The 72089-nt window shown below is 35.6% G+C and overlaps 1 pseudogene; it reads left to right on the top strand.

The window, feature by feature from the left end:
- Positions 1–36246: 36246 nt before the first annotated feature.
- LOC106839422 (mitochondrial inner membrane m-AAA protease component paraplegin pseudogene) lies at positions 36247–63709 on the top strand (annotated as a pseudogene).
- Positions 63710–72089: the final 8380 nt, after the last annotated feature.

Genomic DNA, 72089 nt, shown 5'->3' with positions numbered 1-72089 from the left:
CTTTTAATTTCTTTCAGCAATTTTTAAATTGCATTTGGTTTTTCGTTGAAACTAGAAATAATTTGATCATTTAAGAATTTTACATTTTTGATATTGTAAATTTATTTTTAAAATTCTTTTTCCCATTTGGGTTTTTTAAAAGACTACAATTAAATTTTATATACTGACCTTTTACCTGCAAACTTGTTAAATTTATTTATCTCTGGGAATTTTTTAGATTTCTTAGGATTCTCTGTCATCTACAAAAAAAATGTATTATTTCTTCCATTCCAATCTGTGTGCCTTCTTTTTCTATTTCTGTCCTTGCATTGGTTAAGGCTTCTAGTATAATGCAGATTATAAGTGATGATGGAGAAGGGTATTGCCTTGCTTCTCCTCTTGCAGTAAAGTGGTGCTCAGTCCAATGTTCAGTTCCAGTTATTAGGATATAGTTGTAGTAGCATCAAGCAGTAATAGTATGAGTTGTATGTAGTTCTTACATATTGTTTATTATATCAAGGAAATCCTTTTCTTTTATTCTTTTGCGGATATTTGTTCTCATGAATTGATACTAGATTTTGTCAAATGCTTTCAGAATCTTTTAAGATAATTATATTTTTTTTGTTTTAATCTGTAAATCTAAATTGCTTTGATCTTCAAATGTAAAACCAAGTTGTTTTCCTAGGATAAAATAAATATCATAGCATATAATGCATTTTATATTTTGCACTATTTGCTCTGCTGGAATATTTTAAGGATATATATTAATCCTTAATTAATAATTTTTAAGTTAATTATTAAGTACTAATTAATTAAATTAATATAGTAATCCTTAATATGCATTAATATGTAAGGATATATATGTATATATATTTTTTCCTCAATTTTCAGTCTAATTAGGGGTTTTGAATTTTATTGATATTTCTGAAGATCTAATTATTTACTTGATATTCTCCATTGTTTGTATATTTTAATAATATCTGCTCTTATCTTTTCCATTTCATCTATTATGATTTTCCTTTTTTATAATACATTAATCTTTTGGTATATATTTTTTTCTCTGTAGCTGCATCCCAAAATTTCGGTAAGTTAGGCATTTCAATTATCATTCTGGCTTAAATAATTTTTACTGCCCTTGTCATTTTATAGTTGACACATGCATACATTAGAAAGGTTTATTAGAATTTTTCAAAGATATCTTTCTGGTTTTTTATTGATAATATAATTTATCTGAGGCCAGAGAAGCGTGTGTACATGTCTCTCTCATTTTAAGTTAATTGAGGTGAATATTAAGGGCCAGTATGTGGTTTATCATGATGAATGTTTCTCCTGCACTTGAAAAGAGTATTTATTCTGCAGGTTTTAGATATAGTGTTATACCAAGAAAATAAGGTTAATTTTCTTGATAATATATGTACAAATCTTCAGGACTCTTGTTGATTTTTTTAAAAACTTTTAATTTTAGAGCAGTATTAAAATTTACAGAAAAATTGTAAAGACAGTGCAAAAAGTTTCTGTATATCAGCACCCAATTCTCCTAGTATTAACATCTTATGTTAGTATGGTCCACTTACTACAATCAATGAACCAATATTGATATACTGTTATTAATTAAAATAGTTTATTCCAAATTCCTTAGTTTTTACCTAATGCCTTTTTTTTCCGTCCAGGATCCATCCAAGATACCACATTGCATTTGATTGTGATGTCTCTTTAGACTCCTTTTAGTTGTGACAATTTCTTAAAAGTTGTTGTTTTTGCTGACCTGGACAGTTTTCAGGATGACTGCTCAGGTACTGAGATTTCTCCGATACTTTTCTTATGATTAGACTAGGGCTGTGTGCTTTGGAGAGGAAGACCACAAAGGCAAAGTGCCATTTTGATCACATCATAACAAGAGTACATACTGTCAACATGAATGATCACTATTCATGTTGACCTCGATCTCGTGGCTGAGATGGTGTGTGCCAAGTTTCTTCACTCTGAAGTTACTCTTTTTCCCCCTTCATGCGTTGTACTCTTTGGAAGGACGTTGCTACGGCAGTCCACACTCAAGAAGTCGAGATTTATGCACAGCCTCTTTGAGGGCGGAGTATATACAGAAATTATTTGAAATTTTGGCACATAAGATTTGTTTATTCTCCCTCATTTATTTATATATTTAAATAATTTATTTTATATCGGTATGAACTCGTGGATATTATTTTTATTTTTGGTTACTATGCAATATTACTTTATTTTATACTCAAAATGTTGGGAGTTCTTCTGGTTGCACCAACTGTATATCTTTGCCATATTCCCATAAATGTGTGTGGGTGGATAAGCAGATGTTTTTTATAACATATTCCAGGCTCATCTTGTATATTTTGTATGTTATGGGCACCAACACTAGATCTGCCATTTCTCCAAGGAGGCTTGGCGCCTTTTATTGGAGAATGGCATTAGAAATAAAGATTTTGGGTGCTGGGGATGTTTGTTGCTACTGGAGTGTCTTTACTTCTAGGCTGTTTTAGCTGAAAGAGCAAGAAAATATATTTCTGTATACTACTATATATTTTCACTTATTTACATATACTTCTATATGTAACCATCTGTATCTATATTAAGCTAAGCATAAATTCGTTCTGATGTCTCCAACTAGAATTCATTACTCTATGGGTCATTTTTAGCCTCTTGCTCATGCTTATCTGTAAATTTCCACACCAATAGTGAAAAACTTACTCCCACCATATGTTATCAATTTACACAATTTTTCAGTTCTGTATACTTGAGTAGAGTATCAATATTGTTAACCTGCACCCTTAAGGGAAGCAACTTCATCAATTAGTGTACAGTGCTTGTGTACAGTTTATTTTGCCTTTGGACTTACAGACTCCACTCCTCTCCAGAGTTACTGAGGTCAGCACTATTTTCCTAACCCCATTCAGTGAGATTGTTTCATGTTTGTAATAACAGTTAGGTTGGTTTGTCACTTTTTACATTTCTTCCTGGTATCCCCCAACTTCCTAAGTGATATTTTAAAAATGTGATTACATTAAGGTTTATTCTTTGTGCTATAAAGTTCCATAGTTTTGACAAATGCATAATATCATGTATCCACCATTACAGTAGCATAGAGAGCGCTTTCACTGCTCTGAAAATCTCAGGGGTTTCACCTCTTCATCCCTCTCCCCCTCTCCCCCAACCCCAGGCCACCATGATCTTTTTACCTTCACTATAGTTTTTTCTTTCCCAGAATCTTCTGTAATTGCAATCTATTATATGTAATCTTTTCAGACTGGATTCTTTCACTTAGCAAAATGAAGTTAAACTTATCCATGTCTTTTCATGGCTTGATAGCTCATTTCTTTTTATTACTGAATAATATTCTATTGTATGTTTTCTCTGTTCATTTTCCTATTGAAGTACATCTTGGTTGCCTGCAATTAGGGAAATTATGAATAAAGGTGCTCTAATGTTCAAAAGGAGTTTTTCTTGTGGATATAAGTCTGAATCAGTTGGATAAATATCTGTGAGCATGATTGCTGGATCACATGTTAAGACTACATTTAGCTTTGTAACAAACTGTGAAACTGTCTTCCACATTGACACCACCTTGCATTCCCATCAGCAATGAATAAGGATCCCCTTGCTCTGCATTCTCACTGGAAATTGGTAGTGTCAGTTTTTTGGACTTTAGCCGTTTGAATAGGTGTGTATCTTATTAAGTTTTCAATCTACTATTTCTATCTATTAGTGAAAGAGGACTGATTAAATTTTAAATGTCATTATAGGTTGAGGTATTTCTGATTGTCAATTTTTTGCTTCCAATAAATTTTGAACTCTATTCCTAGGTATGTACATATTTAGAATTGTCACTTTCTTTGAAAAATTGACTCTTTTATTATAATAATATATCCCTCTTTATATTTACAAATATTTGTCCTAAAGTCTATTTCTGGATATTAATTTAGTTATAATTAGTATTATGTTATTTTTTCTTCATTTTAAACTGTCTTTCTTATTAAAACATGTATCTCATTTTAGCAGACATTTGACTCTTGCTTTTTTTCATTACTACAACCTCTATTTTGTAAAGTGATTAATCTATCTGAAGTAATTGGAATTAATGATAAAATTTTATTCTACTTCCTTGCTATTTCTTTCATTTTTCTCTTTTCCTCTTTTCTTGTTTTCATTGGATTAAGTAATTTTACCGTTCAATTTTATCTTCTCTGTTGATTTTTTAGCATTATCTTTATAAATTGCCATAAGGATTACAATATTGTTTCTTATTCTTTTCACAATCTACCATCAGTAAATATGATTACACTTCAGGCATAATGTAAATCTTACAACATCATGTCTCATTTTAACCACCCCTAGACGTTTTTCTCTTATCCTACATGTTGTTTCTACTGTTATAAACTACAAATTAATTGTTATTATTTTCTTTTAAGCAGTCACACTTTTCAATAAAAATACAAAGGGAAAAATATCCTTTTGTATATACTTACATATTCACCATTTCTACTCTCTTTTTAATTTATATGGAACTGCATTTCAGTTTGCTATAAATTTCTTTCAGCCAGCATAAGTTCTTTTACATATATCTTGTGATACATGTCTCCTGGTGGTGAATCTCTCAGCACTGGTTTAGCTCAAATATTTCCTTATTTCCCCCCATATTTGAAGGATACGTTCAATGAATATAAAATTTTAGGTTGAACTTTTTAACATTTCTTCTAGCACTTTAATATTTCATTTCATTGTCTACAACATGAATTGTTTCAGAAAGAAAATCAATAGTATTTCTTATCATCTCCCATACTCAGCTCTCCCATACTTTTTTCTTAGATGCTTCTAACATTTTATTTTTGGTATTCAGCAATTTGACTATGATGTGCCTAGGTATGGTTTCTTTTGATTTGTATCCCAGAAGGCATTTGGTAAGATTCTTTAATCCATGGGTTGATATTTTCATGAAATTTGGAGCATTTTCAGTTATTACTTCCTCAAATATTTTTTCTGCTCTAACTTTCCATGACTCCAAATACATAAATGCAAGATTGTTTGATATCACAAAGGCTTATTTTTCTTGTTTCTTTTTAGTCTATTTCCTCTGTTTTCTTTAATTTGGATAGTTTCTCTTAGTCTACCTTCAAGTTTACTGATATTCCGTATCTAATCTCCTATTAAGCCCATCCAATGAATTCTTCATTTCAGATGTTGAATTTTCCAATCAAATTTTTATTTGATTTGTCTTTGTAGTTTTAATTTCTTTATAAAATTCCCTATCCTCTCATTGTGTTCATTTTTTTCTTATTCTCTTTAACATATGTATAATAGCCATTTTGAATCCTTTGATGTTAATTTCAACAACTTTGCATCTCTATTTGTGTTTCTATTGTCTACTTTTTCCCTGGTTATGGGTCACATTATTCTGCTTCTTTGCATATCTAGTAATTTGTTACTGTTTGCTGGATATTGTAAATGCTATAATGTTGAGAATAAATTTTATTGTCTTCCTTTAGAAATTCTTAAGGGTTTTTTTTGGGGGGGGTAGGTAGTCAATTTAATTGGGTCAGCTTTATCTTTTGGATATTTGTTTTTAGTTTAGTTAGGGTAGGCCTATAAGACCTCTCATCAAAGTTACCTTAATTCGTAGGCATGGCTTTTCAAGGGTTAACTGAATGTCTATGTTTTTCAAATAGGTCTCTTGACTGCTTGTTTGGAATTCTTACATGTCTCAGTATACTAAGCCGTTTCCACTGCCCCAAAGTAATTTCTCTCTGTCAGACTCATGGAGATTCACACAGCATAGTCACCATATATTATGTGCTTAAAAACCTAAGGAGACTCTTATACAAATTTATAGACCTTCTCTGTTCAACAGCTTCCTCCCTGATGTCCTGTCACACAAAGTCCAGCCAACCTTGCAGCCTTCAAATCCAATCTCTACTTTCCCAACTCTTCAAGGCTTCTGTACTCATCCTCAGCCCCACTTTCCTGCACTACAGTCTGGAAAGTGCCTCCAGGCAAAGTGCAAGGATCACCTTAGTGACTTTCCATTTCTCAGATATCACAGAATAAAGGCTGCTTACGTCCAACATCTGAAAACAGTTCTTTGGTATATACTTTTCTTTTTTCTTCCTTTTCTCTTTTTTTTTTTTTTTTTTTTTTTGGCAGGCGAACTAGTCTGGTAGTCTAGTGGCAGTTACTTCCTTATAGCCAGAAGTCAAAATCCCATAGTGACAATTTGAGCTTAATTTTGTGATTTTTTTACTTGAGAGAACTGAGTTTTAGAAAATTTAAGTATCTTGCCCAAGGTCATAAGTCATCATTGGAGCAGAGTTACACACTCCAGTAGGTCTGTTGCTGAAGTTAGGCATTACAAGACTGTGCTCCTGCTTCAACTAAATCTGTTTACATCTGCTTCTTAGAATCTTATTATAAAGCACTGGCGACAAAAATGATGCCCTTTAAAACACTGTATTATCACCCAGGGAACAGGATATGAAGGACAAGTTAGATATGGTACCTCAGTAACATAGCGTATTGTTTGAGATTAATATGCCTACACATTTTTACATATGTGTTTACAATGAAAACACACACCTTACCATAAGTATATACTTAATTCAATCACTCTTCATTTCAGTATCATATCTACACACATATGTTACAAGCACAGTTCAATAATCAGAGGAAAAAGGGGAAAAAATACACACTACTATAGTCTCAAGTATATCAGACTAAGCCTGTTAGATTATGACTTGCATCCATTGCCATTACTATAGAAATCATTAAATCTTTTAGATGGGAAAGGAATTGAAAAATAGAATAGAACAAAGCAAGCCTTCTGAGGTTGAAGAATGATATATGTAGACACATTAGATGCATACTAAAGTAGATTGCTAGACAGAGAACCTGACAAATAACAATCAGACAGACAAATGGAATATGTCTAACAGGCATGTCAACTCCAGTTCTAGATGGAGAAACAAATGAAGTAGAGAAAGCATGTGCATACAGATATTCACTTAAGATATAATCCTAAAGACTCAGACCTTGATCCTGCCATGTGCATCACTGCCATGTACATTACATATATATATACTGAAAAATTCTGAGAGAAGCTGAAATCTTTACAGAAAGTCAATTCATTTAGTTTATCAATCATTGTACAACTGTTCCACTAGGAAGGGGTATAAAGGAAACAGGATAGGCTGCAAGCATGGGGGAAGCTGTACATCAGCGGGTAAGAGCAAAATTTCTTCCTCACTTTGAATCCTGGGTCTACATCTTTTAACTGTGGAACCTTCAACCATTCTTTCAATACCTCTAAGTCTCTCATTTAAAAATAAGTGTTTAATAGGTGCTATAAAATAAAACATTTTTACATAACACTTCATGTTATATAATATACCATGTATAAAACACTTAAGAGTATAGGACACATGGTAACCATTTATTAAATGCATATCTTAGCATATCTTATGAACATATCATCTACAAGCAAATTTTTTTTTCAAAGTTGATTCCAATATATATCAGAATTATCATGTTAAAACTCTATATTCGAGGGGATGACCACTCCAAGAATTACATACATTTCTAGACCTTATCTATATGAGGCAATATTTATTTTTATAGCTGTCTTGGTTTTGATAAAGATATACACAATTAGTTTCATCTTCAGGATACTCATATAGTGGTTTTTTTAGTATTATCATTTACAATGTGCTATCTGAAAATACTTAAAAGAAACTTACTTTTAAGTTTACTTACAATTTTGATACCAGTTATCCATATTTTCAAGAAGAAAGATATTCCATCTTTTCTAAGATTGAATTTGAAGGACAAGGACAGTAACGGAAGCCTCTTATCAGCTTCCATAATGCTACTACTACAGAAAACACCTTCTACTAACTCCACAATTTCTAAACGTAGTGAGATTCTGGAGAAGAATGAAGGAGGATAGTCTCCATGCTTCCAAATTCAAGAGGAGGGCTGATATCTATCTCCTGGACTTGAATACAAGAATGGAAAAAATAAGAAACATCTTTCTCACGGATAAATGCATAAAGGTCCTCCGTGTTTAAAATTGTAATGAGCTGAATTGATAGCATAAGTGGAGTAGGCAGCTCTGGGAGGTGAGAAACAACATTTGAAAGCAAATATTGGTGTGACAAAAAAGAAGCAAGATGCCCGATGAGATCAAAATATCAGTGTCATGGTTTCAAAAAGAGAATTTCATTCCCATCAAAATAAGAAGCATAACTTCAGAGTAAGTGCAAAAATTAAATTTTAAAAAGGGCCAGCCTAGTCCAGTCCCGACATGTTATAAACACTCAATAAACTCACGTTTAAACTTGACTGGGGCAAAAAGAGTGAATATACAATACTATATAAAATGTAAAGATTTAGGTGGTAAAATTGGAATGATCCTCCTACACAAAGAAAAGTGAACAAATTCCGTTTGGACTATTTTTTTAATTTCTCTTAACATTTAGATATTTACATTTTTCAAAATGTTTTAATTCACATGCATGCACTTTTTAAACATTTGATTACTTAAAAAAATTCCTATGAAAACAGGGACTATTTTAATTTCTATTTTACAGAAAACAAAACTGAAATCTAAAGAGATTAAAGGTTTGACCAGGTTTCATAAAAGAGTAATCGACAAAGCAGGAGCAAAAACCAGCCCCCAAAATCTGGTTTTGTTTTTCGATTACCATAGAAAAGGGAGATGTTTATAAATAATTTACTGCCTAGTATATGAAGACAGACTCTTTTCTATTCCATTATTTCATGGTTACAATACTATGTGACTGTCAGAGAAGATAAATTTCTCTAATGAGACATCGTGTGTAAGTTGTTGGCATTTCCACAGTTAACCACCGAGTCAGGTCAATACTATGAATTTGGTATGAGGGATCGGTCTTCTCAATGGTCTTAGGAGTTTTTATGAAAAAAGATCCTGAGGGAGGCATTACCTTGCATGACATTGAGCCCTTAACTTCACACTTGGCTTTATCTTACCTCGTAATTCATGCATGGTGAACTCACGTGGAAATTCTTGCATCATGATCTTGACTTTGCAGTTCTCACATGTGAGCCTACTCTTAGTTTTATATTTTGAATAATTTTAAAGAATCTTATGGAAATTTTATAAAATGAAGAAAATAGTGTAATAATTGTTTTTCTTTAAAAATATACATATTTTTCCTTTGGTGTAAATTATCTGTCACCATCTACTGTATATCTTCTCAGGTTATGCAGTGTACATGTGGAGGGTGTCGTTAGTGAAGAGAAACTTTCCAAATGAAAGAGCTAGTTATTTTCAGGATTTCCATACTTTGACTGCTCTTAAAAATATAATTTTACTGAAGTCACTCAATATAAATGAGCATAGAAGTCCATTTAGATCAATTCCTTAAGATATTTATTGTTTTTTAGCCGCATGTTGGCTTTTTAACATTCTTCACATTCATCTTAGAGCAGAAAGCAGAAGGTACCAAAGGAAGGACCTGGAACATTTTTCAGCATGCCTGAACATATAGTTCTGAGAATCCTTGATGTTTTCTAGACATCTAAAATGACTTCACTTAAAAAGTAATGAATATAGGGGCTGGCCCCGTGGCGGAGTGGTTAAGTTCGCGCGCTCCGCTGCAGGCGGCCCAGTGTTTCGTTAGTTTGAAACCTGGGCGCGGACATGGCACTGCTCGTCAGACCACGCTGAGGCAGCGTCCCACATGCCACAACTAGAGGAACCCACAACGAAGAATACACAACTATGTACCGGGGGGCTTTGGGGAGAAAAAGGAAAAAATAAAATCTTTAAAAAAAAAAAAAGTAATGAATATACATTCAAATGCTAATACTGATTTGGCATGTTTTTTCCACCCCATAGTTAAATTATTTTTGGAGATTGAATAAAGCATGTAATTCCTAATGCAAATGCAGCAGAAGGTAGGGGAGTGGTCAATAAGTGCACAGCTATAGTTGCAAAATCTCAAAACTATACAAGTAGTCATGATAGTACGTTCCCTTTCTCTGTGGATTTTGGCAGGCTAGTAAAATAAATGACCACTGAATAATGATATGCATAAAGGAGATAGGTGTTTCAGAGAAGAAAAGCATATTCAGAAAGAAGAAAAATTTCAGAAACAGAAGTAGTGGAGGACAGAGAGGACTGGAGTCAGTTGTACTTCTGTGGAAACTACTTCTTTAATTTGGATAAATTCCAAAAACCAGAAGCATTTTTTTACAGTCCTTCTATGGCAGAGAGCAAATAGTTAGATACCGTTTACTTAAGCACACTGAGCAGATGAGAAAGAATCCACAGGCTTTTAAGACCAAAGTGGTCTCTTCAAATATAAAGCCTCTGGTGACGGCCAGTGTTGTTTGCTCTCTGAGAATTGCAGGTTAAATGAATCAGACAGTTAATGGAATCTAATTTCTCCAGAGGCACATACTTCCAGAGAGAACTGCAACCAAAGATGATGAAAAAATTCGACCTCCAGAATCCATTAAAATAGCTTAATTTAAATTATTATCCTTCAAACTTTGTAAAATAAGTTTTGTACAAAATCAGAAAATATTAAGCCATTCACTTATTCAGGCTATATCCTTGAGGAAAAGTTTCTTTACCTGACTAATGTCAGGATTTGACACTGGATCCACAATGAGCTGGGGAATCAATACCACATTAACTACACCTATAAATAAGTGATTGTTTATTTACAAAGTATACTTATAGCCTGTGTAATTAATCCTTACTCTCCTAATGGTACAGCTATACTAATTACAATATAACAGTGAATAAAGCTAGTGAGGTCTCACGTAATGCCACAGCTTCAGCATCGGCATTAGCAGCCTAGAATTCTCCAATCAATATATTGAAATCTTATTTCACCTTTCTGGCTAGTATAGGTTAAGAATTTAATGACTTCTTTTGGAGCTTTCCAATATTGTAATCTCTTTAAATAAATATTCTTAAAGAAGCTTATTCATATAGATTATCAAGATTATTCAGGTTACTTAATATTTGCCAATGTCTTAGAAAGAGCAAAGGCCTACTTTCTTCTTATTTAAATGAAACTATTGCAGAATTAGAGAATAGTTTTAGAAGCTATGTCTTAAGAGGTAATAGTATAAAAATAATATAAAACAATTATCTAATTGAAATGTCTAACATTCAGTTTCACAACCAATAATAGGCAATTTTCATGCAAATTTGCCAGACTAAAAGTACTTTTAGTATGTTATGACTATATTTAGTCTGAATGAGCACATACAATAATAAAATTCCAAGTGGAGCTGAAGAGGTGAATATACAGACGAATCTAGAAACATCCTACTATCTAAAGTCATTCTAGGATAGTGATATCTTTTCATGTATGAGATTTGTTAAAAAACATAACTCAACAATTTCAGTACCCCAAACCCCATTTTAAACCTGGAAATTGTGGGGGACTGGTCTTGGCCATGCCAAGATATGTCTCTTTGGCATGAGGATTATTGGGCTGGTTGTTTTTGATAAACTGGGACGGGGAAGGAGGCTCTGAGGAATGGAACTTGCTTGCCCTTTGTTAGGAGACATTTACATTGTAAAGGAAATCTCTATCTGTAAAGGTGCCTCCCACTCTGTACCAGGAAGAAGAAAGGGGATGACCTTCTCTCTAGAAACTCTTAATCAATGGGAAAGGCAAGGACTTAAATCTGCATAATAATCTTATTCCTGTTCCTGGTAACCTCCTGTAACTGACTCCCCCCACCCCCAAGATCTGCCTTTGTCATTAGCTGAAGATGATATTTAAGTGGGGGCTTCAGCCATTTTGGTGAGTTGCTCAGCTTGCCTGAGCCTCTCCCATGTATACATGTTATAAAGCTTTGTTTAATTTTCTCCTGCTATTCTGGCTCATGTGAATTTAATTCGTTCTCCGGCCAGACAAACCCAGAGAAGGTAGAGGAAATGTCTTCCTCCCCTACAAAATAAAGGTCTATTTTTCTATTACAAGGCTTTGGGGAGACAATTAAGTGTTAATTAGTTGACTTCTCACATTTGACTTAGATAAGATTTGATCGAATAATGAAAAAAATAAGTCAAGGATCTAGAAATGATCTGTGTCTAAAAAGAAAGATACATGTCTCCAGGGATAACTCTTATAGTCTACAGTCAATGTCTGCATCCCCTGAACACTATGCTGAGGTCAAAAGTAATAAGTCTGGAAGCTAAACTGAAATGCCTCAAGACAACATTTAAATACAACCCAAGGTATATTGCATTGCCCCGATAATTTCAGTACGAAAAATACTTTTCTTCACAGTGATATGAAAAGGAACAGGGAAAAATCATATTTAGAAACTGTATTAGTCTGCTCAGACAACAAAATGCCATAGACTAGATGGCTTAAACAACGGAAATTTATTTTATCATAGTTCTGGTGGCTGGAAGTCCAAGATCAAGGTGCCAGCATGGGGAGTTTCTCACAAGAGCTTTCTTCCTGCCTTGGGAGCAGCTGACATCTCACCATAACTATACAAATATTAGGAAATTTCCAAATAACCTCCCATTTTAATCTGGTCTGACTCCTCTAGTCAGTTCACATCAACATATACTTTTACATGACTTTTGGATCACTGATTTTTTCCTAACATTGTGAAATGGATAATTGAGTCACTGAGTTAAGCCAAAACAATTTACACCAAGAACGTAAATTTTCTAATAAGACAAATGACTGAAAGTGTAAATTATTGGAATTGCACAATGGTCTTTGTTTCTTACTTTGCATAAAGAAATTAAGGCAGTCATGATATTTTATATTAGACAGAAGGCTTTTACCTATAATCCTTAAAGATAGTTTATGAGAATCATCTAAAGAATGATCAAAGAGAGGTCACTTTAAGATAGTACATACAGATACTCTCTACCTGTGACATAAAAATGGAAATATATCTCAAACTGAAATTCAAGATCTTATTTTTTGAGATTTTCAATTTAATGGTAAAATCTTTTAAATAAATGTATGATATATATAAAATGTATGTAATATATATTAATGAGAGTACTAATAAATATGTGTAAACACTCTATAAATAGATTGAGCTAGGATGTTACAGTATGATGCACAGGGTTTAAATGTAGGTACTTCCATCTCTCTATAAATGAGTTTTCCTATCTGCAAAAAGAGGATGAGTACATTAGCTACTTCATAGGATTTTTGTGATAAGTAAATGAGATAATACATTTAAAGTGATAAGAACAATGCTTAGCATATAGGAGGTCCTAGATCAATGTTAGATGTCATCATCATGTCCATAATCATGTTACTAATGATCATCATTCCCACCACTACCTCCATCATCATCATCATCATCTTCGCCATCAAGTAAAACAGATGATTTCAACCTCTGTATTTGTCTTTGGATACCAAGTAGTTCCACCAGATATATCAAAGCCTGATAACAGAAGAACAGAGGCAAACTTAACGGGCAAACAATCTTTTCCTGTTATGTGGAGGCCAAATGGTATCACGCTCCATTGCACCAGTAAAGATTTAATAGTAATTCAAAGAGAAGACTGCTATGAGAGTGTTGAGTCATTGCTTGGCACATGGTAGTACTGAAGAGTCATTCCCCCTCTCCTGTTATTTGATTAAAAATATTAAGCATAGCATTTTATGCCCAGTCTTTCGTCTATGCGGATATGTGTATTATTCACGTTAAAAAAGTAGCATTTAACCCTGAAAATTCAATGAGAAGTGTTTCGCTTTAAAAGGGGACCCATTAACCACATAAGTATAGGAAATATTTTAATAATAGGAGGAAGATCACTTGACAAAAAAGAAGCTTTCTTCTTCTTGCCCTGAATCCTAAGGAACAGAAAAACATGCTTTTTCTAGAAATATGTGGAATCTTCCCTTTATCATCAAAGACTCCATTTTGAGGGAGGTTTTGCTCAGTCTAAGGAAAATGCCTTAGAACCACCACTTCCAGCAAACACATTAAGGAAGACGAAGTCAATCATTCACCTGGCAGTACCATGATTTGCACAGTTCTACAACCAGGGTCCATATTTATCTGCAGCTACTGAAGACAAAGGCTTTTATTTCAGGTTCACAATATCTTTTTTCTCCTGGCTAGATGCACAACTCTCTAATTCAACTGTTTTGAATGTCTGTCTATCCCCATGACTGACAGGTTGATAAAAGCATTGGATTGTCAATGGGCCGTAAGTTCTCTGGGCTGTAAGTTTTTTTACTACAAAGTGAATGAGTGTATCTTAGAAGACTCATGAGACTGTAACAACTGATGATTCAAAATATTACAAAAAATTACAGCATTTTAATATAAGCCATGAATACATGTCTTGTTTTCTGGTCATTCTAGATACCAACATTGTTTAGTAGAATAAATATCAAAACAAAAAGCAAAACTGTGCAAGCAGTAAAGGTAATCTCAAAGATACATCTGTCTTCACTTTAAGGAGCCTACTATCATGGACTTAGGAAAATGTTAAGTGTTTTTTTCCTAATTCCATAAAAATGAACAAAAGAGAAAAGATCTCAGCTATTGTGAGTCTGAATTCTATCTACATGCAGAAAAGCCATCCATAAGCATGTGTTCCATACTTCTATCTCCCTTAAGAGTCTTCAGGTACTAGGTTAATTAAAGTAAACATTATTCTATTCTTACTTTATAAATGCTTAGTGTACTGTTGAATCTCAATAAATATTTAATAATATTAGGAACCAATGGAGTGACAAAGTCATTTTCCTTTTATAGATACAGCTTTTTAATGGCAGTAAAGTAACTTTATCTATAAAGGCCAAATATTCTATAACTAGGATATTTAGAACCCATAGTCTTTAAGAGACCTTCATAGCAGTATCTACATTAGCATTTAAATGGAGCAGTATTTTTTCAAATCAGTACCTCTGTTGAAATAATATGGTAGATTAACACAAAACAATCTGTTGAGCTATGATGTGACATTTTTCAATAAAATACATAAATTGCTTCTAAATTTTGCCCAGAGTAGATTTAATCCATTTCTTTTATTTAATTTAATTCCAACTAAACTTTCTATTTCTCACTCCAGGAAAATTCCTTCAAAGCTCTTCTCAATTAGAACCAGTAAAACTGGCATGTATATGTACTCCTACGTAAGACTGCATGTATATGTAGCTATAAATAAATCTGTCAGTCTTTTAAACTAAAGTTTATAATATGAGGAAAGAGGATTTAAGACTAAAATTAGATATACTTTTGACAACGAGCTTCAAGCTCTCTACGGAAAACTGAAGTGACGTTTTTCTTTGTTTTTATTTTGTATTTTTTTGTACAAATGTTATTCAAAATTCCCATTATTAAATCTCTTCCCTAGCTGTTCTAGTTAGCTGGAATTGCATAAATTTAATTTGAGACATAAGCCAGGGTTTGGGTTGCCTTTTGCATACCATGTGCATTGTGAAGTAGAAAAAGTTTCTTGATGGACTGAGCAAGGAAAGGAGAAACAGTGTGTGTGTGTGCGTGTGCAAAAGAAAGTGTGCACCTTCCTTGGCCTCCACCCCCTTGTATTTTCCTCCTTTGCCTAATGTATGATTCTATTTATCAAAACAAAGATTTCTGAATAACAAATCTTATAATACTAAATTCCTAGAGACTAAACAGATTAAATACATAGGAAAATGGATAAGACTAATTATTGAATTTATTTCTTTCAAATAAAAATATAAACTCTCCTAAGCAGAAAGTATAAATATCTTAGGTGATCTATTTTTGAAGAAATATAGTAATTTCAAAGCCATACTATCCAAATGGTGGGTTAAGACTATTGATTTCTTTCATTTTGTTACCAGAATTTATATTTGTTCAGAGTGAAATTTATTCAGAATTAGTTGAGGTTGTCTGCTGGACGTTAGATAAGAATTTTAAACTATGCTCAGATGGATTGAATACAAATAAAGAAGTAGGTTTAATTTTCATGCTATCTTTGATATCATTTAGCTATCTAAATAATGTAGCATTTAGCTGTTTATTTTTAGTGCAGTGTTTTTGAAAATGCACCACTCTTTCAATTCAAAGCACTGTGGAGAATTTTAGCAAAGCATTAAGATCTATTGTGGCTCTTTGTTCAGAATATCAGAACAAAACTTAATTTCAACATTGCACCCTCTAAGATTATAACCTCAAATTAGGCATAAAAATGACTTTTTGTTGCTATTTTGTTGTGTTTTATTTTTTAAAGTACTTAATAATCCTGACATTTACTTTCCACTTCAAAGATGGGACACCTGCTCAATTCAGAAGAGCCTGTGCTAGACAATGCATCTCACTGAAGGCCATCAAGTATGACCCCTGGTCTGTTGTTTAGAGATAAAGTATTGTTGGTTCAGTAGAAAACACTTATTCATTTCTACAGTTTAACACTGAAGAGTATGTATTTTACAGAGTATGATAGTTATTTACATGTCTTAGGAACTATACATAGACACGTGATCAATATGCACAAACTTAATACTATTAAGAGCTCACCTCATTTTTTTTTAATATTGTGCCTAGATCCTTGCATGTGTTATGGTAATGAAACAAAGAGTCCGTTAGACTGAGGTGGTTCTAATGCCATGCTAGCCTACATAAGCAATCAAAAACCTAAGCCAGAGTCAACTCTGCAAAGGTACTCATACCCGAGAAAAAATTTCAGAATGATCTATCACAAACAGCAGACTAGGGTTTCCCAAATGAGGCAACTGCTTAATCTATAGCCAATCAAACAACTTCCTTGCTTTGCTTCTGGGTCTGCCTTATAAAAGCATTTCCCCTAGCGCCTGTCAGCAGAGTGCTCTGGACCACTTTCAGTTTATGATGCTGGATTGGAATTGATTTAATCAAGTAAACTCTTGAAAAATATAAGATCCTTCAGTTTACCTTTTATCACAAATAAATATCAAAAGAGAGGAATTGGTTCAGAGCAAATTGTGGATCTGGCTTTTCAGAACCAGTGTGCATCCAACACTGGGGGAAAACTACATATATGAAGTAGAAAGAGCACTTTTATCTGATCCAGAAGATCAAACTAATGTTGTATTCAGATATAATTCTAAATAATTTGAACTTTGACCAATAGCACTCAGGTAAGAAACTTATGTCTACCCAGTTCTGCTGTTCTCTAGATAATGGTAGATAAATTCCAAACTATAAACTCCCTTTTGCCACTGCAGTCATAGACGATATTTATGATGTTACACAAAAAGTATCAGTTTCCATGTTACTGTCCAAGGCAGGATTAATTGCGGCTTAAATTCAATCATAAAGTTATTACTTAAGCAATAAAGAGTTATATTAAAGATATCACTCTCATTTTAATGAAGAAGGCAGAATATAGATGGACCAACATCTCAATCTCAGATAAGAAAAAGAGCAGAATTGCAGAATTCTAGGAGAAGAAAGAAGCCATTCTGGTATGGCAGATATAATTTTATTTTCCTCCAGCCATTTCATTTTCCACTAGTTATACAAGAAGATTATATTACCAGTTATCTCTTGCTCCTAGATGAGCTTTGTTTTGGCCAAAGGAATAGGGCCTTTTAAACCTGTTCTTGGAAATGCTCTTCATCTTCTTGAGTAATATATTGAGCTCAGTCCTCACAGATGAATTCAAAGAATTATGGTATGACAAGGCCATACAATGGAAGAAGCCTGGATACCTGTATCATTATCTGGATTCTGAGGATTTCAAGAATCAGATGGACCAGATACTTTGCATGCCTTTCATTCTTCCCTTCTCCAAGTAGGAGATTTTATTACAGTAATTTTTTTCCCTATTCCATCATTGTATATTTAGGGCGTGTGTGTGTGTGTGTAATAACCTATCTATAATTATTCATAGTTCACCTTTCTGAAAAGAGAATTATTGGGATTTGATGGATAAAACTGTAGATAAACTGGAGATTTCGGATTTGATCTATAGAGACTGGATGATGCAACTCTGTATTGTCACTCGTAGGCCAAAAGTGAGGGCATTTTATGTATAGGAAGAGAGACAAAATGCAATATTCAGAAACCAGAATGGAGGAGATGCCCAGGAGAGTCATCTGACCCTCATTGAACTATGATACTAACAAAAAATGGTTTCAAGCCACTGAGCTTTTGGGGGTTTTATTAGAACAATTATCATGGATAGTCTCTATTATCGCACAAAAAAGTACTGATGGCAGTATTTTAAAAATGGTTTTTAGAGCAAAATAACCCGTTTTGAAAAGTATGACCAGAAAATATGTAATTATTGTAAACTTTGAATATTTACAGACTTAGAATTCTCTGTACATAGTAATATGGATAGTAATTAAAGGTTATGGTCAGCCAAGAGCATGATGATGTGGACATGAATAACATGAATTAGGCATAAGAGGATCAGTAACAGAAGAGAAATTCCAAACAAAAGAGAACAAAGAGAGTTAGAGTAGGGTTTTAAAATGTCTTACTTAAGAGAAAATTAAAAATCAGTATTTGAACTCCGATGGCCTATCATTTAGATTTTTGTGCATATGTAATTGATTTGTTGATAAAGTATTTATGGAGGTCCTGCTGCTAGTCTTAGGTTGAAATATTTTGTCTTAATTTATAGAGAATTATACACATTGTATTCTGTAGTATGACTTCCACTGTTCTTTATTTTAGCATTTTCATTAACCTTACCATTAACAAGTATTCCAAATATTAATAATCATTTTCTGGTAGACCACATCTGACATTTGCAGAAGAGAGAATATTGCCAAATTGGGCAAACCGGTTGAAAATAATACTGTGTATGGTCTAGCCTAAGAAAGATCATTGTTCACTGTGCTTTATACTCTCGGAGGTTAAAGATTATTAAGGGAAATACAATATCATTGATGTAGAATTATGCTTATGATTACCACACTTCCATCTGTTATCATTATTTTTTTTTAAAACAGTGTTATGGGAATAACACTCAATCGGGCACTTCTTAGAATTAAGTATATCACAGATATAAATCATTTTCTTAGAGGTGCATTTCTTAATTTCCTGCTTTGTATTGTTCCTTTCAGGGAAACGCTAAGAATGCCTAAACAATGTTAAAATGAATAGCTTGTTCCTGTATAATATGCTCATCAACAGGAAGTAAAACATGGACACAAACAAATTTTTATACTCCTGCTCTCTCTTCTAGCAGCCTCGGTGGTTCTGATAATGAGCAGCTCCATTTTTCTCTGTGATAATAACATCATTCTTTGTCATTGTCTCATCCACAAACTCACATTATTATCCAGGCTGCATGCTGTAAACATGTTACCAAGTCTTCCTTGGAGCATTTGGAACACCTTGGTTTTATTGTCTAAGAAAATACACAAAAGCAGAATATACAAAGCCACACACAGTATCAGAACTGAAGTCAGCATCATTAGGGTAATATGGCAATGGAAAGTGGAGAGCTAATTCAAGCTTCTATTCCTTCTATCTCTATAAACAAATCTTACTCCTTAGAGTTGTGAAACTTTGTTTCCATTTGTTTGGGATGGGAATAGAGTGGGGTTAGGCAAAAGACCAGTTCATTGTAATTATTTTTAGAGGACAAGGAAAGCAGAAAAGTAAGTTAAACATTAAAGTAATTAACAACAGAATTATTGCTTTCAATTCTGAGATCATTCTTTCTACGCAGTGTGAACAGTTTATAGACAAAATTGCCCAGCTTAAAAGGCAGCTTTGGATATTCCGAGTCTTCATTTGATTCACAGTAACCAAATTTTCATGTTTGGAGTCAGGGCATTTGTGCCCACCACCATAATTTGTGAAGTATAAAATTGAGACATGCTTTTAATTTGTATTCTTATTTTGTTCTCAAGTAAGGCAACATCCTCCAAAGATGTTACTCCTCATTCTTTATCATTTTGTCTTCAATCAAGGGAGTCAAATGCTCAATGGGGGAAAAACTTCCGTGAAGTCAAGGCCTTTACCAGCTACCCAGCTATCCTATTGGTTTTGATAGGTATTTGCCTAGAAGACAATCCTGGACTTCTTTGAGAAACAGAAGTTTTTAGAATTTAAAACTTAAAATATAGTAGCATATTTTATTGCAAGATTTCTTTTTTCTACTAGCCTAAGGGTTATAAAAAATGGATAAATGAGTTTCTGACTGTTGGTGATTTAATGCACCATCTGGTTGAAGGGAAAAAATTATAGTATTTTAAACCCTATGAAACACAACTGTTTATTTTTTGAAAATTCTATTTAATAGCTGCTATACAAGTATCTATCAATGTAATTCACATAATGTAAGGTCCTTGAGGGTAGTTATGGGGTCTTGTGGCTCACTGTCATATTTCCAACAAGCAAATTAATGGCACAAAGTAGAAGTCTGATAAATAAGTGTCATTTAAATTTTAACAGGTTTGATAGATAACATGAAAGAGCAGTGGCCTCAGATTTCTATAAGTTCAGACTTGTACACTACCTTTTCACAAACTTGTCATATAAAACATACCTTCTCTGGGCACCAGTTTGTTTATTTATAAAATGAGGGATTCTACTGTTTAATTTCTATGATAACTTTAGCACTAAAGAGGGAAAGTTCTGGCTTCATCCCAAAGATTTCCGCTTTTAACAATATGTGGTTGACAATAACCTGAGTCCTCCTGCCTAATTCCCAGCAGCCAGCTCCCGCATTGTTAGAGATGGGCTTCTCCTTCTCCCACCCGAATACCTGTCAGTAACTATGTGTGTTTGGTATTATGGTAAGAATCTTCAACAGGCTCGTCTCTCCTCCACAGAAGCCATTGAGGAAGTTGGACTGAACATATTCTCTCTTCCTGAGTCTTGAGGAGTGTTATTAAAATAGCACTTGTGCTGAAAAGGGAAACTTTTTCAATTTACGCAAATTAAGCAAATGGAACAGAAGAGAATCAGGGTACCTCAGGGATATGAGCCAAAAACAAATATTACGTAGGCCTCTTGAAGATAAAATAGAGTGCATTTTCTGCCTGGGGAAAGGAAGCACATTCTTCCAAATAATGTGGAGTTTACTGCATAGTTCAGGTCCATGGTAATTTTTTTTCGATGAAGAGAGTTTACATAAAGTACCCTTATGAGAACCTCATTTCATATTCCTTATACTATTACCCTTAAATGAAACTTGGTATTTAGTTAGCAAGATGTATCTCAGGCTAAAGAGATTAATTTTACTGCATTGTGCATGATGCAAGTGCGGAAGTTATGTTAAAAAAGAATACTCTTTTAAAGTTCATTCTTTTCATTTGGCTGGTTTTTATACACAGAATGGTGCCAAAAACAGTAAAAGAGTGCATGGGCTTTAAAATTAAATCCTTACAATGTTTAAACACTTATTTTTTTCTTTATATGTATTACAATAAGCTGATTTCTAAAATTTGACAAATAAAATGAAAATTTACCATGAATAAACTCCTGTCCTAGTCTCCTTTTGTTGAGGCTTCTTTTACTTAATTTCTTTCTATTTTGTTTGTTTTTTGAGGAAGATTTGCCCTGAGCTAACATCTGCCAATCCTCCTCTTTTTTTTGCTGAGGAAAACTAATCCTGAGCTAACATCCATGCCCTCTTCCTATACTTTATATGTGGGACGCCTACCACAGCATGGCTTTTTGCCAAGTGGTGCCATGTCTGCACCCGGGATCCAAAGTGGCGAATCCTGGGCCGCCGAGAAGCCAAAAAGTGTGAACTTAACTGCTGCGCCACCGGGCCGGCCCCTACTTAATTTCTTGATAACTTGATATTTTCATCACAAAGCATACCAGATTCATTTAGAGAAACTAGAATTGTGAGCTCAAGAGCATGTGAATTTCATTCAAGCGGAAAACACATCTTACTCTGATTCTCATGTGATAATCTTTCAATTGATAAAAAAATTCTGATTTCTTGGGTCTGTTTTATTAAAAAAAATTAACATTAAATTTAGCTCTTAAAGAGCTTTTAAAATTTCTTGGACTCTCCCAAATTTATTTGGCCTATTAGGAATATTTTGGCTTTATCCCTTTATACTTATAGCAATAATGTCAGGTAAGATTGCAACTCTCTATTAGGAGACTAGAATCATAAGTTATAATCCCAGCCCAACCGAATAATATTTGTCTTGCTGCTTGCTTTCATCTTCTTTTGATTGTAAAATTATGGGTTGCAACTACATCTCTAAGGCCCTCTTTGTTCTCCAATCAACAAAAAGAAAAAAATATATATTTTGTAGATTTCCTCTACTTCAGATCCTTTGCTAGGACAGAGGAGATGTAGGACAAAGATGAAACATCCAATCCTTTTTCCTGAATGGCCTTTGGAATCGGTTGGGAAGGATGTATGCTGAGTGTGGATTGAACATAGTGGTAGTCAACTACCTCCAGAAAACAACTGGTTTTGGAGAGCAGCCTTGAGGCAGAAATTAACTACATAGGAGTCATTTTAGAATCTCCTATTCTTTCATTGCTCCTCTTTGCTAGTAAGTACTCTTCCTCATGTATTATGCTCTAGCAATCTCCCCACCCCACCCACCACAATTACCTGTACACACCAAGCTGATTACTGCATCTGGGCCTTTTTATTTGCTCTTGCCTCTGACTGGCTTGCTCTTCCACAAGCTCTTTTTAAAATGACATATTTACTTTTTTTTTTTTTAAGATTTTATTTTTTTCCTTTTTCTCCCCAAAGCCACCCGGTACATAGTTGCATATTCTTCGCTGTGGGTCCCTCTAGCCGTGGCATGCAGGACGCCGCCTCAGCGTGGCTCGATGAGCAGTGCCACGTCCATGCCCAGGATTCCAACCAATGAAACACTGGGCCGCCTGCAGCAGAGCGCTGGAACCCAAGCACTCAGCCCCGGGGCCAGCCCTGACATATTTACTTTTTTAAATCAAAGTAATATGTGTACCTAGTTTATAAATCAAAATGTATAAAAATGATTATAATAAAGAAAACAAAGACGTGCTTTTCAGAGGCAACCCACTTCAACTTTCTAACGGTTTCTTCCATTTTAAATCTATGTGTAACATCAAAAAAACTGAGTTAAGGAAATACTCCATTTTGTGAAAATCAACAATCAGGGAATGAATGAGAACAGACAGTATCCAGTAAGAGAGCTGGCTCTTACAAGGCCCTCCTCTTCTTTTTTGGCTGATGAATTCTGGGGATTTTTCTTAACAGGCAGCTAGGGCTTGGCTTGCCCCTCTTTTGGGAAAGCCACAGTCTTGAGACTGGGTCAAGTTCATTTCCATTTAGTTAGAAAAGTATCTAATTATCAATATCACACTGAGGACTCTTAGATCGGTAACATGGAGCCTAAGAAGCTTGGTTCGCCTGGAGGATTTTAATTAGCAAATAAAACCACACAAAGCATCCATTTTTTTACCTAGAAAATTAACTCAATCATTCTTTAAGTAATTTTGAGTAAATGCAAGTGATATTAATTTGGCTTTTTATGAAAAAATAAAACAAACTTAAACAGTTAATATCTTACCCTGAAACTGATTCAAGAACGTATTTCAATACTTATTTTCTAAACACCAGGAAATAGATTCTCCCAGCTAACCTCAAATTATTAGCCTAGTTATAGTTTACACTTACTAAATATAATTTATAGAAAAAAACACAAAGATTTCTCCCCTTTTCCAAGGAACAGTAGTATGTTTTGTATTATTCATTTTACCATTGTTTTATTTTATTATTTATAGGTATTTCACTAATATACAGTGCATTTTTTAGTCTCTCAGTTTCCATAGTTTTTTTCTTTTTCTTTTTGTGAGGAAGGTTGGCCCTGAGCTAACATCTGTTGCCAATCTTCCTCTTTTTGCTCCAGGAAGATGGTCCCTGGGCTAACATCCATGCCAATTTTCCTCTACTTTGTATATGGGATGCCCCCACAGCATGGCTTGATGAGCAGTGGGTAGGTCCACACCCAGGATCCGAACCTGGAAACCCTGGGTCACTGAAGGAAAGCATGTGAACTTAACCACTAAGCAACGAGGCCAGCCCCATCAGTTTCTGTAATTTTTAAGTAGCCAAGTAGATTATAAGCTCCTGGGGTATGGAAAAGTTCAATTTTCTTTCCCTATAGAGTAAACTGCTTAGAGTTTATATCATAATAAATGTTTATATTTATAGAATAAAAATAAGTCATAGAGGAAAATACGCTTAGTTATGTTGAGTGGTTAACTCAAATTTTTCATAGTCATTGAATTATAGTAAAATGCTAATAATTTGCACCACTAATCATTCCACACGTTACCAGTAAAAGCATTCATTTTTCCCCCAGAGTAGAACTCTTCATTCTTCTACAGATGAGGTGTAAGAAGTAAACTCTAACCAGAATTGTACTTGACAAAGCCACACCACTCTGCTAGCCGCTGATATACAATCTGATTAGTCCTGACACCGAAACCTTTCTGGTTAATCTAAAGGATGACGTCTCAGGCAAGTTATTGTTTAACAATCGCACAGAAGGTTAAGTAGCAAAAAGAAGATGAGTGTTTTTGGACACCAGCAGTATATCATCAGCAATATTTCTGACAAATAAAAGGCAGTAGTTTGCCAAAAATTTTAATGAAATCATGATTAATAAATGCCTCTCAAAGGTCTACATCAAAGTCAAGGCATTTGGGTGATAAATGCAAACATGCAGAGCCTGCTTTGCCAAAAGCTGTGTGTTTCACTTACACAGCTCCACTGATAGATCTGTCCATTATTCTAATACATCATTTATCACATCAAGGGGGACAATTCATTATGCGCATAGTATAACCAGGGATCTCTAAACAGCAAAATGTTGTGGAGATTTAACAGGTTGCTTAAGAACTGAAATTCTTTTTTCATTATAAAGTGGAGACCTGACAATATTAACAAACATCGCATTTACCAAAACAAAATCTCAAATCTTATAATTTTATTTTTTGTTATCAGTGGCATCAAGTCAATTCTGACTCCTAGCAGCCCTGTGTAGAGCAGAGTGGAACCCTGCTCGGTCTTTCAGTGCCATCCTTTCACCTTCTGGCATAGTATCAAACAATGCTCCACTGCTGTTCACATGGTTTTCATGGCCAATTTTTTTCGAAGTGGGTGGCCAGGTCCCTCTTTGTAGCCTGTTTTGGTTTGGAAGCTCCACTGAAACCTGTCCACTATGGGTGACCCTGCTGATATTTGAAATTATAATTTTAATTTAATTTAATTTTAATTTACTTGAGAGCATTTTGACACATTCTTTCCTCAGGTAACATTTTTGTCGCCCTCACTGTGTTCGTTCTTTATGAGGGGTCCATCTGTTGTTAAACGTAAATCAATCAGAAATGGGATGGTGTCCCAATCCTGTCATATAAGAATTCTGTAGCTATATTACTTGAACCATAAATAGCAGTGTGTACCATTACTTAAAAGCTCATTGAATTAAATTATAGATCATGCCATTCCTCTCTCTATTTAAAACGTGAGACATTGAATAGTATAGCACATTTGGTTTCAAATCATTCATTTTTTGATGCAGTCATCTGCATGACTCAATTCCACTGCTATATGTTGATGTATTCTAGAACTTAATAAGTGAATTTAACAGATCCTGTGAATATCTTATTAGGAAAAATACATGCTTTTGTTGAAGATAAAAACTGTGGTGACGGTGGGCTATTCCTCTGAGTTTGTGATGTGTACTTGATTTTTAGAAAGCTAAGAATCCAGATATAACCTTCAGATAAACAGGGAGGCGATACTACAGAAATGCCTTCATATTTTTAGACGTAAAGTGAGAACAGATGACTGAGCATACTGATTAGTTGATGGTACCAAATTTTATGCCTCCACAGTGCACAATCACTTAACTGTACTTTCTTTCTCCTCATTAGCAGAATAATAAAAAAAGACAACATTTACAGTTTTTTTTTTTAATTAATGGAAATGCACTAAAGACTTTCCAATTCTGGATAACAACTTTAAAACTATAGTTGCTGTCATGAATAAATTAATCTATTTCCATCTAATCCACAGAAATAATGTGCCCATATAAAGGATCAAATGTTTGACATTGTTTACTTAAGGATATTTTAAAAATTAAGTAATTTAAAATGGAATATATTTATTTGGGGATAGTGTCTAATTTAGGTAAACAAGTAAAGCTATCAGAAATTACACCAAGAGACATCACTTTGCAGGTTTATGTCCAAATGACTATGTTATTTACTTTTGATTGGCACTATAAACAAAAGACCTTAATCAAGCAATATTCAAACATTAGTTAAAGACATCGCTACCCCTAAAAAAGTTTTATATCCTGCTCCCCAAACTGTTAGATCAACTTTGATTCTGCATTCAGTAAATTTAGTGGCTATTTTGGCATCAAAGAGATATGAAATCAAGCATTTTGGAGGCTTCTAAAATTGATTTACTAATCCTATCTTAATGCCCCAAATTTGAATTTTTCTTTGGTTAAATGTTTGCTTTTATAACTGCATTACTCTACATTCCAAAACAGATCATTTAACTCATTATTTGGTTAGGAATTATCAGTGTGGCCAAAGAAAATTCTAAATATTTCAAATATTTTAATTTAGTATAGTTAAATGATACCTTTATTTGCATCTATACATGGTATTTATTTATTTTCAGTTCAAATAATTAGTATCTCTCCTGCTCTTTTGCATCAACCCCCTGTACGTTCTTTCTGGCTTGCAGTGCCAGAGCACCTGTGCTGCTGAGCAGAGCCATTTTATCCCTCAGATAGGTATTTGTTGGCTATGCCTCCAAATGATTATGTAGACCATTTCAAGATGGGAGAGAAAGGTACCCATCTCACTGGCAGCTTCATCCATAATATTATGGACTAATGTTTGTGTCTCCCCCGAAATTCATACATAGATACTCTAATCCCAATGTGATGGTATTTGGATGTGGGTCCTTAGGGATACTTAGGTCATAAGGATGGAGCCCTCATAAATGGGGTTAGTATCCTTACAATAAGAGGCTCAAGAGCTAGCTCCCTCTCTGCCACCTGAGGACACATCAAGAAGATGGTTGTCTGCAACCAGGAAGTGAGTTCTCACCAGATAACGAATCAACCTGCACATTGATCTTGGAATTCCCGGGCTCCAGAACTGTGAGAAAGTAATTTCTGTTGTTGATAAACCACCCAGTGGTTTTTTTTTTACAGCAGCCCAAGCTAACTAAAGCAATGATTGTTGAATTTTAAACAAAAGAAAGTCAATTTGATATCACTAGAATTTGAGTCTTTAAAAGTATTCTAACTTTTAAAAATACATTTGCCCATTTTTAATCAACAAATACTTTCAATTTGACTCAGTCGCATTATGTATTATGTGATAAAATATTTCTGAATGGATCAAAGATATGCTTGGAGTCAAGACATAAATGTCATCAAAGACAGTGTAATAGAGTGGAAAGAATGCAGAGATGTCAAATCCCTAGGTGGAAGTCTTGTCTGGCTCTCTCACTGAGCAGTCTTGAGTAATGACCTACTCTCTAAACTCCATCCTTCCATAAAATGAGAGGTTAATTTTACCATCTCATCTCTAAGATACCTTTTAAAATGGCTGATGTATAGAAAAAAGATGGCGAACTTAACCTTCAAATAAAGTAATGGATCTGTATCCAAAATTCATAGAATATTCGCCTTTTCTTTACTTTCTAAAAGAACTAAAATACAATTTTGAAAATAAATGGAACAAATTAAAGACTAGAAATTGCTCCTTCTTTATACTTACTGTGCTAACAATAACCAGAAAGCAATGAGGACATTTGACAAGAGAATCTTATTGATTTTTCCCCCCAATTACCTTAGGTGGATTCTGTTCATCCAGTCTCTTAAATGGATATGAATATGAATCCCCAGAGGTATTTTTAACAAGATTTCAGGGAAAACTTTCCATATCACTGCACTAACAGGATTTGCATGTAGTTGACAGCTGCGGCACATAAATTAAATAAAATTTTATTGATGTGTTAAAAACATGCCATTTACACAAAATATAGCAATGTTAGTGTTTATTTTAGATAGAATAGAAAATAAGAAACATTTGCCTTGTAACAAATGTTAGTATTTGCTAGCAAAATACTCGTTTGTTTGATTTTGTTTTATTTGTGTGTGTGTTTTGCAACAGCAAGAAGCAAATGAATTAAATGTGAAATTTCAGTCATTATGAAACAAGTGCTCTTGTAAATGTCTCCAAAATGATTACGTGTATGGCTAGTTTAAAGTTTAAGCAGGAAACTAAATAGAATATGAGAAGACCTGAGTACTAGTCTTGAGTCTGTTATTAATTAACAGTATTTTTTATGTGAATTGCATACTCTCTTCCTTCACTCTTGGGTTTGTTATTGTTAAAAATAAAGTTTTCAAAGCCCCATGCCAACTATAAAATTCTACAGTACCATCATAATTTAAAACTGAACAGAATCATACTGCCAAGGAAGAATAATTTACATAGGAAATAGCTTAACACAGGGAGCATCTTGTTCACAAAATGTTCATGTATTTGTTGCCATCTCCCATTTGCTTTTCAGCAATTTAGTCAAACATGATCCATGCACTTATCTAAAATGTTATGATCAGCACATTTTATAAAGCAAAACAAAACAACAACAGCATCACCCAGAAACACTCTTTAATGAACTGCTCATAAAAACAAATCAGAAGTCCACTTTTCTGATAGGCCAATGATGTGATGTACTTCACACATTGAATGAAGCACTTTCGTAAAGTGAGCTCAATAAGCTATCAGAGTGCTAAGAAAATTTCTTGAGTTAATCCCAGGAAGAGCATATGGCTACAGGACAAGAGAAAATGCATATCCAAAGATAAGAAAAAAAATGTTGTGATATTGGCAATTTTTATGCTATAAAACCAAAGGCCAGACTTCAACACATCAAGAACTGAGGATGAGATGGTTAAAGTGGTAAGTTTTGCCATGAGGTAGCACACACATGAATTGGCGATAGGAGCAGAAACTATGTTGTTGATAGTTCTCACCTTACCCTTAGGCTGCTCTGCAAAACACTGCAGCTAATGCAGTTTGGAGACAGTGATGTAGAAAGAGTGAACTGCTCTGTCCAGAATGCAAAGAGCCAGATATAGGTAGAGATGAGATAGTAAGAAATTTGGCCCATTTGAATTCTCAATTACACATGACATCTCTCTTTCCTGTCAGAGCAGTGACATGGAAAATTGTGTATTTGCAAATTTTACATTCAAGTAAGACCACTTCCATCACCAGCAATGATGATTTTCTAAACATTACAAGTGGTACGTCCTTTAACTTGAAATTTAGAAAGGAGATAAAATGACCACTCCATTTAATTGAACATAGATCAGCAGGCATTTATAGTCTTTTCTGGTAAATCCATATATAATAAAATAGATATATTATTGAAACTTTTGCATTACTTCATGATTGGAAAGTCTTGTTTGCTTTTTTGTTGTTCAAAAATTAGGGACACTATGTTCAATGGACTAAGAAACATGAAAGATTATCACGCTGACTTTATATTGAAAACTTGTTTATCAATTATCTTCAGGCTAAATCAGGGAAGATAATGGAAACGCTAAAAGTAAAACAGCAGATTGGTTATAATATAAAAGAAACACCCACTCCTCAAGAGTAACATCACTGAAAGGTTCATTAAAAAGATAAGTATTTCTTTGCACTTTTCTCCAATGTGTCCTACTTGTCAATCATTAACAAAAATGAGTGTATATATGTAATCATTACTACTGCATTGACATTTTCAGAGTCGCAGTTAGAGTTTTCCCTACATAATCACAGCAAGTTTGAGAATAACTAAGCTCACTTATTAGATGATTATCTGCCCATTACTTCCACATACTGTATTTCATGTGGGGAAGCTTCACGCTTGCAAGACAAATCTGGCCGCTATAAAAAAGCACAGGGAAAAGGTTTCAAAAGTCTGGCCCCAACAGGAGCTATTGCAATATTTATATTGAAGATGTAAGGAGGAATGCCTAACAGAGCTGAAATTCACCTTGTTTCGGTATGATATTGATCTTCTTTGACAGTGTTTCGAGTGTTATAACTTGCTTTAGAATTAGATAATTGGGAGCAACACAGATATTTTAAGATAAAGGAATCTCAATATAGAATAACAACTTATTTGCATATAGTATGTAATCATTGGTAAAATGCATTGTCAGTACAATATTACATTTATTTATTACTGAAATAGGTGAGGTAATAAGATAGGTTTTGATCTTCTCCATTTCACAGATTAGGAACTTCATGCTTTGCAAGACTGTGATCCCAAGATCTAAAATCTGTTAATTAGTAGAGACAAGCCTGTGGTTTATACCTTTGGTTCATACCTGTGGTTCTCTCCACTCCTCCACCACTCCTCACCCCCATTAGCACAATAAAATCACCCGGAATGCTCTGCATATATAAAATGCCCAGACCCATCCTAGACTAATTAAATCAGATTCTCTGGAGGTGAGACCTAGGGATTATGATTTATTTAAAGCTCTAGAAGTGATTCTTATATTAAGAACAGCGTTAAGAACCACTACTTTATACCAAGTACTTTGACTCCAAATTCAGTTTTCTTTCCAGTCTCCCACATGCCTTTGATAAACAACAACTGAATATAAAATAGACCTAACTGGAACAAATAACCAGTCTTTGATCAAAGAGAGCAAAATGGTTAACATCACAAATTTTAGTGCCAGACAATCTGCATATGAACCCATAGAATGGGAGAAAGTGCTTGCAAATTATGTATCAAATAAGGAGTTAATATCCAAAATGTATAAAGAACTCACATAACTCCATAACACAAAAACAGAGAATAAGTTTAAAAAGTGGGCTGAGGAACTAAATAGAATTTTTCCAAAGAAGACATCCAAATGGCCCACAGGTACGTGCAAAGATGCTCAACATCACTGATCATCAGGGAAATGCAAATCAAAACCACAATGAAGTATTACCTCACACCTGTTAGAATGGCTATCATCAAGAAGATAAGAGACAAGTATTGGCAAGGGTGCAGAGACAAGGGAACCCTTCTACACTGTTGGGGGGACTGTAAATTGGTTCAGCCTCTATGGAAAACAGTATAGAAGTTCCTTAAAAAATTAAAAAGAGAACTACTACATAATCCAACAATTCCACTTCTGGGTATATACCCAAAGGAAATGAAAACATGCTATCAAAGAGATACATGCACTCCCATGTTTACTGCAGCATTATTTACAAGAGACAAGATATGGAAACAACCTAATTGTCCATCAATGGATGAATGGATAAAGAAGACATAGTATATATGTACATTGCAGTATTATTCAGCCAGGAGAAACAAGAAAATACTGCCATTTATGACAACATGGATTGACCTTGAAGGCATTATGCTAAGCAAATAAGCAAACAGAGAAAGACAAAGACTCCATGGCATCACTTATATATGGGAACTGAAAAATAAAGCCAAAAAACTCATAGAAGCAGAGAGTAGAAAAGTGGTTCCCAGGGGCTGGCGAGTAGAGGAAATAGGAGAGGTTGGTAAAAAGGTAGGAACTTTTAGCTATAAGATAAAGTCTGAGGCTCTAATGTATAGCATGGTGACTATAACACTAATACAGCTAATAACACTGTATTGTATAATTGAAATCTGCCGAGAGTGAAAGTTAAATATGCTCACCAAATAGATACATATATTTGTGGGGTGATGGATATGTTAATTAACTAAATGGGAGGAATCCTTTCACAATGTATATGCATATCAAATCACCATGATGTACACTTTAAAGATCTTACAACTCTACTTTTCAGTTATACCTTAATAAAGCTGAAAAAAATTCATCTTTAAAAAACAACAAAAAACAAAAGAAAAGGTTAACATCTCCAGAGCTCCTTGTAAAACATTCAGGTTCTGGTTTGTATTTTTTCATTTAATAATTGGACTAACCAGCATGATTGCAACTCCTCATTACTACATAGTAGGCTTTTACGAAATTGTCCAGGCAATTTAAGCAGTAACCATTTATGATGAAATTAGCTTTTTTCTTGTTGTTGTTGTTTTTAAGATTGCCACCTGAGCTAACAACTGTTGCTAATCTTTTTTTTTTTTTTCCTCTGCTTTATCTCCCCAAACCCCCCTGGTACATAGTTGTATATCTTAGTTGCAGGTCTTTCTAGTTGTGGCATGTGGGATGCCACCTCAAGGCGACCTGATGAGCAGTGCCATGTCCATGCCCAGGATCCGAACAGGCGAAACCCTGGGCCGCAGCAGCAGAGTGCACGAACTTAACCACTCGGCCACAGGGCTGGCCCCTGATGAAATTAGTTTTAGAACAAAAGCAAAAGTAGCCATTTTCAACCACAGCAACCGAAGTTCTAAGGCCTCTGTAAAAGAGGGCAATAAAATTCCCCAAATTAAAAAAATAAACAATTTAAGTAAAAATTAAGTAAATAGGATAAACTATTTGATATGATCAATGGGAAGCTAAATGAAATAATAGACGATATTGATGATCAATTCCACTGGAACTCTTCACCAGCATCAAATATGTGTTGGTATGAATGAGTAACAAGAAAATGGAAGCATAGATGACAGGATTCAATCAATAGTCATCCAATAGGAATTCCAGAAACAAGACAAATAAGGGACACAGCAGGAGCAATATTTGAAAAGAATATTGCTTAGAAATTCCCAGAATTATAGAAAAGTATGAATTTTCACACTTAAACTCTAATTAGTGAGCAGGATAAATAAGAATCAATACTTGCCTACAAAAGTCCTAATTAAACTTCATAATACAAAAAATAAAGATACAGAATACAAAATACCTACAAGTGAATAGCTTTACTAACAGTTCAAAGAAACGAGACCAGAAGACCATTAGGCAATAATTTTAAAGCGTGGAACAAAAATGATGGTTAGTTCAAAATTTTATACTCAGTCAACCTTTCACAAATAGAGGCAAAATAATGATACTTGAAGATATACATAAAATCTAAAACTATAGAATGCTTGATCTCTCATTGAAATAGCTATAAACAAATACTTCAGTTAGTAAAAACAAGAAACTATAAACAAGTGCTTCAGCTAGAAGAAAAGTAAACCCAAAGGAAAAGCACGTGAAGCAATTTAAAAAATAGTATTGAACTTAATAAACATGTAGATAAACTGAATGAACCATTTCCAAGAAACAGAAAAACTAAACAGAAAAATATGCTTCCAATTATCATGTTCCTCTTTAGCTACATAAAGAAAATGACAATGTTTACAGTGTATGTAGTAGGGAGTACAGTTTTTTTTTTTTTTGAGGAAGATTAGCCTTGAGCTAACATCTGATACCAATCCTCCTCTTTTTTGCTGAGGTAGACTGCCCCTGAGCTAGCACCCGTGCCCATCTTCCTCTACTTTATATGTGGGACACCTAACACAGCACGTCTTGCCAAGCGGTGCGTAGGTCTGCACCCTGGATCCAAATCAGCAAACCCCAGGCCGCCAAAGCACAACGTGTGAACTTAACCACTGTGCAACCAGGCCAACCCCGGGAGTAGAGGTTTTAATGCAAAAGAAAAAGATATGTAGATGATTAAGCAATTATTAGATATATCAAAGTAGATATACAGCATATGTGTCAGTAACAGCAACAAGAATAGTAAAGAAACAATGCATTTGATTATTATAGTTAAATCTACAATATTATTACAGTTAAATTACAATGTTTAACAATAAAAAGACATACCAGCATTAATAATACTAGTATTTACTTAAGATCCACTTAATTTGCTAAATAAATTATGTTAAAACACCATTATTTTTCAATTCTTTTTTCCTTTATTTTCAATAGATTTTAGTTTCAGTATATTTCAGTGTTCTATATTTCTGCTTAAATATATCTTGCAGTGACAAAATAAAATTTTTGTCAAAAGAAGCTTATTATTGAAATGTGATGAGGAAATATAACTCTTCTATATGTCAAGGAAATATGATAACTAAAACAAAGACAATTTGTTATTATAAGCATTTCTTTCCAAATGGAAGTCTTTAAGCTCCAGAAAGTATTTGATTGACTCAAAGGGGGGTTGTGCACCCTGTGGAGAATGAGTGCACAGAGAATGTAACCTTTCTTGGGCCTCCATTTTAAACACACACTTGCCTAATCTTCAGCTTATTCCTTGGAGGCACTAGTCATCCTTAAAGAATGCCTTATTGGAATACAAAAAATACATTGGGTTTGATGTGTTGATTTTGCAGATATTTTTGTTGCAAGTATTATACTCAAGCATAATGTAAGTGGAGTGCATTATAATTATATTTATATTATGAACACTAGAAGTGAACAGAAGTCACAGAATTGCAATCTATAGGTTCTGTGGACATCTCACACATCTGTCATTGCTTCACTAAAGCCATTATGCACACACATACACACACGCGCGCACACACACACATATATATATATATATATAAAACTTCCAAGGCTTTTGATCACTCATATAAGATAGGACTGATTAGCTGCTAAGGAAATGAGTTTAAAAATCTTTTCCTGAGGAAAGCAGAGCAAGGAAGGTTGTGCATTTTTCAACTATCAAAATCTCTAGGGGCGAAAATATTCAAGGAAAGGCAGGCTAGAGTACACCAAAAGAACTAACGTTACTGGTGACATTGATTTTTTTTAATCAAGTATATTAAAAAATGTGACCTCTTCTCCCATCCCCTGTATTTCTATATAGAGTTGGTCCAATAGTCGTGCTTCCAAAGACGAAACAGTTGGTGGGAGCAGTTGGCAGAGTTAGCACCATCCCTCTCAATCCCTATAAAGCACCAGAGTGCCTGAATCAAGTGCTTAGTCCCCTCACAGAGAGGATTTAGAAAGAAAGTAGTTAACACTTGTGTGTGTGTGTCAGAAGAAAGGAGGATGGGAGAAGAGAGAGAGACATAGAGTGAATGTGAGCTTGACAGCTTGAGAGAGAGCAAGAGAGCATGACACTTGGTGAAATCTTACCTCAAAATTCACTTTAGATCTTGTTTGAAGAATTTCTCCAAACGAAGGGATTTGTTTCCTAATTCTGTGAGCTCAAGCTCCCCAAATCACTGACCCTCTGACTGAGACTTTTCTAGAGGACAGTTCCTCTGGGGCTCAGGAAATCACATAGAACTCCTTTATCACACTGGGCTGTTTACTTGTCTCTAGGTATATGTATTAGTTTCCTGTTGCCACTGTAAGAAATTACCACAAACTTAGTGGCTAAAAACAACACAAACGAGAGATTAATTCTTTTACAGTTGGAGAGGCCAGAAGTTTGAGGTCAGCTTCACTGGCTAAAGTCAAGGTGTCCGCAGGGCTGGATTGTTCTGGAGGCTCCAGGGGAAAATCTGCTTCCTTGTCTTTTTCAGCTTTTAGCGGCCTCCTGTGATCTTTGACTTATGGTCACTTTCCCCATCTTCGAAGCTCATCACTCCAATCTCTGCTTCCATCACCACACTGCCTTCTCTTTTCTTGTCTCTCTGATCTCCTGCCTCCCTCTTGTAAGGACTTCTGTGATTAACATCCTGCCCACTTGCCTAACCCAGAATGATCGCCTCATCTCAGGGTCCTTAACTTCATCACATCTGCAAAATCTCTTTCGCCATATAAGGTAACATACTAGGAAGAGTTTATTTTGAATTTAGAATGCAATACAAAAGGCAAGAATAGCAAGATGTTTTATGCTTATGTAGTACTGTATAGTTTACAAACATCTTTCATCTCAACCATCGAACTTAATACTTAGGCTATACCTACACAAGATGTGTTGTTGCACATTTTGCAAATGAACGTGCAAACAGAGAAGTTAATGACTTGATCAAACGGCCCTATCTTTATGTCACCAAACTGACTGAATGAGACTTCTGGTTTCAGCTTTAACACGTAAACAGTTTTCTATCCTGCACTTATGTTAAAAAAAAAAAATCTGGAAAACTGAAAATCAATGACTTTTCTTTGAACCATCAGAGAACTAAAGTCACAGAGAAAACTGCTACCCTGAAATATGGAGAATAGGTGCATCCAGAGTGATACAGCAACCTAGATCTTCTTACCTGGAGCAGAAGCCACTGGAACCATGAATAAGTAGGGATACTTAAATAGTGATTTTGATGGATTACTGGAAGCTGAGTGTGGACCAGCATGCAAGTGAGAGACTGAAGGGAGCTGCAGTTTTAGAAGGTCCCACACCTTCACGGGCTTTCCCTCCAGGAACCCCACCAGGTTCTCACAGTGAGGATTGGACAAAGAGTCCCTCATGGCTATTGCAACAAGAGTGAAGAGTATCATTGTGAAATATTCCCAGGGCATGCTCCATAACACAGGTTTGTTCTCCAGCAGAAAAGACTTTGTCATAGCTTTATGTTAGCTGAGAGAAAGGGAGCTGCACCCCACTCCATCATCCTCAGGTCTGTTTGTCTCACCTAACAGGAAAAGCAAAATCAATAGTAGTGAGAGCTTCAAGTAAATAGAATGGGAATGTTTCAGTCATGGAAGGAAATAGGAAGCAAGGATAGAAAGCCACACCACTGTAGAGACACTTGTGAAGGTCACAGGCCTGAGATACGTTTTCATGAAAAGACTGAGATTTATTCAGAAGATTATAGAAGTCTGTCATTCACCCATACTTTACTCCACCCTGAAAAATTTCCGTATAATAACGAATATTACAGCTACAGATTCTCTCTGAGAAAGAATACTTAGGAAAGTCCAAGACAAGAAGAAAGACAAAATCAAGGACACTAGAGAAATTTGAAGCCTCAGGTAACTATAACTACAACATTATATATAGTCCAACTCCTAGTGAGATTCCAGTCCTGACACTAAAGTCCTATTTACCTCCCCTTCCATTACTTGATACAGCATGTCCGGCTTTCAACAAAAGTTACAAGACATGCCAAAAGTCAAACACACAAACACCACACACATACACAAATGCACACACTCTGCAGAGACCAAGCTATCACCAGAATGAGACACAGACACAAATGCTGAAAGTAGATAGTATGCATGAAAAATGGATAATGTAAGCATAGAGATAGAAATCCTAAGAAGACATAAAAATGAAATGCTAGAAATATAAAGCAGAGTAATGGAAATGAAGGATACCTTTGAGCGATCATTAGTAGATTCCATACAAATCAGGAAAGAATCAATAAACTTGAAGACAGATCAACAGAAACATCTCAATCTGAAAGGCAAAGAAAAAAACAACAAAAAAAGTGGAACAGTAAATCCAAGAGCTGTGGGAATGTCAAAAAATGGAACACAGTTGGACTCTCAGAAGAAGAAAGAGCAGAGAAAAAGAAGAAATAGCATAGAAAGGAAGGGAAGAGTGCTGGAGAAGAAATGCATAAAGGTAAAATAAATCATTTATTTTTCATATTCTTAACTGATCTAAAAGATAACTCTTTAAAGCAACTCGCTCAATAATGTATTGAGGGAGTATAACATATGGATAAGTGAAATGAACAACAGCAATCTCACAAGAGGGAGGAGGGATGGCTTGTAAATACTCAGTTCTAAGTTACCTGCACTATATACAAAACAGTACAGTGTTATTTGAAGGTGGACTTTGATTAGAAAAATGTATATTCTAAATTTTAGGTCAATAAATTTTAAAAATAAGTATAGGGGATGACCCTGTGGCCGAGTGGTTAAGTTCACATGCTCTGCTTTCGTGGCCCAGGTTCAGATCCTGGGCACAGACTCAGCACTGCTCATCAAGCCATGCTGAGATGACATCTCACATAGCTCAACTAGAAGGACCTACAACTAGAATACACAGCTATGTACTGGGGGGCTTTGGGGAGAAGAAAAAAAAAAGAGGAAGATTGGCAACAGATGCTAGCTCAGGGCCAATCTTTAAAAAAAAAAAGAAAAAGAAAAATAGGTATAATTGATATACCAATTAGGATACCAAGATAAAAATAAAATCGAATCAAAAAATGCTCAGTTAAGACCAGAGAAGGCAGAAAAAGAGGGAAAAAGAAACAGATGCAATAAATAGGAATCAGTTTCAATCATGCTAGATATTAATTCAACTATATCAATAATCACTTTACATGTGAATGTCCTAACTGCACCAATTGACAGAGATTTTTCAGAGAAGATAAAAAACTTGACCCAAATATGGTGGTTGTGTAAAAGAAACCACTTAAAATACAAAGGCTCCGATAAGTTAAAAGTAAAAAGATGGAAAATATATACATACTAACAGTAAACAGAAGAAAGCTAGAGTAGCTATATTAATTTCAGACAAAACCAACTTCAGAGCAAGAAAGATTATCAGGGATGAAGAGGGGCATTATATAATGATAAATGGGTCAATTCTTCAAGAAGATATAACCCTAAGTGTGTATACATCTAATAAAAGAACTTCAAAATACACGAAGCTAAAATTAATAAAATTGAAAGGACAAAGAGACAAATGTATTATAATCAGAGACTTCAGTACCCTTTTTTTGGAAATTGATAGATTAAGCATGCATTAAATCAATAAGAATAGAAATGACCTGAACAGCACTATCAACCAATTTAATCTAATTTAATTTATAGAATACAGCACACAAACAGTAGCAGAATATACCTTCTTCTCAAGCTCAAATGAAACATTCACAAAGCTAGACAATATTCTTGGCCATTAAATACCTTAACAAATTGAAAATAAAAAAAATATACAAATTAAGTACTCAGATAATAAAAGAATTGAACTAGAAATCAGTAACAATGATATCTGAAAATTCCCAAACATTTGCAGATTAAATACCACACTTTTAAATAAATGTATGTATTAGAAGGGAAGAAATATTTAAAGACAATGAGCTCTGTATTAGAAATCTTCACATTATAACAATAATAAAAATTAGAGCAGAACTCAACAAAATTGAGAAATGATAGAGAAAATAAAACCAAATTTTTTTTTTTAGTAAAACATCAAAAAGATTGATAAACTTCTAGTCTGGCTAACCAAGAAAAAAATGAGAAGACATAAATTTCAAATGTCAGAAATAAAAAGGTTTATCACTACTAATACATGCACATTAAAAGGTTAAAAAGAGGGGCTGGCCCCGTGGCCGAGTGGTTAAGTTCGTGCACTCCGCAGCAGGCGGCCCAGTGTTTCGTTAGTTCAAATCCTGGGCGCGGGCATGGCACTGCTCATCAGACCACGCTGAGGCAGCGTCCCACATGCCACAACTAGAAGAACCCACAACGAAGAATACACAGCTATGTACCGGGGGGCTTTGGGGAGAAAAAGGAAAAAATAAAATCTTTAAAAAAAAAAAAAGGTTAATAAGAAAATATTATAGATAACTTCCTGCATACAAACTTGAAAATTTAGATGCAATGGAAATGACACATTTACCAAAACCCATCCAAGGGGAAATAGGTAACACTAAGAGCCCTTTATTCATTAAAAATTCTATCAGTAACTAAAAACCTTCCAAAAGGAAACTGTAGGGGAGGAGGACATTTCCTCTCCCCAAATGGGGGTTCGTCTGGCTGGAGAACGAATTAAATTCACATGAGACAGAATAGCAAGAGAAAATTAAACAAAGCTTTATGAGGAACCATGGCCCGGGGCCTTTCTTCCCGAAGGAAGAAAGGGCACCGAAGAAGTGGGGTGCACAGAGTGGTTATATAGCCCCCAAACGTGGTGTTTCACATGTGACTGAAATGTCCCTTTTACAATTGTCACGAGGCCGCTCTGTCAGCACAGAACTCGATGGAAACGACAGATAGGTCTGCTGTCCCAGTGAACGCCTCGGGGTGGCAGGTGTGTTGCCTCGGGCTGGGGGGGGGGGGTCACAGATGAGTGCTGCAATTGGTTCCCAGCCTAAAGAAAGATGCTTAATCCTTAAAGAAATGCCAAAGTTGGGAGGGGGAGGGAACTCAGTTACAGGAGGTTACCAGACTAGCACAATAAAATGCAGATTTTAAGTCATTGCCTTTGGTATTGATTAAGAGTTTTTAGAGAGAACGTCATCTCCTTTTTTCTTCCTGGTACAGAGAGGGAGGCACATTTTCCAGACAGAGATTTACCTTACAAATGTAAATATGTCCTAACAAAGGGCAAGTTCCATTCCTCAGAGCCTCTTTCCCTGTCCCAGTTTATCAAAAGCAATCAACCTCAAATAGTCCTGATACCAAAGAGACATGTCTTGGGGTGGCCAATTCCAGGTCCCCACAAAATCAACAAACTCAGATGATTTCACTAGTTAATTCCATGAAATGTGTAAGGAAGAAATAATGTTCATTCTCCAAAATCTCTTCAAGAAAATAAAGCAGGAGGATCAGCCCTTACTCATGCTATGATGCCAGCATGACCTGGATGACAAAACCAGATACGAATATCACAAGAAACAAGATTACAGACCAAACTCTCTTGGAAAATAAATACAAAAATTCTCAACAAATCCAACAATGTATAAAAGGAATTATTCACCAAGCCCAAGTGGGATACATTCCAAGTATATAAGGTTATTTCAGCATTCAAACTATGAATGTAATCTTCCATAACAACAGGTTAAAGGAAAAAATCATATGATCATATTCATTGGTGCAGAGAATGTATTTCAAAAATCCAATACCCATTCACGATAAAATTTTCACAAATGTTTCAATTGAAGAACAATCTAAAAAATACCTGATCAGTATATGCCTTAAAACTGTCCAGGTCATCAAAAACAAGGAAAGTTTGAGAAATTACCATAGTCAAAAGGAGCTTAAGGAGATGTAATGAATAAATATAATGCAGTTTCCCAGGTACGATCCTGAAATAGAAAAAGGACATTAAATAAAACTAAGGAAATCTGAATAAAGTATGTATTTTAGTTAATAATTAAACATCAATATTGGTTCATTAATTGTGACAAACATACCATATTAATATAAAGAATTCATAGTATGAGAAACTAAATGTGGGGTGTATATGAACTCTCTATTGCTTTGCAACTTTTCTCTAAATCTGAAACTCTTCTAAAATTTTAAAAAAGTTTGTTTCAAAAGTCAACAAAAATTAGAATGAACTCATATATTTTCTTCAAATATTTTCCTTTTAAAAAGAATATATAAGTTTTGCCACAAATATAAATGGTGTGATTTTTTGAGGCTGTAGGGGCATTAGTTAATTAGGAAGAATAAGAGGAAAGAATTTAAAATATTATATGAGATAGTAGTATTGCAGTTTACATATAAAAATTTGGTTGGTTGTTACAATTTTTTTAAAAGACAGTTTTCAATTTGGCTTTTAGAATGTTTGTCCTTAGGGGCCAGCCCCATGGTGTAGTGGTTAAGTTCAGCGTGCTCCACTTCGGCCGCCTGGGTTCACAGGTTCTGATCCCAGACATGGACTTACACCACTCATCAGCCATGCTGTGGTGGCAACCCACATATAAAGTGGAGGAAGACTGGCACAGATGTTAGCTTAGGACTAATCTTCTCAGAAAAAAAAAATTTGTCCTTAAGAGAAAAAATCTATAAATCTGTCCTACTAACTTATTTTTTTAAACTGAAAATTTCCTTGACTTTTAGATTTAAATTTTAAAGTATTTTCTAATCTTAAAAGATGCAATGAGTGTATGATTATTAAAATTCGTAAGTCTGTATTTCAAGTCCTTCTTTTCAGCATAGTAAAAGTACATGCGTGTATATGTGTGTATTTTGGCAGAATATATATTTTTGCCAACAGATTCTATGAATTACTCATTGTTTTGAAATGTCTTAACTCATCGAATAAGGATGAAGTGTTTTATATGACTGCTTCTTTGAAGGTAGAGTCAAGTGGATTTCTTTCACATGTTCCATGAGAAAAATAGTTTAGCTATGGGTTAATTATTACTTCATTACTTTTGATTTGCTCCATTTAATCCAGAAGGCACAGAATAAAATATCTCTCACATACTAAATGTTGGGAAGTGTGTGTGTGTGTGTGCACAACGCATGCCTGTGGGGCATGGACACAATTTTTAATTGTTTTCCCTTTGCTACCACGTGAGTAAAAATGTACTAACATAGTGAAACAAACAGAAACAATAAGAAGAGTACTGGTCAGTACTACTTTTTGAAAGGAACTCATAGGGCGGGTCACTTGAAAGTTGCAGATATTGCTCTCCTACCCAAAAGAGAAGACTGATATTCTTGCTCGTCCTGTTTTCCAACACTGCTTTCTAAGAAGGTAGAAAATGAGGATTGACATGGTTCTTAAAATCCAAGTTGAACTATGTCATGACTTAATCCTCTCAGCATAAACCAGCCACAGCTGTTGTCCAGCCTATTTTAAAATATTCTGTTGATTGGGGCCGGCTCCGTGGCCGAGTGGTTAAGTTTGACGGCTCCGCTGCAGCAGCCCAGGGTTCGGATCCTGGGCAAGCACATGGCACCGCTGGTCAGGCCACGTTGAGGCGGCATCCCACATCCCACAACTAGAAGGACCTGCAACTAAGATATACAACTATGTACAGGGGGATTGGGGAGATAAAGCAGGAAAAAAAAAAGAAGAAGAAGAAGATTGGCAACAGTTGTTAGCTCAGGTGCCAATCTTTAAAAAGAAAAAAAATTCTGTTGATTATATAATGCACTACTTTTGAAAGAAACATATTATTTTTGCATACCTCTGGACGTTAGAAAATCTCTTGTACACCCCGAGTTGGATTACCTTTCTCTTTGTCTCTCATCCCTTTATTTACACTTCTGGGCTGCATTTAAAAAAAAGAAAGAGAGAAAAGAAAAATCCAACCTTTTTGTGATTTGGTGTCCAAAGCAATTCATCATCTTGATAACTGTTCTCAGAATGTTTTCTGCAATGTCTATGTCCATAAAAAGGATAAAGACAGAAAGTAAGTATATGTAATATGTTCTAAATTCTAAAACTGATGAAAATTTTTCTTATGGAAGGAATGGATTTTGAATATGATAAATAATTTTCTTTGTTCAAGTTCATTTTGGAAATGTAACCAAACTCAATGGGTTCGTCTCTTGTTGAGTGTAAAGCCGAAAAGCACAACCTAGGCTGAAATGGGTGGAGAAAGGGTTTATTGCTTGCACAAGCAATGGAGAACACTGGGAATAGCTCCCAAAGCAGTGCCCACCCTGTTCTCTCCTCCTCTTCCCCTCCCCCCCCCCAAAGCCTGGTGCCAGTGGAGACTTTATACACAAGAATACAGAGGATATGTTACAACTGTACAATAACTGGGCTGCTTCAGGGCACATGTGCAGGCTATTACATAACAAGTTCAAGGTACTATTACATAACAAGTTCAATGCAACATGCCATTACATAATGAGTTCAAGGAATATCTCATTACATACTGGGTCCATGGTAACCTTGGGACACTTGGAGCTGGATAAATTTGCAGGGGTCCTGCTACAACTGTGTAAGTTTCACTGTAAGATGGCAACATCTGCAAAAACAGGGACATCAACTTCTGAAAAACAGTGCATTTAGTTTTCTCCTTGTCAGAAAAACATTTGACACATCATGTTAGTTATTGATCAGATTGTCAGTAACCCTTTGCTTGCCTGGTTCCCAGTCACAGAAATACTGCTCTTCAAAAGTGATACTGAGATTACAAATTATCTATAGTCTTGTTAAAGTCCCATGGACATATATAACGATTTTCTTGTATGATTTTTTAAATTAGAGATTTTGATTGATACAAGGTATAGATTTGCATATTTTCCTCATATATGCATCCATCTTTATTGTCAAATAAAAAGGCCTATGCTTTATTTTTATAAGATATTAATAATGTAAAATAAAATATGAGGCATATTTAAAATATATTTTTAAATGATAAAAACATGTTACCTAACATATTTTTAGATGATAAATTTGTTGAATGTTACCTAACATATATAATAACTAATATGTTCATTTTTCATAAAGCTTATGAAAAAATTCCTTTTGAAATCTTTTCTTCATTTTTAAATGTGTCTAGGTTACTCTTGGTTCTTTGCTCTTCAATAGATAGATTGATTTTAGGTAGAGTTTGAAATACATAACAGCTTGATTAATTCCCCCTGTTTTATTTTCTTGATCTTATTTACCTGTGATTTAGGTGGATAACATGCACAATTTATTAGATGGACATTCTGCTTTTCAAATCTTAAAACCTCGTTAGAGGCTAACTTCATATTTAGAACAGAAATCAAAAGTTGAACAAAGAAAGAAAAATAAAAATTTTGATGTGACTAGTTTTACAAAACACTATGGATTAATTTTGACTTTCACACCATAAACTTTATATCTGGTCAGAGGAATTCATTGTGTTGCAGGTTAAGCAACATTAAATTTTAAAACACCACCATGATTTCATCCTACGAGCATTTGAGAAACTTTTATATTTTAGCCTAGTTGCATATTTAATGGGTTATACTCTACTAGGCAGCAGCAGCATTATGAAACTTCTGAATAATTGAGGTCTATGAGAATGACATATAGGAATGTTATTAGGATTTTTCATTTTTTATTACAGTCAATTAGACACTGATACGCTAATAACTTTTGAGATCGTGCATTTATCTGCTTAAGAGAGCAGGCAGGAAAAAAATTATCTGTGTTCTAAGCCATAGAATATAGTAACATAGAACTATTCACAACCAAAATTTCAAAGATCTTCTTTACTCAGCAGATTAAGAGAACCCTGGTGACAAGAGAGACAAATGTTTTAGCTGTTATTTACCAAGCCTCCTAAATAACATTAATGGATACAACATTTAAATTACTAGTCCTAGTAAATCTGTATCTTCCTGATAATTTATGCTTGCTCAGGCAAAATACAAGCTTGTTATTTCAAGGCAGGGCTCTCCCAGTCCCATTCCCCAAGACCCTAAACGTACTTTGCAAAAACTATGCATCAGTATTGGGTAATGTGCTAACGAATCGGCTAACCATGTATGTGTTCGAAGTTTGTAGAAACAATCAGTTTTTATTTATCAGAGCTTATCCATCAGGTCACATTATGATCTTGCTATCTTGAAATACAGTCCTCTCTCTCTTGTGAGATCAGTTCCAAGTTATTTAGATGGCAGTCTTACATTGTGTTTTCTTGCTCTCTGCCCCTTGTTCTCGCCTCAATCCTCACTTGATTAAGCTGGCCCATCCACTCATACATCACATCTCTGTCAGCTCATAAAGAAAGTAACACGTGTGATAGAGACATTAGCTAAAGCTATGCTTTGGTTTCTTCTGAGCCTCTCTCCTTGGCTTGCAGATGGCTACCTTCTCAATGTGTCCTCACATGGCCTTTTCTCTGTTCATGCATGCCCGGTGTCTCTTCCACTTCTTATAGTCATGGATTAGGGCCCTCTCTAACAGTCTCATTTTAACTTAATCATCTCTTTAAAGAGTTTATCTCCAAATATGGTTACATTCAGAGGTACTGTGTTTGGGATAACAAATAAGAATTTTGGGGGACACTACTCCGCTCATAAGAATGAGTCTGGGGTGGAAAGATAAATTCAATCAAACAATGCCAACACATGAAAGGGTCCTCAGGGAAGAGAATTTAAGGGAATGCAGATAATTCATTATGGCTAGAGAAGAAATTTGGAGGGAGCCAGAAAGTGGCAAGAGATATTATAAGGCAATGAGGACCAGATCATAAAATTCTTAGAGATAAGTAGTTGCCAAAATCCACGTTCTTTTTCTCCTGAGCACACAGCCTGACTTCATTTTTCAGGCTCTGTTGTAGCTAAATGTTGCTGTGGAACCGATTTCCAGGGAACAGAATCTCAGTAGCATTTCCAGGCTTTTAGAAAGTGACAGTGCCTCATTATGTTGTTTTATGATTTTTTGTTTGGTTTTTCTTTCTGCTGGCTTGAAGCAGATTATAAAGAGCCAAAAGTTGGAAGGAATGTGGGTCCCTGGATCAGTGTATGGCAGGGAGCTGTCTGAAAAACCAGTAACATCTATGTGGCTGATTCATAAACAAGAAATTTATCTACTGTTACTAAGCCATTGTACACTTTGGGGAGTTTATTTGATACTACAGCCTAATCTACCCAATCCATCTATATAATTAAATTTATACATTTCCTGAAGACACTTGGAGCATTGGAAAATTTAAAGAAGGGGAATGACCTCATCATTTCTGATTTAGAAACTACTCTCGACACAGTGAGAAGTCTGGATTAAAGGGATGCAATGCTTCAGACCAATGGGAGTCTCGGTAATTACCACAAAAAGATAATAGCCTGAAAGAGCCAGTGAGGATTTAAAAACAGCAAGTACAACGACAAAATATTTTATTGTTGAATCTATTATCTGGCAGGGATTGATTTTTATACCTTAGGAGAGATGGCAGAAGGGGAGAAGGAAATGAAAGATCCCAGGATGATATCCAAGAGGGTACTTCGACAGCTGGTTGAATTAGATCTTGTGTGATGAGAAGTGAAGATGTACATATAATGTATTCAATTTTAAACAAATTTAAGTGTCCACACACTGCTAAGTGGAGATGTGAGTGACTTTGATATACAAGTCTGTAGCAGAACAACCTGAATTGAAGATAAAAAACAGATCTTTATTTGCATTTTTACTTTTTACAGCTGGAAATTACCAATCAGAATCCTTGACTGTTGCCTGCTCAGGCACCTCCCAGAATTCTCATGCAAAAGTTTGGCATGCATATTTGACCTGTCTGGCCTAAGTTTATTGTCCTTTAGACTAACAGACATTTTAATTTTTTCTCTAAAGTATTAGGAAGAGAAAATAAAATATATAGCATAATGAAAAATTATAACCCATATACCCATATGTAATTTATAAAAAATCTACCTTTGAAATATTTTACCAAAAGTAAACAGAATCTTAGTTATTTTTTGGTTCTTTGCTCTTCCATGTGTGTGTATAATTCAGATTGTCGAGAGAAATTCTTTGCAGAATTTTTGTTTGATTTTATTTAATATGCATTGTATTGAATCTATTGGACAACTTCTTGGGAACTGATATCTTAATATAAAGTGTTCTAATTCATAACATGTTTTATATCTCAATTTGCTTAGGCCTTATTCAATATATTGTAATAAAGTTTCTCCATAGTGAAATATTATTCTCCATAGTGGTCTGTCCAGCTTTTGTTAGATTTATTCATATTATTATTGCTATTGTAGCAAATGGTCTGTGTGATCTTTAATAACATTTATTTATTGTTGGAGTATAGAAATGTAATTTTTATGTTAATTTTGTATCCAAAATCTGTTGAACTCTCCAATTTTAATAATTTGTGTATAGTGCTTTAAGAATTTCTGTGAAATCATATTATCTGTAAATAATGACAATTTTTAATACCTTTCCAATCTTTGTATCTTGCATCTTATTTATCTCTGGGTAAAATTTCCAAAACACTATTAAGTAAGATTGTGTATCCTTGCTTTGCTGTTGATCTTTAGTTATTCTTTAAATATTTCATGATTAAGTTTAACATTTCCTCTAGATTTTTTGAGATACTCTAAATTATGTATGGCAAAGACCACCAGCTGTTGTTGAAAATCTATCCTCTCCTATTTTATGGGCAAAAAGTTTGATCAAACTTCCTAGCCAACCTTGAAGTTCCATAAGTTAGATGACAAATTTCAGCAAAAGAAGTTGATTAAAATTTTTGTATATAATTTTGGGATTGCCTGTTAAAATTTCTCATATAAACCCTTATATGCTCTTCCACACTCTATCACTCATCTTAAAGCCAGAAATTGTTATGACCAGAGAAAGCTTCTGAAGGATGATCATATATCCCAATTTGTCTGGGATAATAATGACTTACACTAGGTGTTCTAGAAAAATTACTTAGTTTCTCCAGTCACTCTCAAAGATACGCCATTTTGAATAATACATTACATGGCCATCCTATTTAAAAACCACATGATGAGGAGTAAAACAACTGAGACCTGAGGTCTCTAATGGAGAGCTGCTTAACAACGTGAATCCACCATGAACTGTAAGTGAGTCAAAAATAAACGTATTATTTTTGAATCTAGCATACAATTTAATTATTCTAATAATATTATCAGGCTGTGGAAATACCCTTAAATAATTAGATTAAAATTTTTAGCATAGGGGCCAGCCCGGTGGTGCAGTGGTTAAGTGCGCATGTTCCACTTTGGCGGCCCGGGGTTCGCCGGTTCAGATCCCGGGTGCAGACATGGCACCACTTGGCAAGCCATGCTGTGGCAGGCATCCCACATATAAAGTGGAGGAAGATGGTCATGGATGTTAGTTCAGGGCCAGTCTTCCTCAGCAAAAAGAGGAGGATTGGCAGCAGTTAGCTCAGGGCTAATCTTCCTCAAAATAAATAAAAAAATAGTAAAAATAAATAAATAAAATTTTTATCATAGATGGGTTGCAATTTTATGAAAACACTTTTTCTGTACCTACTAGGCAAACACATGAATTATTTTTGTTAACATGCTAGTGAATTACATTATTTAATTTTCTAATGTTAAATCGACCTTGCATTCCTGGAATAAATCCAGTTGTATTTCCAAATTCACAATTCATATTGCAAGAGTATTATTTAAGATTTTTACATTCATAATCATGAATGAGATTAGCATGACATTTTCCATTTAGTAATGTCTTTATCAGTCTTTGGTTCAAGGTTTTACTTATAAAACAAGTTGAAGATCTTGGAATGGTTTGAGTAAGCTTGAAATTATATGTTCCCTAAAAACTTGGTAGTAGGATTCACTGGAAACAAAATCTGAGCCTGTTAACTTATTGTTAAATTTTAGAATATTGATTCAATTTAATCAAAAATGACCAGATTAGTGAGAGTTTTTTCGAGCCATTTTTAGTAAATTGTTGAGAAATAAATGCAAATTTTCCCACTGATGTAAATTTTAGTTAATATATTTATATTTTATATCTACCTTTGCTGAACACCACTTTGTTCCGTTTTCATTTCTTTGGGATCCCTTATTTTTTCTCTTCATCTTTGTCAAATATTGTTTTATTTCGTTAATCATCACTGAAGACCCTGTTTCGCAACTTTGATATTTCTATTTCATTTTTCTTTTCTATTTGAATGTCTATGCTTTTGCTTTTATTATATCCTAACTTTCATATATTCTGTTGTATACATATAAAGACATACATTTTTCTTTAAGCACCATTTAGGTGTATATCAAAACTTTTACTGTTTTTTGTTTTTAAGATTGGCCCTGAGCTAACATCTGTTGCCAACCTTCCTCTTTTTTTTCCTCCCCAACGCCCCAGTACATAGTTTTATATTCTAGTTGTAAGTCATTCGAGTTCTTCTATGTGTGATGCCGCCACAGCATGGCTTGATGAGTGATGTGTAGGTCTGCACCCGGGATCCAAACCAGCAAACCCCAGGCCACGAAAGTGGAGCATGCAAACTTAACCTCTCCACCACGGGGCCAGCCCCCAAAAGTTTTGATATGCAGCATTCTTATATTTCCCTTTAATCATGTTTAAATCCCCATTATATTTTCCACTTTGACCCATTTGTTTTAAGTTTCTTCACATCTAAATATCTAGATTTTTCTGGTGATATCTTTATTATTGATTTTTAATGCAATTGTGTTGTAGTTGAGGTATGTTGTTAACATTGTGTAATTTTGTTTAGGCTTGGTTGATCAATCCATTATGAGGTCAATGCTTTTTACTGGCACACGTGTGCTTGAAAAGAATACATATTCTTCACTGTGCTGCACCGTTTTTCATATATCAGGTTAATCTTGCTATTTCAGTTATTTATATCTTCTGTACCATTTTTCAATTTTTGTCTGCTTGATCAATTACTGGCAGAACCATATTTAACAAATTTGCGATCATAAAAATATTTTTATTTTTATTGGTAGTTTTGTTAATTGCCATTTCACACACATATATACACATCACAAGTGATGACAGGTTGCCAAGTAATTTTTCTCAACTCATTAAATATATGATTCAGCCAATTTCTGACAAGTTTCTAGCAGTCTAATTTTGCTTTCAGGTGATATGTCTTTTCTTTCTGGGTATTTTACAAACCTTCTCGATCTTTGGTATTATATGTTTAAATTCTTACGCATGTAAATATGGTTTTCTGTGTATTTCTGTGCATATGTCTGCGTGTGTAGATGTAGCTTGTGATTCAAAGAACTCCTGAATCTGTAGGTTTCATCATTTCTGGAACACTGTCATCCATTATTTCTTCAGATATTCACATTTTTTTCCCTCTGTAATTCTGAAACCCCCTTAAGTTATAGGATCTTCTCACTCATTCTCCATATTCTTTACTGTTTTTCATATTTTTCATCTTTTTCTCTGGTTTATCTCCACATATATCTCCAAGTTCATTATTTCCCTTTTCAATTCTGTCTAATATAGTCTTCACATTGTTCATTGAGTTATTTTCAAAAACAACATTTTGGTTTCTTTTATTTCTAAAAGTTGTAATCAGTTCTTTTGCAGGTCAATTCAGTCATTAGTATAGTCCCTTGCTCTTTACTCAAATTTTCAATCCTAACTTTAATTTTTTAAACATTGTTTAAAATAATCATTTTATATTCTGCTTCAGTAATTCTAACTTCTGAATCATTTCTGAGATTTCATTCTGTAGTCTGTTTTGTTTTGTTTTCTTTACTTTTTATATCATTCAGAGTCTAGCAGAAAAATAGGTGTTACTATAGATGTCTTAAGCAGAAAAAATTTGGGGGTCGGCCTGTGGCCAAGTGGTTAAGTTCGCGCACTCCGCTGCAGGCGGCCCAGTATTTCATTGGTTCAAATCCTGAGGGCGGACATGGCACCGTTCATCAAGTCACGCTGAGGCAGCGTCCCATATGCCACAACTACAAAGACCCACAACTAAGAATATACAACTATGTACCGGGGGGCTTTGGGGAGAAAAAGGAAAAAAATAAAATCTTTAAAGAAAAAGTTTTGATTACTAAAGATTTATGCTAACTCGAAAGGGCTAGTATGCCAAAAGTATCAGTGATACTGCCAATGGCTTTCAAAAAAATCCAGAAATGTAGCAATTCCTAAGAACTCTAGTCAATGATCTCACCTGCCTGAAACCCTAACAAGGATGATTCTGGATGATACGTAGAAGCTGTGGGAAGAGGCAGGCTGTTGCAGCTCATGCTCTCAGCTGACTGGGTAACCAAATGAGCAATTCTCAGACGATCGCCTCCACCAATGGAAATATCCTAAAGCTGTATCATGTCCTAGATGTGCTTCTTACTCTCTTCCTCCCTTCAGATTTCATGTGGATGCTTCTTATTGTGGCATTGAACTGGAAATTTTAGCAAAGAATTCTAGGAAATGTAATACATTGAAGATCTCTGAAAAATCAAGGCTAGTAATAGGCATCAGCTGACAATATATATCCAGGTGGTACTTGCGTAGGATTTATTATGTTCTTGGATATTTTATGATTTGTTTACAGCATGAGCTTATTTGGGGGGAGTTTTATTTGAGGAAAAATTTGAGGCCAGTTTTGAAGGTAGGTTACTCCAGGGAGAAACTTCTCCTGTTTCTGACATTTCTGACATTCCCATTTCATATAGGAGAAATACCACCTTAAATAAATTTTGCACTTGAGATTGTCTGATATCAGATAGTGAGAATATCGTTTGCAAATCTGTTGCAATGTTGACTTGTGGTTATAGAGCCTAAAGAAAAAAAATTGTTCCCCTCCTGAAAGCCAAGGTTGATAGAGGCAATTTACCTTGCGTCACAAACTGTGTAGACATTGGAATTGAGGTTGGGTAATTATAGCTACAGTTAACCATCACTGTGAGGATTAAGTCTGCTTGGATCCCAGTTTAAGGGAGCAAGGGGTCCTTAGGAGCTTCCGCATATTTCTGTAGGCTCTGGGCTGTACCACAATGACCCGAAAATTAACAAAGTTTCAAATGTTTTCAAGGCAAATGTAAGCTTCAATGCGCTGCTGACCTCCCTGGATCCCCTTCCATTTAGTTTTTAGCTTCTAAATATTCTGTATCTCCTTTCCAATTCACTGCTTAAGTTCAACATATTTTATCCACCACTCTTAGCTATTTTCAGCATGAAGATGGGTGCTTAATCTACCAATCGCAACAACAAAATTCTACAGGTATTTTTTTATAGCGAAGAAAATATATTCGCCCTGAGTGGAAGATATTTGTCCACAAAATTATCATCAGAGCATTTTATGATAGTAAATTTAATCAAGATAATAAAAATTAGATAATATATACAATATTTTATTTACCAAAGATTGGGAAATACTGATGCTTACTTTTACAAAAAAAGGATACATGTGCTTGGCAGGCACTAGACAACAAACACTCGCATCTTGAATTTGACTTTCCACTTTCCCTAATGCTACAGTTTGATGGTTACAGAGTCTCTGTCCTCAGGCATATTCAACAATTGTTTAAAAAATATTTTATACCATATAAATGGAATTTTTAGCTTCCAAACCTCAAATAGTGAGGTTAGCCCAGTTCTTCTGGTCAGTTAATTTTATCAAGTGATAGATGGGTGAAATTACTTTCCACTCAAAGTAAGATAAATTCCGATCAAAATAATTAAAATTTAAGTCCACAAATGTCTCCCTCAATAAAATTTACAAAAGTAGACTTATTCCAGAATTGGTTATTTTAATCTTTGCACTTTGATCTCGTGATAATGTCCTTATTTTTCTCAAGCTAGCTCCCCTCATGTTTCTAAGATGACGTTGCCATTTCCAGATGTCATATTCAAACATGACACTGTTTGAAGTAGGAAAGGATTGTATATAGCTTTTCTGAGAATGAGTAAAATTTCTCTAGAATTTACCAGAGGACCTGCTCTCTGGTGTCATTGTCAGATTTACACTGTTGCAAATATGCCTTTCCATTCACTGGCAAAGGCAATCATATTACCATGATGAGTTTAAACTAATTAGGATTTACATCTGAGCATCAAATAAGGTATTGCATCGAAAGATGAAAACATTAAAAAAAATCACGTTTATCTTAATTAGATGAAGAGAAGGGATGTTTGTTGACAGATAAATGTAGAAAGAGAAAATTATTAGTAACATTAAATTTTCAAAGTTCCCAGTGAAGAATATCTTCAATAATCCTTTACAATATCAAAAGCTGCTGAACGTCAATAATAGCTAAGGTAGAAACCAGAGTCTTCTAGGGGCCTATCATTGTCATTTACACACTATTTTCTTGTGTAATCCTTAGGGCAATTAAATGAAATGTCCATTAGAATTGCCTAAACTTTGCATATTGAGAAACAAATTTTAGAAAGACTGGGCAACTTTCGCAATGGTATATAGATAATAAGTGGGAATCTGAGTCTATTGGTCCTAGAAACACTGTCTTTATCTGCAGGTACAGCTTCCCACATGTATTTAAGCCTAAACATGCAAATACAGAAATGAGCAACTAGTCATATACACATATTTATTTTAACGTATTTCAATGTAGCATTTATTCATTGCAACAGATATCAAATTGTTTCTAATGGCTGAAACCATCTATTTTGCATCTGTACATGTGAAAATACCAAATATTGGTATATGCTGTTCATAATTAAAATGAGAATGAGGTTTATAGTTGCTGTGCTTAAGTTCTGGAGGTTTTCTACTAGATGACGCTTCTAATGCTCTGTAAAATGCAGGCTCTAGCATGCTTCCTAATTTGATGTGCTGTCCCTCAGCTGATCTTCTACGAAGAAAATATTACTAGAATAGAAAAATTACGAATTATTAAGTATTTATGTATTCATTTGTTCATCCTTATTATTTCTTTATAGTAAAGATATTTGATGAAAGATCTAAAAGGGGAGCGCCTATAGGAGGGAAAAGGAGATAGAGTTCTGATACTAAGCAATTTAACTACAAATGTGTTTCTGGGGGAGGATCCTGTCTTCTCGTTGGATTCACAAATAGTTGGGATTTTCCATTTCAGGTTATGGAAACAATTATGCTGGCTCATAAAAAAAATGTCCACTGCTCTTTACTTCCTCTAGAAACAACTAAAAAGACTTCTTGGAATTTTTTTCTTTTGCTATTTTAAGCATTCACCCACCTATTGGTAGTACTCTGAAGAGGGAAAGCAGCTCTTAATGTTTACCTGATAAAATCATTGATAAGTTACATATTAAGGGAGTGAAAACTGAAGATTTCATAAATGACCATAGAATAGAATCAAATAAACACAAAACATTTTCTTCTGTGTTCCATCCAAGCTTATCAACCATGAAATTTCCTTTTTGTTTAGTTTGGTTGGGTTTCAGTGGCATTCAACAGGAAAACTTCCCTTATGTTCTTTGGTGTGATTTATAACAAACATTAAGTTTAAAATTAGTATTTTGTTCAAATTTCCCCTTAGTCAAGTCCCCTTAGGAAATTGCTACCTTCTCTAGAAACTGTATGGTCTGCAGCAGATGAATTATGGCTCAAAGAGAGACATTCAATAAGAGAAAAGTTGAGAAGGATTGGGGAAATCAAGGAAGTGGCAAGAACAAAATTCTGATTTAATTTGTTCAGCCAATTTCTGAAAGGTCTGAGTTTTCCCATCCACACCAGGAAATGCATTTACTTAGAAAAATAAGTAAAAAGGAAAAGCATCATCCTTTAACAGCCACATGCATTCTTCATTTCCCTTAGGAGAAAGTGAGCAGGCTGCCCTAGAGAACTTAATTCAGGGGCTTTCACACTCTTTTCAATGCTAGAGTTTAGAAGCTAGTTCAAGATAAAATAAGGTATAGATAAGCTAAAGAATGAGACAAATGCAATCATCAAGTGGGACTGCCCCTTAATCAAAGTTTATCTCTAGTTGTATAATTTATACCTAGGGAAATAATTTTTACAGCAAAAGGGTGATTAGGCTTTATTTTGTCTTGTTGATAGGTGAACAGTGCTTTAAATGCTTTTAGGTATTATCAATTTAAAAAGCATTTAACCATGACGACTATTTTTTTAAAAAACTTATAATAAACTACTTTTCATGAAAATTTACACAAAATTTCATCATAGAATAATGAGTGGAATAAGATCAACACTGTATGGAGGGCTACTAGCACTGATCCAGTAGATATAGGCTTTGAGGCTTTCTTTGTTTTTGTCCAATGTGGGTGTGTAATGGTAGGACCTGGGTACCCCAAGATTTCTTGGGATTAGTGATATCTCATGGATAGGTATAAAGAGTTTGAGACTGGCTGGTTTAGGGCTATAATTCATGTAACATGGAAAAGAATACCCAGTTGCTACTGAAGTGCAATCGTGTTTTCACTAGTTAAAATAACTATCTTTATCTGAGGAAATGTATACACCTTCCAATAACTTTTTCTTCGTGCATATTTTAATCTAAATAGGAAAGAGGATTATAAAGCTTTAAAGAATTGCTATTCTTCTGATCACACCAAGATCTCTCCTCCAAAGTTTTATTTGAGATATATTCTTTTTGCACCTCACTGCACCCATATCTGACCTCACCTACAACTTTTTCTTGGTATGAAAAATTGGCCAAATAAAATATATCTTGGACCATATGAATGTAGGATTAGAGAGAATGCTTAAGAGAGATTTAATTTATTTTCCTTGAATCTCTTGTTTAAAGAGAGAAAGAGACCCATTATTCTATCTAATTTGCATCAGCAGAGTTAATTTCAGTTTTCCTTTCAGAAATAGTGGATATCGTGGGAAGAGGTTTCAAGAACCCTTTACAGGGACTGGGCCAGTGGCACAGTGGTTGAGTGCGCATGTTCCACTTCTCAGCGGCCCGGGGTTCACCTGTTTGGATCCCGGGTGTGGACATGGCACCGCTTGGCAAAAGCCAAGCTGTGGTAGGCATCTCACATATAAAATAGAGGAAGATGGGCATGGATGTTAGCTCAGGGCCAGTCTTCCTCAGCAAAAAGAGAAGGATTGGCAGTAGTTAGCTCAGGGCTAATCTTCCTCAAAAAAAAAAAAAAAGAACCCTTTACTTTGCTTGGATAGAGATAGAAGGTCGAGGGTGGAAGAAATGTGAGAATCCCACTCAAAAATCTGAAGCCAGAATTACCTTCATTTTACTATCTCAAATGGAAGGCAGAGATTTAAGTTCAAGGACTGTTGACTTAAGAACTTTCTAAGCTTTGCCACTGCCCTATCTCTAAATTGTTTATATCTTCTGTTTCTCTCTAGTGATTTGCCTTAAGATCCATTGTAGAGAAAAGTGTCTGTCAGAGAAAGACAAATACTGTATTACCTCACTTATGCGTGGAATCTAAAAACACAACTCTGAAACAGAGATAGAATGGTGGTTGCCAGGGGCACAGGGGCTGCAGAAATAGGGAGATATTGGTCAAAGCATACAAAGCTTCAATTACAAGATGAATAAGTGCTGGGCTCTAAAAGTAAGCACGGTGACTATAGCTAAAAACACTGTATGTATATTTGAAAGTTGCTATGAGAATAAAGCTTTAAGGCCCTTACTATAACTAATACAACAACAGAATGGTCATTATGTGAGGTGAGGGATGTGTCAACTAACCTTACTGTGGTAAACATTTTGCAATATATATGTGTATTAAACCATCACATTGTATACCTTAAACTTACATAATTTATATGTCAATTATATCTCAAAAAGGCTGGGGAAAAAGAAAAAACTGTTTGTGTGCCTGTCTTTGGGACCAGCAATAAATGGGGGTTCAATCTAGTCTCCAGCTTAGTTTGTAAAGGGGAGATGGATCCCCAGGGGAATGTATCAGGCATGGAGGCTTCTGAGATGTGAGGAGAGCAGCTGGCATAGGAGGCCCGGAATTAGAGGATGAAAGGAAGATCTGCAGAGATAATTTAAACTTGAGAAGGGCCACTGTGACTCAGCAGTTACAAGAAAGCCTTGGGGAGGACAAAGATGAAAGGTAAAGTGACAAAAGCTTGGAGTGTCTATTTGCTCCCAGGACAATGCAATGAGCTGCTTCTACATCAGCTCTTACCTGTCTAAGTTCGACCTTTAGGAAAGAGAAACAGAGGTTCTAAGCTGTTGAAATTTGGCCAAACACTAGAAATTAATTTTTATTTGGAAATCTCATAAAATCTAAGAAGTTTCGCAATCCTAAAGTTGAGGCCCAGCCCCTGCTGTTTTTCTGTCCAGGGCACGATCACCTAGGCTCCATCCTTTGCCTTTTTCTCGTCTTTCTCCTCAGAACTTCTGCTGGGGGAATCTTTTAAGATCTTTAGTGGTTTAAGTGACTTCAACAACAACCTGTAGTCCAACGAATTGCAATTTGTTGCTAGTTTTTCCCTTCCTATGCAACTTCCTCCTTGGCAACTCCAGTCTCCTCACAAAGGTCACTGTGGTACAGCCCAGAGCCTACTGAAATAGGCGGAAGCTCCTAAGGGACCCCTTGCTCCCTTAAACTGGGATCCAAGCAGACTTAATCCTCACAGTGATGGTTAACTGTAGCTATAATTACCCAACCTCAATTCCAAAGTATATACAGTTTGTGACACAAGGTTTTGCTTGTGCGTTTAATTAATTTTCCTATTTTGACAAAGTCTGATTTTAAAGAAGTCTAGTTTATAATGTTTTCTCTTTCTTATTATTCTTTCCACATTCTTTTCTTTAAGAAATCTTTGCCTATTTCTGGTTGCACAGAGAATCCATTATAAATTTATAAATTTATAAAAACAATATTGTTTTTATAAACTTCTAGAGTTCTAGCTTTTGCAGATGAAAGCTAAACAATTTTCTTAGATACTCACCTGTTACTATCTTTAGCCACTGTACGGTACTGTCTGTCATGCCTGCACATGCAACCACAATCAGAGATCATCTCCCAACTATATATCATGAGGGAAAAATTATATTTTATTTATTATCTCTCTAGCAATGAACACTATGCCAAAGCTATAATAAGAGTTCATTAAACGATGAAGTATTAAATGTGTGGAAGAGGAGAGATTGAGAAAGGTGGTCTCATACCGTGCCTAAGCAGTGATGGGAATAAAGTGAAGTCGGGGTTAAGGAAGAGAAATTACATGAGACAGAGGCTTGGAAGGAGCTTAGGGAGGCAGGACACATATGCACACAGAGGGACAATCATACGAACACAGAGTGAGAAGATGCCATCTACAAGCCATGGAGAGAGACCTGGAATGGACCCTTCCCATATGGCCCTCAGAGAAAACCAACCTGCTGACACTTTGATCTTGAACTTCTAGCCTCTGAAATTGTGAGAAAATAAATTTTCATTGTTTAAACCATATAGTCCATGGCGCTTTCTCACAGCAGCCCTAGTATGCAGGTTTTAGTATGTGATATTCTTATACGCAGATGTTAGTATGCGGCGTTTAGCATGTCTAGAAGAGAAAATTATTGCTATAAAATAAAATCCTGGGTCTTCTACCTGAAGCGTAGATTAGAATTCAGTTTTAAGTCTGTATGCCTAATCCCAAAGAGGGAAAAAGGATTTAGTGAGAGGCTGCTGTTTTCTATCAAGATTTAAATGCAATTATAATAAAACCGTGTTTGTTTACACTAGAGTTACATGTTCAAACAAGTCGATAAATTTTTGGAAACACAGGAAGGAAAGATGCTTTGTTTACTTTTATTTCCACATTAATTTTAGTACTGACAGAGGATGACAAAGTGACAGCCTTGGAGACCACTAAAATCATTTCATTCACAAAATGGGTGTTTTATGAGTAAGTGCTCTGCAGATTGCTCCTCTGTCAAGAGGGTTGCTTAGGGCTGAGCAGATGGCCACTGGAGTCTGAAAACATCTGTTCACTCTCTCTCAGTCCAGAACCCACAAAGACAAAGGCTTTCATATCATGATGTTATTTGCCCACCAAGACCGTGTTACATCTGGCAAGAACCAGCAAATTCGGTAGTTTTGATAAATGTGATTCAACTAGGGTCAAGGTGTGAACCATTTTGACTAAATAATCGAATATTTTTGACTAAATAATAAAGGCTATATTCTACAAGAAAGAGTAGCAAATGTAAGGTCAGGAATTGATGTTGGAACTTATTTAAGTAACTCACAAGTTAAAACATATTTGCAATTAAGAAATAAGTTTGGATTTCAAAATTTTTGCATGTATTTCAAACTCTGCAAAACAACTTTCTAGTATAAGTTTGGCTTATACAAATAAGTTTAAAGACAGAAGCATAAAAACTTAGAATTAAATATCTTTTAAAGCCAGGCTTTCACTGGGCTATGTTTTTTTCAGATAAAAAACAATTGAACTGAAAATATTAAGCACCTGCTTGGCTCACGCAAAGTAGTTAAGTATTAGGGTTGGCAACAGTAGAAATAGTATTTCTGCCTTTTGGGACTTTAAAAGTTTTAAAACAAAAATACATACCAAAAAGTAAGAGTAATGTAAGACAGCATTTATAAATTACACCGGAGTGGTCCACTCAGTCAGGTATAAAGATGGTGGGCAGGCAAAGTCTCACTGAGAAGAAAGCCTTTAAGTGAATTCTGAGGGACAGGTACAACAGGGAGGTAGGAAGTAGGCATTCATTGTGAAAGTACTGTTAAAAAAAGAATAGAGTCAGAATCCCATGGGTGGGTTCAGATGGATTGGATAGACTAGTCTGGTGGTTTTCAACCATTCTTAAGACAACGACGAGAATATATCTTGCTATATTTCATTTTGTTTTAATTTCACAGTTACAGAAAAGTTGCAAAAAATAGTTCTGTATCCTCTTTACGCTTTACTCTCGTTGCCAGTTGTTGATAGCTTTCCTCTTTTAATTCACCATTCTCTCTTGCTCCCTTGCTCTTTCTGTGTGTATGTGGCTATCTCCTGTGTCCTTTTGACATATCTCCACGATTCTTAGAGCACTTTTTCAATGTCCGGCACTATAGGATGGCCCAGGTTTGCATCTCACTTTTTCTGGACCAGACTCCATTATCAGCTACATTCCCTGTTTCTTTTTTTTTTTTTAAAGATTTTTATTTTTTTCCTTTTTCTCCCCAAAGCCCCCAGGTACATAGTTGCATATTCTTCATTGTGGGTCCTTCTAGTTGTGGCATGTGGGACGCTGCCTCAGCGTGGTTTGATGAGCAGTGCCATGTCCGCGCCCAGGATTCGAACGAATGAAACCCTGGGCCGCCTGCAGCAGAGTGCGCGAACTTAACCACTCAGCCACGGGGCCAGCCCTATTCCATTTCTTTTTTATGGACAACAGTTCTTAGAAAACAAAGCCAGGCACGAGGTATATTCATAGCTTCTACACCTTCTCAGGGAACAGAACTCTGAAATATGTATATTGCTATATCTGTCTATTAAAACGATGAGCTCATATTGATGTCTCTAATTTTATCCAACACTTCAGGACACCGTCTAGATATTTTCTTTTTCTTTTCAATATTTTTAACTCCCTTCTAAAATAGTCAAACCTGGTCCTCGTTAACCTCAACATATTTACACATTTGCTCAAGCTTAGCCAATACAGAAATTGGTAACCTACACCACTTAAAAAAAAAATGCAAACCTACTAACTAGAGTTCAATATTTGTTTACCATTCCTTTTTTGTTTCTTTAAGATAAAATTTAATTAGAGTTAAATGAGCAAAGCTTAAATGTAAAATTTACTCAGTTTCGACAAATGCATATACTGTTAATACAGAACATTTCCATAACCTTAGAAAGTTAACATGTGGCTGTTTTCCATCAATACCTTAACACTTCACCGAAGTAAAGATAGTTATGATTTTTCTTTTTCATTATGGATTGGTTTTGCCTGTTCTAGAATATAGTATAAATGGAATCTCACAGCATATAATTTTTTGTATCTGGTTCATTTGTTAACGTGTCTGGAGGATGCATCCATTTTTTGTATATATTAATAGTTTGTTTATTTTTATTGATGAGTAGCTTTTTTATGTGGATTTACAAGACATTTATACATTTTTCTATTAACAGATACCAGGGTCACTTCCAGTTTTTGACTCGTGTACAAAGCAGCTTGGAACATTCTTGCGTAGGACTATTTGTAGACCTGAGATTTCATTGATCTTGGGTAAATAGGCAGGGTAGAATTGCAGAGACAGACCTACACCTTTATAATAGGGTACCAAACTTTCTTTTTGCAAAGAAGGTGCGTTATTTACATTCTCATCAGCATGTATGAACGATCTACTTATTCTACATCTTGGCCAATACTTGGTGTTGACAAACTTCTAAATTTTAGTCATTCTACTGAGTGTGTATAAATTTGATTTTAACTTACATTTTCCTGATGAATAATAGTAAATATTTTTCTCATGTTTATTGGATACTTGTACATCTTTCTTTGCGAAGTATCCAAGTTTTTTGCCCATTTGTGCTAGATCATTTGTCTTTTTATTGTTGAGTTGTAAGCATACTTTACTTATTTTTTATACAGGTCTTTTGAAAGTCATAGGTTTTGCTTGTGCATTTAATTAATTTTCCTATTTTGATGAAGTCTGATTTTAATGAAGTCTAATTTACAATGTTTTCTCTTTCTTATTATTCTTTTCTACGGTCTCTTTAAGAAATCTTTGCCTACTTCTGGTTGCACAGAGAATCCACTATTGTTTTTCTAAACTTCTAGAGTTCCAGCATTTGCATTTAAGTTTTGCTCCATCTCAAACTAATGTTTGTGTACACTACTATATGTGATTAAGGTTTATTTATTCCATACGTGTATCCAATTGTTGCTAGACTATTTGTTTAAAAGACTTACTCTCCTCATTGAAATGCTTTGGCAGTTTTGTGAAAAATTAAATGAACTTATAGGTGATTGTTCCTGGATTCTTTATTCTGTTGCATTGATCTATTTTTCCTATTCTCCTACCAGTAGCAAGATATCTTGATTATGTAGGTTTATGTTATATTTTGAGGTTTCTCAACTTTTGTATAAGTAAATGTGTCTTGCTTTCACTCATTTGTTAAGAATATGTCCTGCGCTTTGTCTTGGTTTCCCCAGCTCTCTTTCTAATGAGAAGATGACTATTCTTCATGCCATTGTTCCTCTCTGAGTAGAGTGTCCTTTTCCTGTGGTGATTTCAAGGTTTTCCCTTAGCTCCTGGTTTCCTATATTTTAATTATATGATTTTCTTTTTACTTATCCTTTTTGCAGTTCACTGAGCTTCTTTGATCTGTAAGTTTATGCTTTCCACCAAATTCTGGGAATTATTGGTGTTAATTTTTCAATTTTGTCTCTCTCCCTTTCTCTTAGTCCTCTTGCTCTGCATTCGAAAGACGTATATGTTCTACTGCTTGATATTATCACAAAGGTCATGGAGTCTGTTAGTTTTCTCTCTCTCTCTCTCTCTTTTTTCCTTTTTTACTTCTGTTTTGGATGTTGAGGTTAGGTCATTTCTTTTGACCTTTTTTTTCAAATTCAAGGATTATTTATTCTTGCATCTCATAAGTGGATTTTTATAATCTAGTGAATCATCTGCTGTGCTTTTTAAGTCTAGAATTTTCATTTTTAAAACAGTTTTTATATTAAATATGTGTGGTTGGTCTAAAAATAAAAAGCACTTCATCTAGTAAAAACAAAAATGTCCTATAGCGACTGGGGCCAGACCCTGGTCCCAGGTGGCTGTGGGGCTCAGGCTCTGGCTGGAACCCAAGCCTCTCTGCAGGGGACCGGAAGGAGGTGGCTATACATCTCCCATAGGCCTCGGGTGGGTCTCCCCCTGGCCACACCCCCAGCCCTACAGAGCTTGCAATTGCTACTGCTAAGCCTTACCTTTGAAAGGGATGAGCGGATTGTTGTTGAAACAGCCTGTAGTCCAGAACCCAATGAGACTCTGGAAACTTTTAGGAGTTACTATTTTTTTTTTTTTTCACCTCAAGGAAGAGGCAGAAGACTAAGGACAATGATAAATCCAACAGGAGGGCCCCTAAAGATGACAGAGAGGAGAGGTGGCGCAAGGAGAGGGAGGGTCAAATGGACTGCAAGCGGCTCTCACCTTGTTTGTTGTAACTGCTATCAGGAGTCCACTGACCTCTCTCAGCACCAGCCGGGGCCATATTTCCTGGGCAGACTTTGTGCACGAGATGCTGGCCAAGGGTGAGGTGCAGTGGGTCCAGGTGGTGCATGAGAATTACGTGGTGGAAGTCTACCTGCACCCTGGAGCCCTAGTGTTCAAGCGGCCTCAGCTGGCCTTGATGGACCACATGCAGGTTGCAGATATCAAGAAATTTAAGGAGAAGCTTCAAGAGGCTGAAGACAAGCCAAATATGGAAGGCAAGGCCAGGATCCCAGTTTCTTATAAGCATATAGGCTTCTTTGGAAATGCCCTCTCCACCTTGGGGACTACAGCAGCGGGTTTAGCCATCCTGTGGCATGTTTTCCATCCGGCTGGAATTATGGGAAAGGAAGGAGGATTCGTTGCTTTTAATCAGCTTAAAATGGCCCATTTAACGACTTTACAGACGGCAAAAAATGGGGAAAGTAGTCCGCTTCAGACGTAGCAGGAATGCATGAAGGCAAACTGGAAATTAGAGTGTGTGGATGATCTGAAGACCCCGGAGCGCTTCCTTCAGGTTGGTACCAAAGTACCAAAGACAATGCTGGCCAAGGCGCGGGTGACAGAGGCCCTGCCCTTCTTGGCGATGGTTGGCCTGGCGTGTTCCATCACCACACGTGGCATCTCCAACACTGAGGAGCAGCGGCTCACACAACACTTGGTGGATTCGGTGCAAGGGGCGCCCCCGACCACGTCATTGTCCTGGTGTCCACCAACCGAGCCCGCGTTTTGGACAACGCTCTCTGAAACCAGGCCAACTCCACCAATACGTCTCCATTGACTTTCCCAAGCTGCAGGAAAGGCAGAGGCTTCTGAGCAGCACCTGAGAGCCTGAAGTGGACCCCAGTCCAGCAGCGTTTACCGCAGCCTCGGGCAGAGCCGATGCGCGAGGTCAGCGGTGCAACATCGCCAACGTCTATAAGGAGGCCGCGCTGCATGCTGTGTGGGAAGCGCACATCCATCGTCCGGTTTAACTTCCAAGGCACCACGGAGTGCGTGTGTCCTTCTCTGCACTGCACAGACGAGCGAGATCCTCTCAAAGAAAAAAACAGAAGACGGTTGCATTTCGTGAGTCAGGCCATGCGTTGGTGGGCTGGTTGCTGGAGCATCCTGAGGCTGTGATGAAGGTCTCCATCGCGCCAAGGACAAACACTGCGCCGGGCTTTGCGCAGATGCTTCCGGAGAGACCAAAGAAAAGCTGTTGGAGAGATGTGCATGGCCCTGGGCGACCGCACGGCGGACCATCTTGTTTAACAAGGTCTCTTCCGGGGCCCAGGACGACCTGAGGAAGGTCACCTGCATCTACTACTGTAGAGCTTGTGGGGTAGAGGGATGAGGGTTGAAGGATCAAGTGCAGGGGTAATGGTAGAAGGGTAGGAGAGTGGGCAGTGGGAGAAGCAGCCGTGGGAACCCAGACTCGCTGGGGCTTCTCTGCCCACGAGCTGTGTTAGTATTACCACCTGATAGACTCCAGGACTCACTGCCCTCCAAAGAACAGAGGTGATAAATGTAAGGGACACTAGGGCCTTTCTTCTCCTCCCCAAGGTCTGAGAGGCTCTCTTGCCAGAGCATCCTCTTAATCTGTTCTGGGTCCCAGGAAAGGGGGAAAAATAAGTTCTTGGTACTTAGGACTTGATCCTGTGATTGGCCTTTAGCCATGGTGCTGCCCAACTCAGTTCCCTCCCAGGAACCGACGCCTAGCCCGAGTTCTCCTGGATAGCTGGGCTCTAGAATAGGGTCCTGCACTTGCTGAGGTTCCGCATCACAGGGGCCAGGAAGGGAATTATCACAACTCCTCTAGTATATGGGGGTATTGACCTAGCCTTGGGGAATTCTCTTCCCCAAGCCCAGGGCAATAGCTCTCAATTTTTTATTTCTAAATTTTGTTTGAAATAAAGGCCTTAGTTAGCATAAACAAATAAATAAGCATATTAGAAACAAAACAAAATAAAGCAACAAATAAAAGAGTTACCACTGTTCTTGTTCCTATCAACATGAGGTGAGGGATATTTCAGTTGTGTGAATTGTAAGTTGTTAAATATCTCCATTACCTTTTGGAGAAAGAAGGAAAAGCAAGGAAGAATATCATTTAGAGGTCTTGACATGAGAGAGAAAGAAGAGAAAATGATGAACAATTATTAAGAATTTGATCCTACTGTTTAGTTTTATAATTGACAGACATAGAAAAACCAATTTAAGGACTTCTTTTTGTGATCGTGAGTTTAGATATAGAGGTATTGTGTTAGAATAAGAAAAGACATCCATCCGTATGCATAGACAGTTGCTAATATACACATTGCGTTCATTCATGAAGTAGGGGTGAAGAATGAGAAATAAAACACAAGGAACTCAGATGTTTAATGAGTAAGAGAAGGAAAGAGGACCTGCTTCAAGGAAGACAAGGAAAATGTGTGCTAGCAAACAATTATTAGTTTTGTGATGTGTGAATCTCTGATATTTTTGATGGGTTGAGAGTAAGGAATTTGGAAGATGGGGGAAGTTAAGGCAAGAATAAGAAATTAGGATGACAAATTAATGATTGCAAGATATTAATTCTTAGACATCAGTCATTTAAAAGGAGGGAGGTAGCTTGAAGATAACATGGCAGCAGCAGGGTTAAGTGGCTTTCTCTGATGTGTGTTGATTATTTACCCGTTTGATGAAATTGAAAGTTACAAAAGAGAATGAGAACCGAAGCATACAGGACTCAGGTTGGGCTGTAACTGAAAACAAATGGAGAAATTGCTTTTTGGCAGTAGTGCAAATGCCTTTTGGCCTGAGGCTGGAGGGTAGGAAGAAGGAGCTAGGAAAATAGAGAATGAGGACAGACATCACTTTAGATAACTTTGATTTCTCAATAAATATGTTGGATTCATCTGTTGGATTAATATTAGTGAGTATAAAGCAGAAAAGTGGAAAAGTTTTGGAACAGATACTGGGAAAGTACCGCCCAAGATGAATGGAAGTATTATCAAAGTCTTTTAGGGCCTAATAGATCTTAGTATCTTTCACAGAGTCAGAGCTCAAAATGTTGATATAGCCTATGATTTTCATGAGACAAGCATTCCGTCTAATAGGAAGAAAACTAGAGCAGATAATGAATTATTCATAATAAAGAAAGCTATTCTAGAGGAGAGCAGATTTCCATCCGTTTTCTTCTTCCTGACTTCATACTGCTGATTTTTGAAACATGCTTTCACATAATCTCATCAATATCATCATTTATTATCCAAAGTGAATTTTTAAAACATTTCACTTGAACATAGTTCTTGTGCAGTATATTTTTCATAATTTCCCTACATCTTGATTTTTCTTTTCTTTATTATTACCTTATTATTAAGGTCCAAATATAGACAGAATATGAGGTAAACAAAGTTTGAAGAAATCACCACCCTAGTAAAGCATTCCTTTAAAGTCTAACTTGCATGGATAAAGAATATTGATATATAATATTATACATTGTAGTAATGATGAACAATATGTATAAGTAAAAAGAATCTATACAATCTAGGTTTGTATAATGAAAATACTGTATAAATTAAATTCTGCAGAATTTCTTTAGGTAAAGGTGTTATAAGCATTCAGTTGTGATGGGGCACCGTCCTTGGTACCATCCTTTGTATCAGACCACATGAAGATTTCCCAGGATTGATATCAACTTAAATGTATAGAAATTATTTAGTATTCCTTTGAATGTGTAAAGCTGAACATATGCAAAGTGTTCCTCTTCTACTTAAGAGGATATGACTCTGTATGGTAATAGGACACGTGGATGAGCACTAAACAGCCATGAAGGGAAGTAATTACCCCTATTTCTTGAGGACAAAGATTCAGTGATTGAATTTGGAAGGATGAAGTTAGTGGAAATCTTGAAGAAACAAGAAAACTCAGTTAATGTCATTGTTGACATTGTTCACATTAATTATTGAGATTGTTAACTGAGGACCTCAAGTTAGTTCAGTTGAACAACTCTGCACTTAGATTACTTATTTTTCTATTCTGACATTACAAAGCAAAAAATATGAAAATGTCTTCCTAATTTTAATCTTTCTTTTGTTATCTTTCCTGTAAGATTTCCTTATTTTTCCTCCCAAATTTTTGATTTCTAAGAAAAAGTGCTATATGAATTCATTTCTTTCTTCTTGAATATTCTTTTATATTTCTTTTCCTTATTTTTCTTTTTTTGCTTCGACTTTCCTTTTCTTTCTGTTTTTCTTTCCTTCTTCCTTAGAGGGCCATATATTTTCCCCTTTAAATATATTCTCGTTACATCTTTTTCTCACCTCCCAATGTTGTCTCTGTTTCTCATTTTAGCATATAGGCTTCATTATCTTAACTTCATGTTAAATGCTTATCTCCAATGTTAGGTGCTTCTTGGCAATTTATATCTAAGAGTGAGGCACTAAAAATCAGCTGAGAATTCCCTTCACTATACACCAGGTGCACTGCTATATGACTGACTGGTTGGGTCAGGACCAGACAATAACATTGGGGAATCTTTTGATTGTATTTGCTTTCAGGAAAATAATTACTTCATCATTGTTTCTAACATAATATAAGTTTGATTGTGGCCCAGCGGTTACGTTTGCACATACCACTTCGGCGGCCTGGGGTTCACCCATTCAGGTCCCGGGTGCGGACATGGCACCACATGGCAGGCCATGCTGTGGTAGTCGTCCCACACATAAAGTAGAAGAAGATGGGCACAGATGTTAGTTCAGGGCCAGTCTTCCTCAGCAAAACCAGGAGGATTGGCGGCAGATGTTAGCTCCAGGTTAATCTTCCTCAAAAAAAAAAAACAAAAAATAGATCAAACCATCTTAGTGTCTTGCTTTCTCATGGAACTAGGGAAAGCCAGGCAATGTGGTTCCTATCTAATTCTTTTCTATGGATAAAAAATTAAGGTAATAAAAAGAACTTATCTGTCATATGTTTTCTTTGGTTATGGATCAAAAATAAAGGTTTTGCAGTTTTACTCTGAGTAGGTGGTAGTCTTTTAGTTCAGTATAAATTGGCACATGGAATAAAACATACACTGCAAAACCAGGGCTAAAAGGTTAGAAATAACATGAGTGAATAAGTATTTAAATAAAGGAAAATGAGGCATCTCAGTATAACCAAAAGAAGTCATTTTTTTTCTCCTTTAAGTCTGTATTTTGGGTGGTAGAATTAAGCTGCCTCACTCATTTATTTTGATAGGAATTCATTTATGTGAAACCTAAGGACTTTGGGACTCAGAAATGGATTTCTCCAAGAAGACTCATCCGATTTACATCATGTACTCAGAGTTCAGTTCAGGATCAATGCTTTTATTGCTGGAGAGGTTGCATCACTTTCTGGAAGCAACAGTTCCAGGAATGCTAAAACATTTCACATTTGATATTGGTGGTAAACTAGAATTTATGACCTGTCTTGGTTGGCACTGAGAGCGACATTTTTCCTTTCCAGCCTGCCCATTGTCCTGACTAGAAAGAATAAGTTTTCAGTGTTTAGTCAAGTTACATCTGAGACGGTTGCCAGGGTTTAGCAAGCACTTATGTAGCCTTCTTCAGTTTCACACACAAAGACTGAGTGGGTAACATTTACTGTGAATAAATCAATAAGACTGATGCACTAGAAATGCGGTTTGAAAAGGGCAGCAGCCTTCTAAAAGCTTTGCAAGCTAACTTTTAACTTTAGAGAGAGGGTTGAAAGTTGAAATTCACATAGTGGGATTCTAACCATTATCTTTTTTCATGTGTGTGAAAGAACCGTAACTCACTGGGACTTACGGCAACAGGAAGAACTCCGCGAGACTGAGAAACGTAATAATTGCTCTTTAGGACTTCAAGATATGTTTTATTCTGTTAAAAAAACTATTTATTTTATGCAGTGTCCATGTATTGGTCTGGAATTAGAATAAACTTCAATGTATGATAATGATTGTAATAGAGCTATGAGAGCAGAACCATTCTTTGTATTTGAAAATGTAACTCTGTATAGAATAGACTTTCTTTAATAAAATCAGAGAATAAATAGTATTCAATAACGTATTATTGGGGACCAGCCCCGTGGCTGAGTGGTTAAGTTCACGGGCTCCGCTTCGGTGGCCCAGGGTCTCACTGGTTCGGATCCTGGGCGCAGACATGGCACCGCTCATCAGGCCACGGCTGAGGCGACGTCCCACATGCCAACTAGAAGGACCCACAACTAAAAAGACACAACTATGTACCGGGGAGCTTTGGGGAGAAAAAGGAAAAGTAAAGTCTTTAAACAAAATAAAATAACGTATTATTTTGTGATTAAACAATAATCACAAGATGCATTTTGGTTTGGATATTTATGAAGCAATAATTAGTGACAGTGATGATATTTTTTGGTTTACAGTCCTTATGTAAAGGTACTGGAATTCTGACTTCAAAAACATTTATGGGAATGCAGTGTTTGTAGCTAAAAACAGTAGTTAAGAACTGCAGAATACAAAATAGCACCTGTGGAATATTTTTGACATGTTTTATAGGCAAATGATCTATTTCTAAAAACAACCAAATAGTGATGCTGCAGGTAATAGAGCCAATACATTAAAAAAAAAAGGTCATGTTCAGAAGAAAAGGAATGTAGAGATACTTGTTACTAAGTCTTAACACAGCCCCCAGAAAAGTTTATCCCTTTTCTTTTCTTCTGACCCTGAGCTAACATCTGTGCCAATCTTCCTCTATTTTGTATGTGGGATGCCACCACAGCATGGCTTGATGAGTGGTGTGGTGTGTAGATCCACTTCCAGGATCTGAACCCATGAACCCTAGGCTGCCGAAGCAGAGAGCTCAAACTACACCACGGGGCTGGCTTCAAAAGTTTATTCTTATACATCAAGCTTTGCAAGAATTCCTCAAAAACCAGGCAAAACAGCCTTTGATTTCAGCTGCTTCATTCCCTAAGCAGATAAAAGGTTTATTTGAGGCCTCTGTTTGGCAGATTGATTTTAACCATAAGACAATTCTAAGGGTTTGTAAATTTCTATTTTATTTTATGGTTTATTCCATCCAGAGGGGGTAAGAGTAACAGAGGTTGTACAGAGGATTGAATTTAAAAGTCATGATATTTGTTATTTTGTCACCTTTTAGAATTGTTTTTAAAAATTTCTAATGTGCTATATTTAAACCATTATTTTAGATTTTGGAGAGAGAGAACAAGTGGGGAGGGAGGTTGTAGAGAGCATGACACAGGATGAAGGTGTGGCTCTGTCCTCTAAGAATCTTGGAAAATAATGGAAGAATCAGCCGAGGGCACACATCAGATGAGAGTAATTAAAATAGATGACCACAGAGTATTGATTGAGAGTAGAGAAGGCTAGGTTTTATGTCATCATTTTGAATGCATTTGTATGGCACAGGTATTTCTCCTATACCTTAAGAACACATAAAGTTAACTCATATGAAAAGATCAAATAAGTAAAGACCAATGTTTGTGTTGTGCCAACAGCGATTTGTTTGGAGGATAAGAAGAAGCGTGGCTGGGGAAAAAGATTCACATTGTACTTGTATCAGGAAAAATTTCATGATATTTCTAGTTAAGAATCTCTGTTCTACCAGCGTTCCTTTTCTCTGCTACATAATTTATCTTTCTCTTCTTTCTTCACTTAAAGAACTGCTAATATTCTTTTTCTGCGTTCTTCAAACACTTCATTTTCCACTCTCAGCTGGCATACTTAGCTTAGCAAATAGAAGCCTGGTGATTAGTAGAACAACAAACATTTTCTAATGCATGCTCTTTGCCGGCCTTATGACCCTCAAAAAACACATCCCAAGGATCTTATTAGTACATTCATGCCAGCAAAATAAATGTCTCCCTGGGGTACACATTTGCTGCTATAATTTGCAGATCTTCTCAGGACCGTGAAATAGATATGGAAGATGTCTGTTATTCAAATTCTCCTTGGGAGGTGGCGGGTTTGCTAATTAGAAACTCCCTAGCACGTTTTTTCCCCAAATGTAGAACTTATTCATCTAATGATTGTTGGTAACCCAAGTCTCAGAAATGAAACTACTGTGTTATAGCAGGAACAATCTCTCTCCCTCCCCGCCCCTCTCTTCTCTCTCAATTTCTCTCTTTCTGTCTCTCTAAAGTGAAAAATTATTCTAGCTGTTGAAAATGGTTAGTGAGAATCCAGATTCAAATCAGCGAGCCCACTAAGTAGTCTGTAGAGAAACTTTGAGAGGCTGAAGAAAACAGTGACAGAGAGATTGGAGTAATGAACTGGCACCTTTTTAAAATCTATAGAACTTTGTGACTTGACTAGATACCAGGGTCAATGAGATGGATGAGTTTCTGGTTTGGTTAGTTGGGACAGTCAATGAGGGGCTTCTGCTCACCATAGTACAGATTGCTAAGAAAAGGATCAATCAGGGAGGATGGATAAATTTATTATTAGAAAAACTGTGCTTGAGGTAATGGGACAATCCACAAGCCCTTATTAAGGAAAGAGTTTAATATATTGGTTTTCAGGTTAGAGGACCAGACTTCAGGATTTTTATTTACATTCAGATTTCCCTGAGTTTGGTAAAAGGTAAAAGAGGGCAAATGGGTTTGTTACCTTGGAATGGACAGGTAAATAGATAGAGAAGAAAATTCTTCGTGGAGATCTAGGGAACAACGTTTAAAGGGTGGATATAAGAAGAGAGTGTAACATAAGGTATTAAAATAATGTAAGACTTAGAATGAATCACCAGAATAATAGGAGAACCAGGAGCATGCTTTTCAAGAAATTCATGAGAAAGGCTTCTCAAGAAGTGGGGAATGTCTATGGAGAGAGATGCTGCTGAGAAATTAAGGAAAACCAAGACCAAAGTCTTCACTGACATTGCAGTTAGGAGAATCCCGGAGATTCAGTGAGACAAGTTCTAATAGAGTCTTGAGAAGATAAGGCCAGATTACAATGAGTTAAGTAGTGGTAGATAATGAGGAAGTGACGACAGGAGGTAGATTCCTGTCTACTGAATTTATCTGAGAAAGGAAGGGGAAGTTAAAACAGTAATAGAGGAGGATAGAGGTTGAAGAAAAATTGTGTGTGGCTGGGTGGGTGATGGGTGAAATGGGATTTTTGAAGTTCTAAGAAGAGTAAAGTGAAATAGTAATTTACGTTTATAAATTTGCATTAAAAAGTTAGATTCAACTGTGGAGAA

Source organism: Equus asinus, chromosome 10 (assembly GCF_041296235.1).
Source record: "Equus asinus isolate D_3611 breed Donkey chromosome 10, EquAss-T2T_v2, whole genome shotgun sequence".
Taxonomy (NCBI): Eukaryota; Metazoa; Chordata; class Mammalia; order Perissodactyla; family Equidae; genus Equus; species Equus asinus.
Note: the sequence above shows the minus strand (reverse complement) of the source record. Positions and strands in the feature narration are given on the sequence as shown.